Source organism: Hylobates moloch, unplaced genomic scaffold, assembly GCF_009828535.3.
Source record: "Hylobates moloch isolate HMO894 unplaced genomic scaffold, HMol_V3 SCAFFOLD_7, whole genome shotgun sequence".
NCBI classification, from domain to species: domain Eukaryota; kingdom Metazoa; phylum Chordata; class Mammalia; order Primates; family Hylobatidae; genus Hylobates; species Hylobates moloch.
Window position 1 is genome coordinate 134,908,883 of NW_026652282.1, and position 65,991 is coordinate 134,974,873.

At 48.4% G+C, this 65,991-nt stretch overlaps 2 protein-coding genes across 3 annotated transcripts; one reads left to right on the top strand and one right to left on the bottom strand.

The window, feature by feature from the left end:
- Nucleotides 1-4,328: 4,328 nt before the first annotated feature.
- Nucleotides 4,329-9,552, top strand: PNMA5 (PNMA family member 5). Of its 2 annotated transcripts, none has more exons than XM_032757944.2 (4): nucleotides 4,329-4,371; nucleotides 5,634-5,763; nucleotides 6,443-6,518; nucleotides 6,699-9,552. In XM_032757944.2, exon 4 carries the CDS (start codon nucleotides 6,821-6,823, stop codon nucleotides 8,156-8,158), a length of 1,338 nt encoding a protein of 445 aa, XP_032613835.1. In that variant the 5' UTR covers nucleotides 4,329-4,371; nucleotides 5,634-5,763; nucleotides 6,443-6,518; nucleotides 6,699-6,820; the 3' UTR covers nucleotides 8,159-9,552. The 2 variants fall into 2 exon arrangements, with proteins under 2 accessions (XP_032613835.1, XP_032613836.1); XM_032757945.2 differs by having other exon boundaries at nucleotides 6,443-6,504.
- A 15,416-nt stretch (nucleotides 9,553-24,968) lies between these two features.
- ZNF185 (zinc finger protein 185 with LIM domain) lies at nucleotides 24,969-59,769 on the bottom strand. Its single transcript, XM_032757948.2, has 9 exons — nucleotides 59,610-59,769; nucleotides 55,897-56,094; nucleotides 38,633-38,830; nucleotides 34,577-34,687; nucleotides 33,000-33,080; nucleotides 31,230-31,301; nucleotides 28,982-29,084; nucleotides 27,906-28,004; nucleotides 24,969-27,166 (listed from the first exon to the last, which is right to left on the bottom strand). The coding sequence occupies exons 1-8, from the start codon at nucleotides 59,729-59,731 to the stop codon at nucleotides 27,906-27,908; spliced, it is 984 nt and encodes a 327-aa protein (XP_032613839.1). The 5' UTR covers nucleotides 59,732-59,769; the 3' UTR covers nucleotides 24,969-27,166.
- Between the last annotated feature and the right edge of the window lie 6,222 nt (nucleotides 59,770-65,991).

Consider the following 65,991-nt stretch of genomic DNA (forward strand, 5'->3'; position numbering starts at 1 on the left):
ATGTATAACATATATATGTTATATATGATATGAATACATATGTTTTTATATATATATTCATATATATATATATATATATTTTCACAAGCAGCCTTAAAAAAAGAAGGAAATGCTGCCCTTGGCAATAACATGAATGAACCTTAAGAATATTATGCTAAGTGAAATAAGCCAGACAGAGGAAGCCAAACACTGCATGCTCTTGTATGTGAAATCTTTGTTTGTTTGGTTTTGAGACAGGGTCTCGTTCTGTTGGCCAGGCTGGAGTGCAGTCACAGCTCAGCGTAGCCTCAACCTCCCTAGCTCAAGCGATCCTCCTCCCTCAACCTCAGGAGTAGCTGGGACCACAGACATGTGCCATCACACCCAGCCACTTTTTAAATTTTTTTTTGTAGAGACGGGTCTCCTTATGTTGCCCAGGCTGGTCTCGAACTCCTAGGCCCAAGGCATCCTCTTGTATCAGCCTCCAAAAGTGCTGGGATTACAGATGTGAACCACTGCAGCCAGCCATATGTGAAATCTTTAAAAAGTGAAAGTCAGGCCAGGCGTGGTGGCTCACACCTGTAATCCCAGCACTTTGGGAGGCCGAGGCGGGCAGATCACGAGGTCAGGATTCGAGACCAATCTGGCCAACATAGTGAAACCCCATCTCTACTAAAAATACAAAATATTAACCGGGTGTGGTAGTGTATGTGTGCCTGCAATTCCAGCTACTCAGGAGGCTGAGGCAGGAGAATGGCATGAACCCACGAGTCAGAGGTTGCATTGAGCCGAGATCGCACCATTGCACTCCAGCCCGGGCAACAGTGGGAGATTCCATCAAAAAAAATGAAAAATGAAAAAGAAAGTGAAACTCACAGTAACAGAGCAGAGAGTATAATGGCAGTTATCAAGGGCTAGGGTGTGAAGAAAAGGGGAGATATTAGTCAAAGGGTACATACCTTCAGCTATAAGATGAATAAGTGTTGGAAACCTAATGTATAGCATGGTGAGTCTAGTTAATAATACTGTATTGTGTACTTGAAGTTTGGTAAGAAGGCAGATCTTCAGTGTCTCGTCACACATGCAAAAAAAGTAACTGTGAAATGGTGGATATGTTAGCTCATTGTGGTAATCATTTCACAATGCATACATATATTCAAACATCACATTGTATGCCCTAAGTATGTACATTTTTATTTGTCAATCATACCTTAATAAAGTTTGGGAGGAAAAGAATCACAGGACTTAATGAGAGATAATTTATTTGAAAGGCTTCTTGCAACTGGGGGAGGAGATGTTTCAATTGGGTGTCCAACTGTCAGTTCCACAAGCAACTCAAGGGTTAGGCAAAAAGGGGCTTTAAAAAAAAAAAGTTCGAGGGGAGGAGCAAATAAGCCTAGAAAGAACTTGGTGTGAGGATGTGGAATGCCCAGATATTAGATCAGAGAATGTTTTACCTGGGACCAGCCTATGAGAAGGGACTGTTAAGGTTATCTGCTGGCTCAGACTAAAGGTGGGCCAAATTTCGGGAGTCTGGAGAAAGAAAAGAAGCTACCTAAACTTTGGCTAACCAGCATTTTTTTTTTTTTTAATCTCGCTCTGTCACCAAGGTGGAGTGCAGTGGCACCATCTCAGCTCAGTGCAACCTCCACTCCCAGGTTCAAGCGATTCTCCTGCCTCAGCCCCCCAAGTAGCTGGGACTATAGGCACATGCCACCATGCCCAGGTAATTTTTGTATTTTTAGTAGAGACAGGGTTTCACCATGTTGGCCAGGATGGTCTCGATCTCTTGACCTCGTGATCCACCTGCCTTGGCCTCCCAAAGTGCTGGGATTACAGGTGTGAACCACCGCACCCAGCCACAAGAGAACGAGCAGTTCAGTTTATCATTTATTAAGTAAAGAATGGGAATTTGGAGGGTCTCGTGTCTGGCATTGTCATACATAAACACGGGTGACATCCCCTAAGTCTTATCTAAGTCATATGGAAAGGAGGGTTCTTTGCAGGAAGCTGTTTTCTGGAACACAAAGGGCTGAGGGGTTTCTTAACCTTCACTGTTTTCCAGGATCACAGGGCTCAGGAAAAATTCGACATTGTCACTATCCCTCAATAACTTTTTTTAAAGAAAAGTGCTATGGTTTGAATGTGTCCCCCAGAGTTCATGTGTTGGAAACTTAATCCCCAGTACAACTGTTGAGAAGGGGGACCTTTAAGAGGTGATTAGGTGAGGAGGACTCTGCCAGTGTGAATGGATGAATGCTGTTATCTCGGGAGTGGATTTGTTATTGTGGGAGTGGGTTCCTGATTTTTTAAAAAAAATGAGTTTAGGCCCCTTTCCTCTCTTTCTCTTGCTCAGTCTTACACATGCTTTCACGTCTTGATGCCTTCATGCCAGGCCCTCAGCAGGTGCAGCCCCTTGATCTTGGAGTTCTCAGCCTTCAGAAACATGAGCTAAATAAATTTCTGTTCATTATGTGTTACCCAGTCTCAGGTATTTGATTATAGAAGCATAAAACAGACTGAGACAGAAAAAAAAAAGAGAGAGGAAGCTAGTCTTCTAGTGAGAAATAGAATGAATTGAAGTATATGTCTGGCCAGGGGAGCACCCAGTAGCCCAGAGGTGACTGAGGCAGAACCTCTTTCCAAGGCATCACCTTCTGTGATGTTGTGATACCAGGCAGCTAAGCAATGGCTTTCAGCACTATTTCCTCCTTGTCACATGAAGGAGATTGATTTAACAGGCTCTGAATGGTCTATTTTTTTTTTTTTTTTTTTTTTAGACTGGATCTCGGGCAGGCGCGGTGGCTCACACCTCTAATCCCAGCACTTTGGGAGGCCGAGGTGGGTGGATCACGAGGTCAGGAGATCGAGACCATCCTGGCTAACACAGTGAAACCCCGTCTCTACTAAAAAATACAAAAAATTAGCCGGGCGTGGTGGCAGGTACCTGTAGTCCCAGCTACTCCGGAGGCTGAGGCAGGAGAATGGCGTGAACCCAGGAGGCGGAGCTTGCAGTGAGCCAAGATTGCACCACTGCACTCCAGCCTGGGCGGCAGAGTGAGACTCCTTCTCAAAAAAAAAAAAAAAAGACAGGATCTCACTTTGTTGCCCAAGCTGGAGCGCAGTGGTGCGATCTGGGTTCACTGCCACCTCTGCTTCCCAGGTACAAGCGATTCTCGTGCCTCAGCCTCCTGAGTAGCTGGGATTACAGCTACTCTGCTACTCAGATGACACACCCAGCTAATTTTTGGACTTTTAGTAGAGACGGGGTTTCGCCATGTTGGCCAGGCTGATCTCAAGTGATCTGCCCACCTTGGCCTCCCAAAGTGCTGGGATTACAGGTGTGAGCCACCACACCTGGGTGAAGAAGGTGATATCTGCAAATATCTTTCTCAGTGACCATCAATTTAAAATGTTGTCCACTTTTAACATATTTATTAAAACATTACCAGAAAAGCCTTTTTTTTTTTTCATCACAAAGAAAGAAAAACAAATATATTCTGTCACTAAAGGTCCACAACTTCTGGCCCTGAAATGTAATCATGGGTTTCAGACCCTTGCTCCACACAGCCTGGGCAGGGAGATGCAGCAAGTAACCTAGCTTTCAGTGGAACCAGCCCTGCCTCAGATCTTCTCACGCATTTTTTTAAGATTACCAGGGGATTTGTGTGCACCTTGAAGTATGCTACCTGTGCCGCACCCACACCCTTTTCTGGAACAGCACTTTCGGGCCGCTGCAGGCCCCAGGATCTTCCCTCTGTGGAAGAAACCTGCTTTGGGAAACGACAGGAAGCAGTTGGGTACTAGGTGCGTAATGTTTGGTCGTGAAATCAGGAGAATAATGGGAGAACGGAATATTTTCAGTCATCTGGCTCTCAGTGAGCAGTGAAAAAAAACTAATGCCCTTGTGAAATGCAGGCAATAGCTGTATTTTTTGCCCTCCTCCCCTAGAACACAGTCCAATAAAAAATAAATGGAGGCTATGACTTTCAGGTAGTAGTAAGCACACTCACGTGGCCTATACGTTGCACGGGGTGATTTGCACCCGGCCCTTCACCCATGGGCTTGGGACGCCACAGCTCCCCTCCAATGAGAAAGAGCCGCAGTGGCTGCTGGGCCAAATGGCACGTGGCGAGCCTGGCTGCCACCGTCGTCGGCACGGGGGTGGGTGGGGTGAGGAACCACCTTGCAGGAAGTAGGAGGGTTTATGTCACCAGTGCGCAACCGTGAGCGGGCCGTGTGCAGTTCCGCTCGTGGGGGGCGGGGTCGGTCGTCACCAGACAACCTCTTCCCGCCACAGCCTCGTGGCGCAGTCAGCCCAGAGGCGGCAGCCGCCATAGACGTGCGGTGGTCGCGCTGCGCGGAACTCCGGCTCGGAGGCACCTCCGGCAGGTACGGAGCTAGAACCCGGGCTCGGACAGCAACCCAGATTACGGGGGATCCCCCCAATAACTCTTGCTATTTTCAACGGGGTCTAGGGGCTGGTGGCCATAGGTTTCCCTGGAGGTGGGATCCCACTAGATCACACCCAGCACCCCGAGGAATCCCTGCCATTTCTAGGCAGAACTTTAGGGAGACCTGGCCGGGCGCGGTGGCTCACACCTGTAATCCCAGCACTTTGGGAGGCCGAGGCGGGTGGATCACCTGAGGTCAGGAGTTGGAGACCAGCCTGGCCAACATGGGGAAACCCCGTTTCTACTAAAAATACAAAAAGTAACCGGGCGTGGTGGCGTACGCCTATAATCCCAGCTACTCAGGAGGCTGACGCCGGAGAATCACTTGAACCCAGGGGGCGGAGGTTGCAGTGAGCTGAGATACGCTACTGCACTCCGGCCTGGGTGACAAAGCGAGACTCCGTTTCAAAAAAAAAAAAAAAGAGGAAAAAAAACAAACTTCAGGGAGACCCACTCCACCCTTGACCTGCCCGGAGACACTGCAGTCAGGACAGTAGCTCTCGGCCCTTCCCTTAAGGGAAAGTGGCTTCGAACCTTCCCCTCCTAGATTCCGCCTGCTTCCACTGGTGCCGGTGGTGTGGGTGTATGTAGATAACCGGGTGGGGACTTGGGGGAACAGGGGAATGGAGGTAGGGGGTTTGGGGACATCAGTTAGACTTGCGTCGGGGTAGGAGTTGGACTTGGTGAGGGGGCAGGGCTTGGGGTAGGAGTTGGACTGTGGGTGGGGGCAGGGCTTGAGGCACGAGTTAGACTTGGGTGGTGGAAGGGGTTGGACTTGGTGGGGGGCTAGGCTTGGGGTAGAGGTGCAACTTAGTTGTAGGCAGAGTTTGGCAGCAGGGGTGCAGGTTTTGAGGTGGGGCTTAGGAAGGGGTGCAACATGGCTGAAGGGGCGGAGCTTGGGAGGGAGTGGAGTTTGCAGTGGGGGTAGGGCAGCAACCTTACCTTAGGATCCCTTCTGCCCTAGCAGCAGGCCCCCTGCTCCCACCCCCCACCTCCCTCCTCACCTCCCACCCCTCTCACCATTCCTCCCCCCACTCCTCCACCCCCCTCCCCGCTCCCTCTGCCAATTGAGCAGTTTCTTCTATCCCTGCACCAGGGTTCTAGTGAACACCTATGCAGAATCTGAATTGGCATGGCCTGGGCAGGGACATATGTGTGGGACAGAATCACAGCAAAATACCTCTGCTTTGCCTTGGACAGATCCAGTGAAGCAGGACCCATCACGCCTGAGTCAGGAACTGCCTAACTGGATAGAGTTGAAGAGCAGAACGAGTCTGAAGTGGCTGTGTTATTGCAGCATCTGCGCTGCCAGCAGGGCCAACCCAGCAAGGTGAGCAGCTGTGAGGTGGGCCCTGTTGGGAGGGGCTCTGGAACCCTGGCAAAGAGTGGAGAGAGGGGACTGCCTGCCAGGGTTCACAGACTCAGCAGGATAGGGCCATCTCTAGGGCAAGAGTTATTGGTTTCCTGCAGTCTGGCAGTGGGGACCTTATCTGGGTCCCTTTTCTGCCTGATTTCAGTTTCCACACAATTGAAACCATGAGCTCCTGTCCTTTCATCACTCACTCCTCATGTCCATCTCGCCTTCCCTCTCCCACCCTCCTTTTTGCTAGTACGCTTTATTGGTTGGAGGCCAATGACATCACCTGTTGCTTCTCAAGGACCTTGGCCTTACCACATGACACTCCCCTGCAATAGCAACCCATGGTCCATGGTATTCTCTGTATCCATGGCAACACTGCAGCTTGTCACACAATCTCCACACCCACCACTCTCATTGCATTGCGCAGAGCTCAGCCATCTTTCTCATCTGTCAGGCATTCCTGAGAAAGAGGGCCACTCTACCTCTCCTGCTGCCAGCCTCCACTCCAGCAAGGAGGGTGCTGGGTGACCTGGGCCCACATAGCCCTGAGTGGGCAGTGAGGCTGTCTCCTGCCCTCTTCTGCCTGGAGGGCTTGTCAGTGTCCCCAGGTGTCAGGCTCTGCCTCCTGACATTGGCCTTTTCACTACAGGCACCCGAAGCACACACAGCAGAGTCCTCTGGACTTCAAGGAGGAACCCACAGCAGGAGGAGGTCAGCAGGGAGTGGTGAGATGGGGAGATCTTTGCCTGGGGAGAACCTCCACACTCTACCCTCCCCAAAATGACTTGGGGAACCCTGGGAAGGAAGGACTCCATCCCTGCTTGGGGGTGGGGGCAGAGGAGGGGTGCTTGGGGGTGTAGGTTGGGGTGGGCATTGACAATGCTCTCATCCCATTTGCTTTGCAGGCTGTGGAAACCTGGGACCACTTCTGCCTTCCTACGTGGCAGTGGCTCAGAGTTATTTGAGTGCTGTCAAACTGAGCTGATTGCTGCCCTAGTATTAGATCAGTCCATAGAAAGTGGGGGCAATGGCACTGACACTGCTAGAGGACTGGTGCAAGGGGATGGACATGGACCCCAGAAAGGCGCTGCTGATTGTAGGCATCCCCGTGGAGTGTAGTGAGGTGGAAATTCAGGACACCGTGAAGGCAGGCTTACAGCCCCTGTGCGCATACAGGGTGCTAGGGAGAATGTTCAGGAGGGAAGACAATGCCAAGGCGGTTTTCATCGAATTGGCTGACACTGTTGATTACGCTACTCTGCCCAGTCACATACTAGGAAAGGGGGGCTCCTGGGAAGTGGTGGTAAAACCCCGTAACCCAGATGACGAGTTTCTCAATAGACTGAACTACTTCCTGAAAGATGAGGGCCGAAGTATGACAGATGTGGCCAGAGTCCTGGGATGTTGCAGCCTCCCTGCCGAGAGCCTGGATGCAGAGGTCATGCCCCAAGTTACATCCCCACCTTTAGAGCCTCTGAAAGAAAGTATGTGGTACCGGAAACTGAAAGTGTTTTCGGGAACTGCTTCCCCTAGCCCAGGCGAAGAGACCTTTGAAGCCTGGCTAGAGCAGGTCACTGAAATAATGCCCATATGGCAAGTGTCTGAGATGGAGAAGAGGCGGCGTTTGCTGGAGAGCTTACGCGGGCCTGCTCTGTCAATCATGCGGGTGCTCCAGGCCAACAATGACTCCATAACCGTGGAGCAGTGCCTTGACGCCCTCAAGCAGATCTTTGGGGACAAAGAGGACTTTAGAGCCTCTCAGTTTAGGTTTCTGCAGACCTTTCCGAAGATTGGAGAGAAAGTCTCCACTTTCCTGCTGCGCTTAGAGCCCCTGCTGCAGAAAGCCGTGCACAACAGCCCCTTGTCAGTGCGCAGCACAGACATGATTCGTCTGAAACATCTCTTAGCTCGGGTCTCCATGCCCCGTGCCCTCAGGGGCAAGCTGGAGCTCTTGGATCAGCGAGGGTGTCCTCCCAATTTTCTGGAGTTAATGAAGCTCATTCGAGATGAAGAAGAGTGGGAGAACACTGAGGCAGTGACGAAGAAGAAGGAGAAGCCGTCAGGGAGAGGCCGGGGGGCCGCCGGTAGACAGGCAAAAGCAGAAGCCAGTGTCTCTGCACCTCAGGCCACCGTGCAGGCAAGGTCTTTAAGCAACAGCAGCACCCAGACCATACAGGGAGGCTTACCCCCATTAGTGAAACGCAGGCGGCTCTCATGCAGTGAAAGCACTAGGGAAGAAGACCACGGCCAGGCCATGTATCCCAATGCTGAAAACCAGACTCCAGGCAGGGAGGGGCCACAGGCTGCAGGAGAGGAGTTGGGAAACGAGGCAGGGGCTGGGGCCATGAGCCATCCCAAGCCCTAGGAAACATAGGCTCAGAAGACCCAAGCACTCCTTCCCCTGGCAGGCAGCAGGGACATTTGAACAAGGGGAAGGGGCAGCTTACACTAACAGGGAGCTTGATTGGGGCAGAGGGACAGGGAAGCCAGGTCGAGATCAAGCCCCCTTACTTTCCACCAGCTGGAAGGGAATTCAGCAACCAAGACCAAATAGCATCTGGTTCAGTGGGGACTGGGCCCATAGCCCATAACAGGTACAGGAAACACAAGCGGGGAACCACTACACTCAGCACACGGGGTGCCTGGGCTTCAGATGGGGACCCCAACAAAGCGGGGGCTGAAGAAGGTGTGGCTGGGGGCTCTGGCCTGGTTATCTGGACACCCCCAAATATCCACCCTGTGGACTTTGAGCTGAGCATGCCCACTGGCACCCAGGCCATGTGGGACCTGGAGGAGCCTGCCTGGGGCCTGCCTCTGCCAGAAGGAGCCAGGGCTGCTGAGGAAGAGCTGTGGGGCAGAAGTGAAGCCCCACAGGGGAGGCCGCAGGGTCCAGCCCATCTTTAGGATCATCTACACTGCATGAGGGGAGCCCCAGGAAGGCAGCATTCATAAGCCCCTGCACCAGTGAGGAAGAGAGAGGAGGAGAATTAAGAAGAGGATGATCGGGAGGAGGAAGACGAGAATGAGGAGCAGGAGGAAAAGGAGGAGGAAGAGGGGAAGGAGGAGGAAGAACTGTGAGGAGAGAATAGAGGATGTGTTGGGGGTGGGTAGTTGTTTTTGGTTTGCGTCATCATCAGGCCCAGTCTCTGCTCACTGCTGTTCCGTGTCAGGAACTCCCCCTCTGCTTTGCCGGTGGAGATCTTGGCCGGTGGCTGCTTGTTCTCTTGGGGATGTGTGTGTTTTCGTCTGAGCAGCTCCTTTCCAGAGTACCCCAGCTCAGTTCCAGGAGATGGTGGGAAGGAGGCATGGCAGACGCTCACCCTGTGACCGTGACCTCGACTGCAGGAGGACCAACCAGACACGGGAGGGAGCAGGGCTGCCTGAGGCTCCCCAGGAAGCTTTGTGCTTTGGCGTTCCACCCCTGCTGTTACTCGTGACTCAGTTTCCTCAACTTGGTGGGGTTTTCCCTGCTACGTTTTCCAGCATCCTGTGACTATCCTGTGCAGTCTACAGGGCAGGGCCCTGCCCCAGCAGCTGGGCTCAGGAGGGGGTTACCTGAAGCGAGTACACATTGCCAGAGCCCACCATCCTGGCAAGATGGGGATCCTGGGGCCCTATGGAAGGAGGGATGTGGTGGGGGGGCCACACTGAGGGAGGGGCCGGGGACTTGTGACCTGTAGTGGCTGTTTGCAGTTTCTCTCTGTGTTAGATTCCCTTCTTTTCAGCGGTTTCAGTTCATGTTTCTCTTCAATAAATTTTGTTCAGTGTTCCAGCCGTGTCTTGCCTCTGCTGTGTGAAACTGGGGTGGGAGGCGGTCTGCTGGGGATGGGGCCACAGTGGCCACGCTGACATTGAGGTGTGTGTGGGGCAGGGTCTGTGAGGGCCTGTGGGGTGTTTGGGGACAGTGTGTGTGTAATGGCCAAGGGACAGAGTGTGGGCCAGAAAGGGATCCCAAGTGCTCATGTCTTGGGGAGGGGGAGAGGAAGGGCAGGGGGAGCTGCACTTCATCCTGGGTCCTGTCCTTCTCCCTTCCCAGTGTGCTGGGAGGCGCTCTACTCCTGTGTCCTGGGAGCGGGCAGTGGGCCATGAGCAGGAAGCCCAGATGGCCCTGGGGAGTGACCCCTTTCTGTCCTGCATCCCCGAGGCCCTCTGAGCCCTGGATACTGCCTGAGGAGGGCTCCCTCAGGGTGGACGGCACTGCTAATCCGGACACCCCTCTTTGAGCACTGTGGCTGGAGGAGCAGTCTTCAATGGGGGCCTGAGGATCCCGGAACCCACCCTCCTGAGCCCTCCTGGGACTGGCTCTCTCTCCCAACAGGCCAGGGAGCTCACCACAAATGGAGGGTAGTCCTCGATCAGTCATTTAACTAACCCAGAGTCTGTGGGCGACGGAACTGGGACAAGTGATAGGCCCCTCCCTGCACATGTGTGGGGAGGGGACGGGATCATTGACTTGGACGTGGCGAGGGTCTCCCGGGGCTCACTCTGTCTGTGCCCCCACACTTCCTCCGGCTGTTCTGGAGCACAGAGCCTCCGGCCATCCCCATGGCTCAGATGATAGCCAGGGTCCCCCAGAGCAGCCTCAGAGCCAGTGCTGGGAATGGGTGGCTGCCCGCCTGGGCTGAGGAATCCTGGATCTAGGCGACCTGTCTGCTTGAGCAGAGCTGCAGTCAGCAGGTCTGCAGGGTGGCAGGGGCCCTGGGAGACACCAGGCATACACAGGTGACTGCAGGCATGGGAGGGGTCGTTTTGCCGGGCTGTCGGGGAGGGGCAGGGGGCGGCAGGTCCCTGGGGCTGGGCCTGCAGCCTCCTCGGCCTGAAGGTGCTTAACCAGTGTCTCAGGGACCCTTGTAGTGTGTCCCATCGGGGTGCCCTGCAGGCACGCCTGGGGCCCCCACTGTGCTCTGTTCTCCCTGCCTTCTTCAGGCTGGACACAACCCCAGCATGTCCGTCCCTTGTGTCTCAGCAGGGCCAAGTCAACTGCTCACTTTCCAAGGGCCCCTCCAGATTTCGGGGACGGGACAAGAGGAGAGGGCATAGAGCTTGGCTGACCTTGCCAGGGCCTGTCAGGGCTCCTTGGTTTTCCCTGTTCAGAGTGGACCTGTGTGTGCCATGATTCCCGAGCAGGTGTGAGTGTGAGTGTCTGAGCGGGTGTGTTTGAGCGTGTGCATGTGTGTGTCAGTGTGAGCATGTGCATGAGTTTCCGAGAATGTGAATGTGTGTGCGAATCCAAGTGACAGCATGTGACTGCATCACTGAGCGTGTCTGAGTGGGAGGGTATGGAGGAATGAGGCTGTGCCACTGGAGGTGAGCATGCATGTCGCTGAATGTGTGTGACACTGTGAGTGTGTCAATGTGTGTCAGTGTGTGAGTTTGTGAGTCATTGTGCGTGCGTGTGCTGACTGCAAATGTGGGTGTGTCAATGAGCAGGCATGAATGTGTCACTCAATGTGTGTTTGTCACTCAATGTGTGTGCACATGTGAGTGTGTCTGGAACATGAGTGTGTGTGTGTGAATGTGTGTGTGACTGTGTCAGTGGGCGTGTGAGCACACATGCTGGACAGTTGGGTTGTGAAACCTGGAAGGGATCTAGCCAGGGAGCCTGGAAGGAGGTACCGGGAGAAACCAGTTGCTTCCCCACCAGCCCAGAGCAAGGAGACTTTGTTGGGCCTGAAGGACGGCCCCCCCGTGGGGCCCCCTGTCCCCTTTATCCCGGCCAGGCCCTTGGCACGTGCCGGCTTGCAGAGCTCCTACCATGCATTGTGTTTCGCTGCACAGTCCTCACCAAGTGCCCCTGAGAAGGGGGACATGTGTGGCCTGGGGATAGAAAGGTCCATCAAGGTGCCTTCCTGGGTGCCCAGGGGCTGACCAAACCCATCCAATAAGCAGCAGCCTCCTGGGCTCACAGAGGGCTTGAGCAGTGGATGAGGGAGCCCGATCAGAGCCCAATCACGGGGGGTGAGGCTGAGCAGAGAGGACTCAGAGAAGTCCCGTCCTCAGGACTGTCCCGGAATAGACAAGACTGAGAGGGGTCCCATCCTAAGGCCTGTCCCCTCAGCAGGGAGGACTGAGAGAGGTCCCGTCACCAGGCCTGTGCCTGATCAAAGTGGTCTGAGAGAGGTCTTGTCCTCAGGTCTGTCCCCCGAGCAGAGAGGAGTGAGAGAGGTCCTGTCTACAGGTATACCTCCGAGAAAATGAACTGAGATGGCTGCCATCATAAGACCTGTTCCTTAGCGAGAGAGGACTGAGTTGGGTCTCCTGAGCAGACAGGCCTCTCTCCGAACCCTGAGCGGTGGGAACTGTGAAAGGTGCTGTCCTCAGCTCTGTCCCTGATCATAGAGAAATGGCAGAGGTATCATTTTCAGGCCTGTTCCATGAGCAAAGAGGACTGAAAGAGGTCTTATACTCAGGTGTCCCCTGTGCAGAACAACAGAGAGGTCCTATCATCAGCCCTGTCCATGAGCAGAAATGTCTGCCAGAGTATAATCTGCAGGTCTCTTTCTGAGCAGAGGACTGAGAGAGGTCCCATCTTCTTGTTTGTCCCCTGAGCAAACAAAACTGAGAGAGGTCTCATCCTCAGGCATCCCCTGAGCAGGAAGACTGAGAAGAGTCCTGTCCTCAGACCCATCCCTGGGCAGAGTCATGAGAGGTCCTGTCCACAGGCCCATCCTCTGTGTAAGAGGTCAGAGAGGGATCCCATCCTAAGGTCTGTCCCCTTAGCAGAGAAGACTGAGAGTGGTCCTGTCCTCAGGCCTGACCCTGAGTAGAAAGCAGTGGGAGAGGTATCATCCTCCGGTGTCCCCGGGCAGAGAAGACTGAGAGAGATGCTGTCTTCAGGCACCTGAGGCTTAGTGGACAGAGAGAGGTCCTGTGCTGTGGCCTGTCTTCTGAGCACAGTCAACTGAGAGAGGTCCCATTCCCATATCAGAGAAGAGGACTTAGAGGGGTCCTGTCCTCAGGCCTGTCCTTTGAGCAGAGAGGACTGAGAGAGGTCCTGTCCTCATCTCTATCCCCTAAGAAGATGGACTGACAGGGGTCACATCTTCAGGCCTGTCCCCTGAGCTGAGGGGACTGACAGAGGTCCTGTCCTCATAGCTATCCTCTCAGAAGTTGGACTGACTGGGGTCCCAAACTCAGGTCTGTGTATAGAGCAGAGAGGATTGAGAGAGGTCCTGTCTTCATATCTATCCCCTTAGAAGATCAACCGACACGGATCCCATCCTCAGGCCTGTCCCCTGAGCTGAGGGGATGGAGAGAGTTCCTGTCCTCACATCTATCTCCTTAGAATTTGGAAAGAGAGGGGGTCCCATCCTCAGGCCTGTCCCATGAGCTGAGGGGACTGAGAGGGTTCTGGTCAAAATATCAATTCCCTTAGAAGACGGACTGACAGGGGTCCCATGCTCAGGCCTGTCCCCTTAGCTGAGGGGACAGAGAGAGGTCCTGTCCTCATAGCTATCCCCTCAGAAACTGGACTGACTGGGGTCCCAAACTCAGGTCTGTGTATAGAGCAGAGAGGATTGAGAGAGGTCCTGTCTTCATAGCTATCCCTTAGAAGATCAACCGACACGGGTCCCATCCTCAGGCCTGTCCCCTGAGCTGGGGGACCGAGAGAGGTCCTGTCCTCACATCTAATCGCTTACAAGATGGAGCAATGGTGGTCCCATCCTCAGGCCTGTCCCCTGAGCTGAAGGGACAGAGAGATGTCCTGCCCTCATATCTATGCCTTCAGAAGATGTATGGACAGGGGTCCCAACCTAAGGCTTGTCACCTGAGTTGAGGGGACCGACAGAGGTCCTGTCCTCATATCTATCCCCTTAGAAGGTGGACCGACAGGGTTCCCATCTTTAGGCTTGTCTCCTGATCTGACTGGACCGAGAGAGGTCCTGTCCTCATATCAATCCCTCTATGCCCTTAGAAGATGGGCCGACAGGGGTCCCATGCTCAGGCCTGTCCCCTGGGCTGAGGGGACCTAGAGAGGTCCTGTCCTCATCTCTATCCTCTTAGAAGATGGGCCGAGGTGGGTCCCAGCCTCAGGCCTGTCCCCTGAGTTGATGGGACTGAGAGAGGTCCTGTTCTCTTATCTATCCCCTTAGAAGATGACCCAACAGGGGTCCCATCCTCAGGCCTGTCCCGAGCTGAGAGGACCAAGAGAGTTCCTGTTCTCCTGTTTGCTGAGTGACATGTATGTGGAGAGGTGTCCCTTTATGAATTGCTCCTGAGTAGAGAGTACTGAGTGAGGTCATGTCCTAAGGTCTGTCCCCTGAGCAGAGAGGACTGAGAAAACTCCTGCTCCGTCATTGGCTTTGATCAGAGAAGACTGGGAGAGTCATGGCCTTAGCTCTTTCCCTTAGCAGTGGGGAGTGAGTTAGGTCCTGTCTTCAGGTCTGTTTCCTCAGCACAGTGGATTGAGAGAAGTGCCATCCTCAGGCCTTTCACCTGAGCAGAATGAACTAACAGGGGTCCCATCCTCAGGTCTGCCCCTGAGCAGAGAGGACTGACAGGGGTGCCGTCCTCAGGCCTGTGCCTTGTCCTTCTATGGATAGCACCCCGGGGTCTGTGGAGGGCCAGCATGTTTTGTACTTAATTTTAGGCTCATCTGAGAACCTGTCGATTCACTGCCTTGTAAGGTAAGTCTATGTCCCATTGCAGTTGGTTGGGAACGACAAGGCCAACCTAGGGGCATGGCCGGGACCCCCTGCTGCTTCTCCCACAGGATCCAGCACCCTCTGTGGCCTTTCTGGACTCCCGACCTCCACCTGTTCCTGGCCTGGGATCACCTCTTCTTGGTGAGCCGTGTGGCAGCTTCATTTTTCTGAAGATGAAGATGCCACAGAGCAGTCACTTTCCCAGCCACTCCCATGGCAGGGTGCCAGGAGGAAGGTCACGCCCTGGGCAGTCTGGCTGTAGATGGGCTCTGGGAATGGGCCCTCTGGCTGCCAGACACAGGAACAGGGCCTGGCACAGAAGAGTGAGACCCCTGGGGGCTGCCTTTTTCCCAGCCCTCAGTCTGTGGCAGGTCAGGTATCACTAACACAGGCCTCCACAACAACTGCTTCAGCACTGACCGAGTGGTAAAGTTAAATATTAAAAGCTGAAAGAGCCAGAACCCTTATACAAAGGCTTGATTGTAATAAAAGCCCACCAAGAGTTTTGCCTAGACCTTTCCTGGGCCTTGAAACATGACAAAATAATGAAGGAATTTTTCACAGGACCCGTTTAGGATTAAACCCGTTTTATTGAAGGTCTGAAGAAACTCACCAGGCCTCCACAAACAAGCTTTGTTGGAGATTAAAGGAACTCCCCAGACCTCCATGATTTAGCAGGAGACAAGATAAGGGTCATCACCCCAGCACCTGGACCCATTTAGATTAAGTCAATTTACTGAGGCTCCAGAGGGAGGTCTTCAGGACTCAGATCTTAGTTATAGATTAAAAGAAGTCAATCACTTATGTCTTTTTAGATGAATGCACACTTACATGTAGACATACAGCTTAGAAGGGATATAAGCTCTGGAAAACTTTGTAATTTCGAGTTGGTCTGGTGATATTTTCCAGGTTTTCTCTCTGTAACCAGTTACAGAAATAAAAACCGTCTTCCTCCCCAGTTCATCTGCATCTCATTATCGGGCCACAAGAAATAGCAGCCCGACTCTCAGTTTGGTGAGGGAACAAGTCCTCTCCCACTGGGCAAGATAATTTGGAAAGAGCCAAATGTGACCTTTTCTCTCTCCCCTTTCTCTTTGCCTGTTCAAATGGGACCACCACTCAGGCCCCGACTCCTTTACCCACAGTGGGTTGTGCAAAGGCCAAAACAGAGGCACCTGCTGGCTGCTTACCTGGGCCTGCAGGGCAGACCCTGGTCCCCTGCTGCTGTGGTCCCCTGAGCCATGGGCCGCTGGGGCTCAGCTGGCTCTGGGCCTGGGCTTACACTCTGCCCTCTGAGCTTTTCCCCATCCAAAGACACCCAGCATTTGAGGGCAGCCTCTCTCAAGGCTACTATCTTCCTCCAGACCCTATCCCCTCCTCATGGAGCCCAAAGTGGGGCCTGCCTCCCAGGCCTGCAGTCCCTGCACACAGTAGTCAGTCCTCTGAGCACTTTGGCCTCCAGCACCTCTGGCTGCCCTGCTCCTGGCACCAGGTGCCTGCTGACAACGTTGAACTTTACTCAAGCCCTGTGATCCTTGAAAACAGCAATGATTACAAAATCCCCCCATCCTTTAGTGTTCCAGAAAATGACTTATTGCAAGCAAAAAAAAACAAAACAACAAAAACACTGTTATGAGTGGGCTGAATTTTATTTCCCCCAAAATCCATATGTTGAAGTCCTAACTCCAGTACCTCAGAATATGGCCTTATTTAGAGACAGAGTCTTTAAAAAGGTAATTAAAGTTAAATGAAGGCATTATGGTGGGCCCCATTCCAATATGACAGGTGTCCCTATAGGAAGAAGAAATCTGGACACACAGACAAGGAAGATAATGTGAAGTGAAACAGGAAGAAAATGGCCATCTACAAGCAAAAAAAGGTTCTTCCCCCACAGCCCTCAGAAGGAACCAAGCCTGCTGACACCTTGGATGCATCCAAAACTGTGAGAGAATAAATTTCTGTTGTTTAAGACTTTCGGTTTGTAGTACTCTGTTATGACAGGCCTGGGAAACTAACACGATACCCCTTCCCCATAAGAGTTAGTTAGGACTCAGGAATGCTCCCCTTGTTTACCTATGACACGGACAGACACAAACCCTCCAAATTCCCATTTGCATTAATCAGAGTACACTAGAAAAGCAAAACCAGTAGGAGATGATAGATATATTATTTTGGGAATTGGCACACATGATTATGGAGGCCAACAAATTCTATGATATGCCATCTGCAAGCTGTAGAATAGAGAAAGATGGTGGTATAATTCAGTCCAAGTTCAAAGGCCTGAGATCCAGGGGAGTTTATGGTGTTACTTCTAATCCAAAGCTGAAGGAGTGGGGAGCGGGGCCCATTGGTGTACATCTTGGAGTCTGAAAGCCTCAGATCCAGGAGCTCTGATGTCTGAGGACAGGAGAAGATAGACGTTTCAGCTCAAGAAGAGAGAGAAAGAACAAGCAAGCGAGAGACAGAGAGAAATAATTTGCTCTTCCTCCATCTTTTTGTTCTATTTGGCCCCTCAAACAATTGGATGATGCCTTCCTACATTGGTGAGGGTGATCTTTATTCATTGTACTGATAGAAATGCTAACCTCTCCTGGAAACACCCTCACAGACACACCCAGAAATAATGTTTTTACCAGCTATCTGAGCATCCCTTATCCCAGTCAAGTTGACACATACAATTAACTAGCACATCCCTCTACCTCTCACCCTGTTCTTCTGTTCCACTTCATGGCAAAGCTCCTCTGAAGACTTGTCTATGCCTACCACCCACACTTTCTCAGCTCCCATGCTCTCCTTAATTCTCTGTAACACTGGTTTCACCCATTCTACTACTGAAAGGACTCTTAACAAAGTGACCAAACAACCTGAATCTTGATGAATCCAAAGGTCAATTCTCTGTCCTCATCTTACTTACACCAACATCTCAGTAGAATTTGACCCAGGTGACTATTCTTCCTTCATGAAACACTTTTTCCCCTTGGCTCCTGGGATACCACATGCTTCGGGTTTCCTCCTACTTCGCTGGCCTCTCCTGGTAGAGTTTTCTGGTTCCTCCTTCTCTGCTTGATTCTCTCCAGGACTCAGTGCCCTGGGTCCTCTTCTCTTTACTATCTACATTCACTTCCTTGGTGATCTCAGCCTGTCCATACTTTCATTATCATTGGCAGGCTGTTTCTAAGCCCAGTTCCCTCTTAAGCTCTAGACTTATATGTCAAAGTGCCTAACCCACATCTCCACCTGGGCAACAGAACATCTCAATACGAATTTTCCCAACACAAAACTCTGGCTCCCAAGCCACACCATTCAATCAGCGCCAAACTGCTCATAAGTTCACCAAAGATACTGGCATCAGCATCTACCCAACTGCTCTGATTCCAAAACTAGACTCAGTTTGTCTTCTTCTCTTTCCCTCATAGATTCGTATTCCATTATCAGCAAGTACTGCAGTTCTACTTCCAAATACATATAAACTCCATCCACTTCTATCTCTACCACCGCCATCATTGTCCAGGCCACCGTCACTGATACTTGCAGTGCAATAGCATCCTCTCTCTCTCTCCTCTTGCTCCTCTATAGTCCATTCTCCAAATATAACTCACAGTGATTTTTAAAAATCAGAAATCAAATGACATCATTTCTTTGCTCAGAAGCCATGGATGGCTTCCCATTATCACTTAGACTAAAACTCAAACTCCTAACCATGGCCTACAAACCCTACATGATCTGTCCCCCACTCTGCTGTGTGTTTGCCACCCTCTAGCCCCACTGGCTAGTCCCTCAAATACATCTGGCTCTTAATCTTATCTCAGGGCCTCTGCCCTTACTGGCCCCTCTACCTGGAAAACTTGTGGGAATGGGAATATTCTAGGCCTGTGCTGCCAAATAGGGTAGTCTCTAGCCATGTGTGGTTACTAGGCACTTGAAATGGAGCTAGTGTGACTGAGAAACTGGATTTTTAAAATGTATTTTAGTTGATTTCTATTTAAACACAAGTAGCCTAATGTGGGATGTGGAGACCATATTTAGCATGTGGAGACCAGAGCTCTAGCTCGTTCTGCTTTATCATTTTACAGAACTTGTCTGAAATCATCTATTTTATGCATTCATTTAGTCAACATTTACTGAGCACCTACTATGTGCAGAGCACTATTATAGGCACTGGGAATTCAGCAGTGGAGCAAAAGGACAAAAATCTCTCATGGAGATTTCATTTAAGTAAGGAAATACAAACAATAAAATAAGAAGAAAACATATAGTATGTTAGATTGTGATAAGTGCTACAGAGAAAAAGCAAGGAAGCAGGTATAAGGAGTGTTAGGGGTGTGCACAGAATTTTAAATTGGATGGTCCATGAAAGTATCAGGGAGAAGGTAGCATCTGAGCAGAGATGTGAAGGACGCAAGGGAGATGGCCACGTGGGCATCTGGGAGATGAGCATTCCAGGCAGAAGAGACAACCAGCACACAGCTCAAGGCCAGAGAATGCCTGGAATAGTGTGAGTAAGAAGGAAAGGTGGTGGGGGCTGGAGAAAGCAGCGCCTGCTTGGCCAGCCAACTTGAGGGCTCTGGCTTTTAGTCCAAGTAAAACAAGGCCTGGGGAAGGTATGGAGCAGAAGAGGGACGTGATCGGATTGAAATTTCAAACTCTTCACTCTTGCAGCCACGCTGGAGTACACTTCAGGGTGGGAAGGAAGGAAAGATGATTGCTTAGGTTATTGCAATCATCCACATGGGGGATTAGGGGACAATATGTTAATGGTGAAGGTGAGGAGAAATGGTTTGCCTCTGGAGCCCTTTGGCAGGGAGAGTTAACAGGCTAGGCTGATGGGCTGGAAGTGCAGTGGGAGATCAGCAGGTGATGTGTAGGTTTTGGTCTATGCAAGCTGAAGAATGGGACTGCCATTTACGAAGCTGTGGATGGCAATGCATACAGCATGGCTTCCGTGGCTGAGTATGAAATGACAATTAGACTCCCCAGGTGGAAATGAGCTGTGGGAAGTTGAAACACAAGTCTGAAGTTCAGGAAGATGACATGGGCTGGAGCAGCTGCAATTCCAGAAGGAGGCAGTGTATACTATATCTGTTGAAGCCTGGACCCCAGTGATACAACGCAGTGAGTGCAGATAGAAAAGCGAAGGGGTCCAAGAACAAAGTCCTAGAGTACTCCAAAGTTGAAAGAATGGGGTGATGAAAAAGAACCAGTAATGGAGATAGAAAAGGAGTGACCAGTGAGGTGGAAGGAAAGGCAGAATGGGCCTAGAGGCCTAGCAAAGGGAATGGACCTGATGTGGTTTGGCTCTGTGTCCCCATCCAAATCTAATCTCGAATTGTAATCCCCACACATCAAGGGAGGGACCCATAATTCCCACATGTTGAGGGAGGGAGGTGACTGGATAATGGGGGCAGGTCCCCCCATGCTGTTCCTGTGATAGTGACTTCTCAGAGATGTGATGGCTTTATAAGCATTGGCATTTCCCCTGCTTGCACTTCTCTCTCCTGCAGCCTTGTGAAGAAGGTGCCTGCATCCCCATCGCCTTCTGCCATGATTGTAAGTTTCCTGAGGCCTCCCAGCCATGTGGAACTGTGAGTCAATTAAACCTCTTTCCTTTATAAATTACCCAGTCTCAGGTATTTCTTTATAGCAGTGTGAGAACAAACTAATACATGCCCACTGGACCAAATGCTGCTGCTCAGTCGATGAGGCCTGAGAAGTGTGCATGCGGTCTAGCAATGTGGAGGTCATTGGGGACCTTAGCACTAGCATTTTTAGTACCATGGTGGAGGTGAGAGCCTCAAGGAAGTGGGTTCAAAAGAAAATGAAAAGAGAGTGAAGACTTTCATGTTTATTTAGCACCTGCTTCCCATCATTGACCAGAAGGACAGGGTCTTTGTCTGATTTGTCACCGGTGTGTCCTCAGTGCCTACTATAGTGTGTGGCCCACAGTGGGTGCTCAGGAAATATTTAAATTATTAAATGAATGAATGAATGATTCTTCCTCGTCCTTCAGGTTTCAGTTCAGAGGTCACCTCCCCCAGAAAACCATCCTTAGCCCCAGAAATCCAGGTGACACACCTCTGTGCTCCTTTAGCTATTGCTACTGAAATAGGATTGTTGCCTTGTCTTTCTCCCCACAAGATGGTCACTCCACAAATTCACAGATTGTCTGTCTTGCTCATTGATGTATCCCCAGTGCCCCACAGAAGGCTTGATGCACTGTACAAGGAAAGTGAGTAGCCTTGAGGGGTGGAGCTGAGTGTAGGGGAACATTAAAGAGGGGCTGGAAGATAGCCTCCTTTTGTATAGCAAACTCATACTAAAGCCAAATATCATGTCCTTGTGAAAAGCTTCTCTGTTAGATGTGGTGGTATGTGCATCTGTAGTCTCAGCAACTCAGGTGGCTGAGCCTGGATAACTGCTTGAGCCCAGGAGTTTGAGGTTGCAGTGAGCTACAATCATGCCACTGCTCTCCAGCCTGGGTGAAAGAGTAAGAATCTGTCTCTAAAAACAAAAAATGTAAAAAAAGCTTCCCTGACCAAGTGTTGTGGGAAGTCAGGGACCCCGAATGGAGGGACCGGCTGGAGCCACGGCAGAGGAACACAAATTGTGAAGATTTCATTTTAATATGGACATTTATCAGTTCCCAAAATTAATACTTTTACAATTTCTTATGCCTGTCTTTAATCTCTTAATCCTGTTATGTTCAAAAAGAAAGGGAGAGATGTTGCGGGAAGTCAGAGACCCTGAACGGAGGGACCGGCTGGAGCCACAGCAGAGGACCATAAATTGTGACGATTTCATTTTAGTATGGACATTTATCAGTTCCCAAAATTAATGCTTTTATAATTTCTTATGCCTGTCTTTACTTTAATCTCTTAATCCTGTTATCTTTGTAAGCTGAGAATATACATCAGGTCCACTCAGGACCACTATTGTGTTAACTGTACAAATTGATTGTAAAACATGTGTGTTTGAACAATATGAAATCAGTGCACCTTGAAAAAGAACAGAGTAACAGCGATTTTTAGGGAACAAGGGAAGACATCCATAAGGTCTGACTGCCTGTGGGGTCAGGCAGAATAGAGCCATTTTTTTCGACTTGCAGAGAGCCTATAAACGGACGTGCAAGTAGGGAAGATATTGCTAAATTATCTTCCTAGCAAGGAATATTAATAATTAAGACCCTGAGAAAGGAATGCATTCCTGGGGGGAGGTCTATAAACTGCAGCTCTGGGAGTGTCTGTCTTATGAGGTTGAGATAAGGACTGAAATACGCCCTGGTCTCCTGCAGTACCCTCAGGCTTACTAGGATTGGGAAACCCCACCCTGGTAAATTTGAGGTCAGACTGGTTCTCTGCTCTTGAACCCTGTTTTCTGTTAAGATGTTTATCAAGACAATACGTGCACAGCTGAAGATAGACCCTTATCAGGAGTTCTGATTTTGTCCTTGCTCCGTTTCCTCAGAAGCATGTGATCTTTGCTCTGCCTTTTGCCCCTTAAAGCACGTGACCTACTCCCCATTTGTACACCCCCTCCCCTTTTGAAATCCTTAATAAAAACTTACTCGTTTTGCAGCTCAGGTGGGCATCATGGTCCTACCGATATGTGATGTCACCCCCGGAGGCCCAGCTATAAAATTCCTCTCTTTGTATTCTTTCTCTTTATTTCTCAGCTGGTTGACACTTATGGAAAATAGAAAGAACTTATGTTGAAATATTGGGGGCGGGCTCCCCCGATAACCAAGCAGCCCAGAGTAGGTCACTATATTATAGCATATAGGTCAAGGCTACAGTGAGTGCCTTGACCCTGTCTCCAAAACATACCCTGTATGTTTTGTTCAGAGCACTTATCACAACAGTATTTTGTTGTGGGATGTTTGGTTTACTCCTCTCCTCTTACACTGTGAGCTCCACAGAAATACAAACTGTGTATACTTTTCTGGGGCCCCCACGTCTGGCACATGGGTAGATATCCAATCAATGCTTGTTGAGTGATTAAGTGACCAACTGGAACATCTAGGTGCTGATCAAAAGAAGGTATCAATAGGCAGAAGACATTTGTGGGAGGAGATACTGAAGCAGGGGGATCTGCCAAGGGCACTGCAGGCAGAGGACATGATAAGGAGGTGATCTGGCAGCCAAGCATTATGCATGCCACGTCGCACCAAGCTCACAACCGGACAGCTTGCACAATGTGGAGCACAGTGTACGGTGGGCCTCAGAAATGAAGAGCATTGTGCAGCAGGCTGTCAGAGAGAGGGAGAGGCAGTTCTCAAGCAGGGTGCATTATTCAGAGAGGCTGTGAAGGCAGAGGGCAGAGTGGAGAGTGGTCACAGGCAGTGACCGCAGCTGTGCAGGGAGAACCCCATGAAGAACACATTCACAGCAAAGCACAGGGCTATAAAACAAGCCTGCACAAATTTTAAAATGTGGAAGTTATGCAAAGTGTGTTAACCTACCATAATGGAATGAAATTAGAAACTGATAACTGAAGGAAATTTGGGGAACCCACATTAAACAACAAACTCTAAAATAACCAGTGGATCAAATAAGAAGTGATAAGGGGAATTAGAAAACCTTTGAGATGAATGAAAAGGAAAACACAACATGCAGCTAGAGAAGTGCTCAGAGAACAATTTCCAGCTGTACATGCATACATTCAAGAAGAAAGGTATTGGCTGAGCATGGTGGCTCACACTTGTAATCCTGGCACTTTGGGAGGTCAAGGTGGGAAGACTGCTTGAGCCCAGGAGTTCTAGACCAGCCTGGGCAACATGGCCAAACCCCACCTCTACAAAAAAATTCAAAGGAAAAAATTAGCCAGGCATGGTGGCACATGCCTGTAGTTCCAGCTACTCAGGAGGCTTAAGTGACAGGATTGCCTGTGCCCAGGAGGTCAAGGCTACAGTGAGCCATGATTGTGCCACTGCACACCAGCCTGGGAACAGGGCAAGACCCTGTCTCCAAAAAAAAAAAAAAAAAAAAAAAAAAAACGAAAGAAGGAACTAGAAAAAGAAGAGCAAAGTAAATCCAAAGCAAGTAGAAGGGAAGAAATGACGACAAAGATTAAAGGCAACATTAATGAAACAGAGAGTAGAAAATAATAGAAAAAAATCAATAAAATGATTTTTTTCTTAAAAGTCAATGATGTGGTTCTTTAGAAACAAGAAAATCAATAGACCTTAAGTAAGACTAACTAAGCAAAGCACACTATGGCAAGGGCAATTACAGGCAGAAGCCCTCGTGCAGATAGGCCTCATTGGCTGGGCCCTAGGTGATGAACGAACTCAGCAGCAGAGATCAGAGAGCAGAAGGCATCTGCAGGTAGAAGGGACTGTGCAAGGAGCCAGGAGCAGAAGGCATTAGGAGGTAGAGGACAGTGGGAAGAAGGCATTCAGAAGCAGGCTTGGGACCTTCACAGGCAGAGGATACTGTACAGAGAAGTTTCACAAGAGGAATATGTTCTGGGGAGGAAAATCCACAGGCCGAACACAATCATAAGCAAGGAGCAGTCCCCAGAGGACATAGAGATGCATGGGTAGGGGACCGTCACAGATACAAACCTGGGATAGGAAGGAGAAGTCATGGTAATGGAGGAGGCCCAACACTAGGATCGACTTGCTGTTTCAAAATGACACTCCCCTATTTTTCCTTTAGGTCTTTGTGTCACACTGTCACCAATTAAGAGTCCTACAAATACCTAGTCAGGAGCTACTGTTGCAGTCCTTGTCTTTTGAATTAGTAAAAGCTCTTCCTTCCCATTGTAACAAGATGAAGGCCAAGGTTGGGGTGAGAAAATAGCTAGAGGGACACTAGTCCAATGGCCCTGAGGCCCCTACTCAGTGGTAGAAGGAGTTCTCGGAGTATTATATCTATCTTTGGACTTCCTGATCACCCTTTCCCGTCCCTGGGTTGAATCAAGACTTGGATCGCATGCAGATTACATTGGTACACATCTAGAGGAATGAGTTGGAGTATGTGTTGGGGTCACCTTTGAGGAGGGCCTTTGAGAGATGTGTATTCAGAATTACTGTCAAGGAAGAGTTAGAGGGACCAGGGGTGTTTAAATGTGAGAAGAGCTGACGAAGACAGAATCTGAGAAGTATTTTCATCTATTTTAAGGGCTGGCATCTAGCAGAGGAATTAAAGACCACCAGTGGGTGACATACAGAAATGGACTTTAACTCAACTGAAGAATGCATCTTCTAAAACCACAGACAGCAGGGGCTTGTAAGGAACTGAGCTCCTGGTCACTGGAAGTGGGCACTAATGACTAGGTGGCTGTCTGTCTGCAGTGGTAATGATGAGGAAGATGGACCCCCCCCCCCATTGCTGCCACAATACAATATTCTTCATTAAGATTTGATGTGTCTAGAATTCCACAGTTCCCGTGCATGCCTAGTGTCTACAGCTTGCTATTAAGTACTTGTTTACTTTTGTACAGAGAATGGCTTCAGGCAATAGGAATAAAGAAATCACACAGCTGAATACACCAAGTTACTACACTTCAAAAGAAAACTTTAACACTGACACATGTAATATCTTACCATTTATTATAATTGTGCACATTAATGTGGATTAAGTATGATTAGAAACACTAAGCAATTAAAAAGAAGCAAAAAGGTAATGCATCCCTCTTCCTCAGATCTGCAAAATTCTGTGCCTTTTTAGACATGAGAGAGGCTGTTCTGGATCTAAGTCAATGATGGCTCTTGCAAGATTTTTTTCAATATCTTGCATGTTGGTTCTAAAACTCCCTTAAAGGCAGACTATACCTTGAACGGGGGAAGCCAGCCTATCTTGGGCCTCTTTACCTTGCCTTTCATCCACTGGGCCTGCACTGAGACTCAGGGATAGCACCTCTCACCAACGGGGTGACTTTTATTTCCTTCACTCATTCATTGAGTACCTGTGTGTTAGTGTCCACCATGTGCCAAGTCTGATATTGGGGACTACAGTTGAGGAAGAGCAGTTGGTATTTGGTGTGGGTACATGCCCTCCAGAGGAAATCCAATACAAATAAATGGAATGTTCCTCTCTGATCATTTGGCAGGAAGAACAAGTCCACAAGCCAATGTGCATAGGGCTCAGAAACTGGAGAAAGACGTAGACATTTTATAATTAAATCAAGAGAAGAGGCCCTCATTTTGTATCAGAAATACTCTAAGGTTGTTCTTCCTTTCAAGGAACTTACAGAGTGATGCTGGGCCCACAGATGGCAGAGTCCAGCTGAACCTGAGCAGAGGGTCGGCTGACTGCATGAACAGGCTTGCATCTGCCCAGCCATCCAACGAGTTTCCATGTCCCAAGTACCTGGGGCCCCAGCAGTTGCCACTAGCTTGAGGCAGAGTCTAGACAGGAAAATGAGTCACTGAAAGCTCTCTGCTCAGATCAGCTAGCCCCCTGGAGCTTTTCCTGGATTCACAAGCTCCTCTTTGGTAATGTCTGTGAGTCAAATCTGTTCTCAGCTGAAAGCATCTCAGCTTGGAGGCATTTTCATGGGGGGAGGGGAGGGAAAGGGGAAGCTTGGCCCTTGAAGTACTTCATGGGGGGTGGGGATAATTCAGGGATCCAAGATGCCCAGAGGAAGAGTGTGATTTCACACCTTCTGCTCTTTGCAAGCCTATGCCTTTGGGAGGCCTGAAGGGAGGGTGTTAACCTGGCAGGAACTATGTACCCTCTGCACAATGCTTGGCACACACTGATCACAAAATCAATGCTTGCTTTTGTGGGTGCTGCTCCGGGAAGAGCATGGGCTCTGTAGAGTTCTGCGCAATGCAACAGCCACCTCTCTGAGTTCCAATATCCTCATGTCTAAGATGGGATGAGAATATCACCTTCACAGGATTATTATGGGGATTAATGCCATCACTTTGTGACAGTGCCTGCTATGTGGTAGAGCCTCAAGAAATGTTAGCTGCGTTTCCACCTCCTTAGTCCTGCTGGGATCTGTACACCCTAAAACCCACTTGGGAAGATTTATGTGTAAAGTTCAGGGAGCAGAATTGAGGGCAAATTAATCAGCTATCAAGATTCCAACAGACACATATATCACTTTGATCAGTAGCATCCTAAAATCACATCCTACTGAATTTAAACCTAATTGTGTAAATTTTCTAACACATGCCAACATACCTGTAAGGGAACATTCAAATATAGTGAAAGGTGAGTGGAAGACAAAATGAAAAACTGCTATATAACTCAATCAAAAGCAACTAACGACTTTTACAAGTGTATGGAAATTTAAAAAAATAGATATGGCAAATAGACAAGCTAAACACTAGCCTATGCCAATCCCTAGCATTCGATGTCTGCAATTTACCCACCAGGGATCATCAACAGTCTTCAACTTGGCCCATCATAGGCCTCAAGGGAGTCAGGACACACTGAACCCTACACTTCTGCCCACTTAAACTCATTAGAAAGCCAATCTGTCTTAGGGAAGCCAAGATGGAATTCTTGTTTGATCCTCTTTGGTTGAGCCTGAAATGAGATCATGGACGTAAAGCGCTTACTAAGCTATAAGAAGCTACACACACAAGCAATTATCCTAGCATCATTAAGATACGATATTGGATGTATGCAACTTCAACTTGAGAAGGGCAAAAGCATGAAGAAATCAAACAGGGAGGGAGGAGGTGAGAGAAGGGGAGACAGCAACTTGGGGCAAAACTGGGGACAGCCAAATTTGTCCACGAGTCATCAGCTTCTGATCAGCCTGGCCGGGGGGCGCTAAAAGAAAACAGAAGTAGCCATGAGACTGGAAACACATCAGCTAGAGGCCCTCAGGGTGGGTGACTGCTCCAGTCATCAGGAGTTACCGCCTAGCTCAAGGTGTCTTCTGGAGAGAAGACCATCAGCATGGAGCTAGTGGAAAGCCTGGTTGCTATTGATCCCGATTGCCTTCAAGGGATATATTCTGCTCTGTGCTCAGACACTGTGATAAATTCCTCTGGCTATAAGCATGCAAACACACATCTTCAGGAAGTTCTCATAATGTGGCCCAGAGGCTTGTCTCACTGAGCACCATGGCTATGCAGTCCTGATCTGAAGCTATGCGAGCGACAGTGAACAGAGAGCCCTGGACAAGAATCCAGAGACCTGGGATGAGGTCCTGATTCTACCTGGGTTTCTCCAGGCCCCCTCTCTTTCTATATCTTTATTTCCTTGTTGCAAAACGGGGCTAACAACAGTGGCCCAGCGAGTATCCCAGGGTAGCTAGAGGGCTCGGCTCAGGTGCTGGATGAAGGTGTGATTTGGAAGTGTCCTCGTAGAGGGCCTTTGTCCATGCTACCTAAGATCTCAAAGTATCACAAGGCATAGGGACATGAGGACATAAGGCCCCCTGAATATAAGGAAGAGCCAAGAAAGAAAGCTGTGTCTGGGGCTGAGACTCCAGGAGAGACCAGGGCGCATCTCTACTCCTTAATGAGTCTCTTGGCCACTTGTCCTTTGCAGTGCCAGCACTCACCTAGAAGAGCTTCTCATAGCATTTCTCACAGTGAATGGTGTCACGGTGAATGAAGATCTGATCCAGGAGATCGCCCATCGGTTTACTGCAAATCCCACACTGAAAGAAAAAGCAAGCTGGAGGTCAACACACAAAGCAAAGCAAGAGGAATGAGTGGAGTGGGAAGGGGATGCCTGAACAAGGTGGGCGAGCAGATGCTGTGAGCCCGTGGCACATCCTGGACCTCAGGACTTGCAAACATCACAAAATAATACAAAAACATCACAAAATAATACAAAAAACATCACAAAATAATACAAAAAAAGCCTTTTTTTTTTCTTGGTAGGGAGTAGTAAGTAGAGCTAGCAGCTCAGCTACTTCCAAGGGCCAGTGGGCAAGCAAAGGAGAACCCGTTTGGCATGACCAGAAATGTGTTTCCCCGTGGTCAGCCGATTCTCAGGATAAGCTGCTAAGTGGGGCATGTTCTGCATTTCAGCACTTACTTAACCAGGAGCAAGCAAAGTTCAGGCCCTGTGGGGAGGAGAGAAGCCTGCCTAACATTCTGTCAAGGCAAAGGAGAGGGTTGTTTTTCTCAGTGCACCCAGAGGTGACACCCTAAATGGATTGGAACCAACAACCTGGGGTTACAAAGTGCCACACACTGTGGAGAATGGGGACCCCAATGGCACTTAGAATAAAATCCAAACTCTGTGCCCGCCAAGGCCTACATGATCTAGCCCACCCTGTCACTCATGCCATTCTCCCATGCAAGCTAGAACACTCTAGGGCTTCTGCCCCAGGGCCTTTGCACTTGCTGGCCCTCTGCCAGGAATAGTCTTTCCTGAAAAGACCTCTTTTGTCTCCCCTACAGTACTAAGCATGCAGAACCACCAACACTCATCTACTCTCTTAGACTTGGAAGCTCATTCACCTCCCAGTTGTGCAAAGCCTCTGCGACTATGTGCAATTGTATATGGAGATCAAGCCTTCTCCACAGTCTCTGAACCCGTAAGACTCCTGCACTCTACAAAACGTTCTTAGCAGCACGTGATCAGGAGTTACCGCCTAGCTCAAGCTGTCTTCCACCTCTTTCTTACCTTAAAGCAATATTCATGGCAGCAGATACCAAGATGTTCTAGGGTAATCTTTGGACAGTCTCGGATCTCATGGTTGCAGTAAGTACAGATCCCTCCAGTTGTCCTGTGAGATGAAGAACAATAACCCAGTGGTCAGGCTGGTGTACAGACCTCTGATGTGACACAGCCAGACCTTCCGGTTTGGTGCAGCCAGGTCCAGGTTTGCTGTCAGGATCCCCAGGCTGCCATCGTTTTCTGTGGTGTGCAGCACAGCGCTGGGCCAGATCAGTTCTCAGCCTGCTGTAGACCTCTGCATTATTTCCACAAACTAGTCATGCATCTTTTTCCAGCTCACAATGACATGTCTCCTGTAGGTGTCCTGATGCGATACTTATTCCAGACAGTTTGCCTCCCCCTGACCTTCGGCTTAGATTATCCGCTGGGGCCTGCTACCCTCTAGAGCAGGAAGACCAATGCCTTCTCCTACAGGAGACATGTCATTGTGTGCCCTGCCTGGCCCCCTGTCTTGATGGCCCTTCTCCTCATGCCTGGGCCAACTGAGCCCTGCCCCTGCCTATACTCCTGGACCCACCCTCCATGCTCTGTCTGTAGAGCCTACTCAGATCCGACACTGAAGTTCTAGATACTGACTCCTGGGTTGAGCATCTTTCCAGATCCAGGATGCCTGTTTCTGAGAGTCACCTCTGCTTTTCTTCCTCAGACTGGACTTCCTGAAAGTGACTGCTTGATCTGATCCTACAAGCCAAAATTCAGGGTACTTTCTTCCAGAGATTTGGGTCTGCTTCTGACAGGAGCCCAAGGGGTGGGGGGACATTACCAGTCTAGATCCACGTTAGCTCTGTCGGAGGACCCAGAAGTGCCACGGGCAGCTTGGGTGTGGCCCACCATCCTGCTGCTGGCCCAGGGTTCACTCTGGACAGCAGTGCTGCTGGCAACCCTTGCCCTCAGCACAGCCCTGCTCCTCCTGCTTCTTTCACCACCAGCAGCACCAGCTCACAGCTGTTCTTTGTGCATGTGCATGTGTGTCTGTGCATATGCATGTGTGCAAGTGACTGACATTGTCCCTAGAGAGTCCCCTTCCTTCCTCCAAGCCTAGCAATGGATCAGTAATGACTGATTCTGGATTTAGTGGTTGTGCAATGGAAAGGGGGGTCCCTAGAGTATCTGGTTTGTCACTCCACTAGAATTGGAGGCCTCATTCCATTTGCTCCTATGTAGGTGGTTAACTCTCAGGTTTCTGACCAACCTGCCCTTCTCTGCTAAGACTTCATCTGCTGATGTGCTTCACCAAGTAATCTGTAGATACTCAGAACCACCTGCTTCTTCAGCTATAGTGGAGGAGATTCCCTGGCCCCATATGCTTGCCTGCTCCTATATGTTTGCCCTTGGGGCCCGGTAGGATTCTCTTTATCTTAACCCTCTTACTTCCTTCCTTTTCCTCCCCAATGTAGCTTTGGTCTCTGAATGTCATCCACATGAATTTAGATCTGCCCATCAATGAGAAGCCAGATGGCAGAGTGGAAACATCCTTAACTTGGGAGTAGTCAGGGCCCTGGGGTTTAGTCCAGGGTCTGCCATATTCGCTTACTGTGGACTGAAGGCTACTTATTCTATTTTCTTCACAGAAGCCTGAGTGAACTCAATCTCTGAGACTCTCTTCTCCCCATTCCAAGAATTTTAACATAAGATTTCTTTGTCATTAAGACTGTCTAGTGACTGTGCCATCATCTAGTGACAGCTTTCAAAACTGCTGAACAAGGTGTTCTCTGCCCCTGCTTTCAATTTGGTGGCTCCACAGCACTAGGCATTCTTACCTCTGTGTGTCTTTCTGGCTTCTTGATGCCAGCAGCCCATTTTCCTTCATTCTCTGCCCACTCCTCTCTTTTGTAGTCATTTTATTTTTACTTCTGGTCAGATTTGCAAGTTAATTAAGTGATTGATTAGGTTCTAATCTGAAGGGCCCCTCCTGCTAACATGAGTCCTCTGGGCTGTCAGACACCACCACTTCCCTTCTCAGTCACCGTTGGTATCTACCCTCTAGTCTTAGCTCAATTCAAAGGCTTTAGTTGTCACAAGTGTGATATCCCAACAACGGAAGCACCACCCTACGGTAGTGTCCTTCACCTTTCTGCAAATGGATTGGAGACTGCAAAGCAGAAGACAAAAGCAAACAGACTCAGCAGGAACTCTCCCTTCCCTGTTTCTCCTCTGTAGAAGTGCAAGCTCTGTGCTAAGAAAGTCAACATACCTCTCAGAGTATGGAGTGCTGCCACATGGAGGCTTCTTCTCCATGGCGAATGAGTCCTCAATGCTGCTGACGCTGCAGGGAGTTTGATAGGGGAGAGGAGGGCAGAGATGAGAGCCAAATCACTATCATAGTTAATTTTCTAATTAACCTTTGGCCACAAGCTGAGACATAACTATGATGCCAGTCATCATCCATGACTTGGTGCCACAGGGCCCTTCTATGGGGGGGCAAAGGAGACCTTTCACAATGAGGGAGATGATCGGGGCTGGGTGGCTAGGATTCCTGAGGTTGTATATGCCAAGGGGACCCCACTGACCAGTGGGAAAAGAGCAGAGCTTTCCTCCCCACCTATGATATAATGTGACAGTCAGCAGGAGCCCACTCAGCAGAAATCAGATACTGGGAATGAGAAGAAAGAAGGGATCATTCTGGTATAATACCTGTGCTTGAGTTATGGGGTAGAATTAGGGGGTACAGACGGGTTTGGAGTTTCTTTTTGGAGTGACAAAGGTGTTCCAGAATTGGATAGTGATGTTTGCATAACTCTGTGAATGTACCAAAACCTTGGGACTGTACACGTTAAAGAGGGCAACTACATCACTCATCCACTCGACAACTCAATAAGCTGTTGAGAAAAACCACCCTAAGGGCCTACAGATGGTGAAAGCAAAGCTCAGAGAGGTTGAACATGTTGTCTGAAGTGATCCTAACGGGGGGCCTGAGCTGGGGCTTGAACTTGACCCCCACAGCCATGCTCATCATTCCACAGCACCAATGAAAGCTGTGGAAATGAAAAGTCCAGAAAAAAGCTGTGGAAATGAAAGTCCAGAAGCCCCAGAGGCCCAATCCTGAAATAAGGCCAGGATGCTCCTCTCTGTTACTAAAATCCTCCAGTGAGATGACATGTCATAAGAAACATTCTAAGGGACCTCATCTCAGTGTGGTAGGTGGCAATACACTGAGGTGACATGAAGTACCCCTCTACATGGCATCACAAAGCAAGAAAATGAAGAGATGATCAATGAAAAGGGGAGGCCAAGGCAGGTGGATTGCTTGAGGTCAGGAATTCGAGACCAGCCTGGCCAACATGGTGAAACTTCATCTCTACTAAAATACAAAAATTAGCTGGGCATGGTGGTGGGTGCCTGTAATCCCAGCTACTAGGGAGGCTAAGGCAGGGGAATTGCTTGAACCCAGGAGGCAGAGGTTGGGGTAAGCTGAGAAGGCGCCACTGCAGTCCAGCCTGGGCAACAGAGCAAGACTCCATCTCAAAAAAAAAAATTAATTAATTAAAATTAATTAATTAATTAAAATAAAAAAGCAAAGCCACACATGTATCAGGAACTGCAGTCACATGTGTGTTCAAATGAGGCAGCCTGGCGTGACAGAAAAGAACATGAGCGCAGAAGAGAAGAGCTCTGTGATCTGAAAGGAAATAGGATGAGCTAGTTGGTCCCTAGGGCTCTGCCAGCTCTGTCAAGAGTGGTGCTCTCAGCATTTTACAAAATAAAATAACAAAGACAAGCTGAACAGAATGGCAGTGAAAATGGTGTGCAGGATGAATTCACCGGAAGAGAGAACCCAAAGGTGCCCAGTTCAGTAGAAAATGCATCAATCCCATCAGAGGGCAACTACATCACTCATCCACTCGACAATTACCCCGAAGCTACTCTGAGCCAAGCCCTGGACAAGGAACTGGAAATGCAGGGATGAGAATATGGGAGCCGGCAGGAGAAGGCCGACATGGAAGGGTTTGGGACCCGCTCTTACTTGCTATAGCGTGCAGATACTGGCTTCCCAGAAGACGCTTCACTAGCATTCACGTACTCCTTCACGAAGAGAATCCCTTTGCTGTAGAAGGAGCACAGAAGAAATCAGAGGTACACCAGAAGATTCCAGGGAACCAGGCCTGGCCCACAGGAGTGATTCAGGGCTGGGGAGACCCAGCCTGGTTTGAAGGAAGTGAAACAGCTCATGGGAAGGCCCAGGATAAAGGCACTGGCACTGCTGTGGACTCAGGCTACAATCCCAGGCCATGAGCGTCTCTTGCTGTGTTTGGACTGAGGGCCCAAGAAAGAGGCTTCCTGCAACCAATGACAATATGCTGTCCTCTTCCATGCAGACCTCGGTGACCCCATCTTCTCCCCAGGCTTCTATACTTCTACACTTCAGTCCTGTGGGCTTTCCACCCCTACTTTAGGGCTGCGTCGTCTTTCCCCTCTACCCACAACCAAGATATCCTCCAAGCCTTAATCCTACACTGTCAGTCTTTACCACTCAGCACCTCCCAGAAGGTACTCAGCTACTGTGCAGTTTCCACCTCACGTCTAACCCCTCCATTCTCCCTCCTAGAGTCCAGAGGCCTAGAGGTGGCCTCATGCTGGACTGGCCTCTGCAGGGCTGGAAACAAGGTCTGCATCATGCTGGGCTCGGGACGGCCCCAAATTTGCCCCCATTTCCATGCTGCACACTCCAGCCTGCTGACCTGATGTCTGCAGAGGCCCCCTTGGATATGCCCCCCTCCCGCCCCCAACACACACACCTCACTGAGCAGCCTTCCTGCAGTGACATCCCTTCCTGCACCCTGACAGGTGGCCAGGAATGCAGGTGAAGCAGTGGGCATGTGAGAGAGACAGACAAACCTCATGCTGAAATGTGATTCCCAGTGTTGGAGGTGGGGCTTGGAGGGAGGTGACGGGATCATGGGGGGATCCCTCATGAACAGCTAGCACCATCCCCTTAGTGAAAAGTGAGTTCTCATTCAGTTAGTTCACACAAGATCTGGTTGTTTCAAAGTCCGGGCCCTCCCCTTCTTCACTCTTGTTCCTGCTCGTGCCATGTGATGGTCCTGCTCCCACTTCAGCTTCCACCATGATTATAAGCTTCTTGAGGCCTTTGCCAAAAGCCAAGCAGCTGTTGGTGCCACGCTTGTGCAGCCTGCCAAACTGTGAGCCAATTAAACCTCTTTCCTTTATAAATGTCCCAGCCTCAGGTATTCCTTTACAGCAACACAGGAATGCCCTCACACGCCCGGCCTTCATGGACTTGAGCTGGCTTTCCAGGCATGGACCCATGAATGGCAGAGCCACATCCACTAGCGCACTAGGAAGCACCACTGCAGCCTCTTACAGAGATAGGAAAAAGGAGGTGTGGGAACGTCTAGGCCCGTAGATGGGAGTTTGTATTAGGGGACTAACACTGTCCTGTGTGGCCCCTTGGCTAATGACCTGCTAGAAATTGGGGAAGGCACTAAATGGGAAGCAACATGGAACAAAAGCCAAGTCCTTTACTGCCAAGGAGGAAGTGGCAGAGGAACATCTCCCAGGTTGCCAGATAGCCCTTCTTACGTGGTAGAGCTGGAGTCCGATTCACTTGCGGGGGCTGGAATATAAATGTGAGGCTGCTCAGAAGTGGCAGTGACAGTAACGGTGACCATGCAGCTCGAGGGGCTCCTCACCCTGAAAGAAATAAAGGGAGGGGTAGGTGTGTCAACCTGGGAGCTGACACCTTCCAGGGTCAAACAGGCTTTTCTGAGCCTAACCCTTGACCACTGCTCTTGAAGGTTCCTCTAAGACCAACAAATGGAACTCCTCACTTTACAGATAAGCAATCCCAGGCTAGGTGAGTTGAGACATGTCCTAGGTCACATCGTGAATCGGTAGCAAGACCCCAATCTTCCAGTGTCCACTCAGTACTCCTGACTGCAACCAAGGGCCTTGGCCTCTGTGACTCACTCAATTAGAGTGGAACCATGGGGCTCCCGGGGATGTGACAGTCAGGAGGGTGCAGAAGGGGAAGACACAGCCCAGCTCACCTCCTCACTGGATGGGACGGTCCCTTACTAGGATCAGCTCCTTCTGCCACCCTACAGGGAACTCTCTAGAGAACACAAGGCCAAGGGGCAGAGGACCAAATGAAATTAGGCCTCATTGAGGAGGAAAGTCAGATGCACCTCATTCCCAGCAGAGGCGAGAAACTGACCGGCGTCGAAGTTTTTCTGAACCTCCACACTTCAGCTGCCAGATACGGCCCTTGGCCTGGAATCCAACCTCCTCGGCAGCCCAAAAGGGCTTTTCTCTGGCCAAGCCCATGTTGGCTCTCACTCTGCCTGCCCCCAGGCTATGAGCCTCATTACCAAAGCTGCTGTAGCTGTCTGCTGCAGTTCAGAGCACGATGTTGGGCAGCACCACTGACCACTTGTTTGCACCTTCCGACTTCAGTCTGCCCACCCTCCAGTGGCCTGAGGCCGGCACTATGGGTGCACACACTGCCCTGGGCTGATTCTGGCTTTTCTCCAACATGCTGCGGCTCAGATCATACTCCAGATATGGCTGCCTCCATCTGGCCCAGGCTATTGGGTATTGGCCCCTTGCCAGAGAATCCAGTGCCTAAGATTACAAGTAGTTGAAGAGTGGGGAAAGGGAAGAACAATCATGATCTAGCATCTGCCTAGCTCTCTTGCCTCACAGTCTCAAACTATATCGCGTGCCACTCAAGCTCAAGCCATACAGACCAGGCTGCAGTTCCCCTGGACTTGCTAAGCCCTCGCGTGCCTTTGCAGACAACACCACCTCCTCCTTCGGGAAGCCCTTCCTGAAGGCCCGCCCTCCCACCTCACCTCAGTGTACCCAACCCTCCTGTGCCTGTTCCTGCTTCACCCTATGACAAAGAAATATACCATAGAGACTGGAGGAGGTGGACTGGATGGCAGAGGACGCCCCACAAAAATCTGAAAAGACACATGGGGGATAAAATGCAGAGCCAACGAGTGAGAAAAGGATTGATTCTAAGAGGAAGGAAGGAAGACCTCCTACTGACTGAACAACTACCAGGTGTCTGGTATCCCGTGATCCGTGTCAGCAGAATACCGCAGGGGCAAGGTAAAACAGAAATTCCCTGGAGCTACTTGGGAAGCTGAGGCAGGAAGATCACTTGAGGCCAGGAGTTCAAAAACCACCTGGGTAACACAGTGAAACACCGCCTCTTAAAAAAATAAAATCCCCTGGGCATCCCCCGAGGACTGCAATGTGAGCAATAGGAGCCCTCCCAATAGCCTCCTCTCCCTCACCTACAAGACCCTACAGGGCCCAGCTCCTGCCCCCTGCTCACCTCGCCCCGCAGCCTCCAAGCACAGGGCTCAGTGTTCAGGCCCTCCTCCCTATTTTCTTTGGCCACAGTGCCTCTCCCCAGGTTCCTTGGAAGGCAGGCTCCTCCACATGTTTCAGGTCTCAGCTGAACTGTCTCCTCCTCGATAGCAAAGCTTTCCCTAACCATCCTTGCTACCACACTCTGCCCTAACCCTTCTCCATCAGAGCACCTGGTTTCTTTCCTTCCTGGGCTTATCACAAACGGAGGAGCAGTATGGATGCCACAGCGATGAACAGTACAGGCTCTGAACTCTGTCTGGATTCTAATCTCGGTTAGGCCACTTCCTGGCTGCAAAACTGCTGGCAAATTACTTAACCTCCATCTGCCTCAGTTTCTCCATAATAAAAGCACCTCCTTCCTAGAGTTGGTGTGAGAATTAAATGAGTGAGTCCACATAAGGCATGGAGAACAGTGCGTGCACATTCTCAGCACACAGCAGGTGCTAACGGTTATTACGATCATGCTTATTCCTTAGTGGACTGTGTGCTCTTTGAGGGCGGCTGGACGGGGCCTTAGCCATCATGTTCACTGTGTACATGGCTGCTCACGGGAGGCTCTCAGTATGCAGCATCTCCAGCCAGCGGCCCATGGCTCCTGGTTATTCTCAAACTCATGGCCACTTTGGGAAAAAAAAAACTCTGGGGAACAAAGGGAGCTCTCAAAAGACACGTACACCTTCTTTCACCATCATCAACTGCAGCTCCAAGCAGTGATAAAGGAAGGACCTCTGGCCTCACACAGAAAAGGACCAGAGGGAAACTGAGGCTGGCTGCTGGCATGCATCCCATGTGTTAGGTTTGAGAGACCAGAGCCAGGCAGAGGAATGCAAGAGGTCAGCAAAAATTTTCTTTGCTGGGTTCCTTGGCAAGATAAAGCTAGCACAGCCCTCTCACTCTGTTCCTGAAGCCGCCCTGTGAAAGCAATGGATCATGGCAGGAGAGTGAAGGCAGAGCCAGAATACTTCATTGGCAGGGACAAGATGAGGAAAGACTGGAAGCTGGTCAAGGGAATGACCTGGAACTGACAGACAGAGAGAGCACAGAGGTCACAGCAAGGCAATGGGTCAAAATCAGTTAAGTGGACAGGACAATAGCCACAAAACACCAGAAATAAGGACATCTTGAGAATGCAGCCAGTCCTGCCTCAGACTGCAAGCCTCTACCACATGTCCTGCCAGTGCAAGAGCCAATAGGGGGGTTCCCAGTGACAAAAGCTGGATGTGAGAGCCAGAAAATTCTGTCATAGAGAGGGAGATGAAGTTCACCTGGCAGGAATGGGTAAAATGTCATCAAATCATGGTATTCTCTCCTGCCCTCTAGGCCCTGCCCATGTTGCAATGGCTGTGAAGCCCTTCCTGAGACCACACTGTTTCCAGTCCAACAACTCCAGCTTTCCATGGATTTTTGGAAATGAGAATTGACAGAATGTTTCAGGGTGATATAAAATCTAATACTAGATTGCCTGTAAAAACATTTTCAAAACTCAATTATTTTCAAATGTGAAAAAATATGCTACAAGTCACCTAGGATTTCAAAATTGGGAAAGTTCTTACAGCTACCACAAACATCATAATTTGGTGTGGATCCACACTGATCTACAAAGGCCAGAAGCCACGAAACTACCACTTTGGGAGACCTGAGCTGCTCACAGAAAAGCACAAGCGTCTGGTGCTGTCTGTTCCCTAGTACCTGGTTGTTCCTTGGTTCTTGGTCTCTCTCAGAAAATTCAGAGCCCCTGTTTCCTCAGGCTACTGCTTCCAACTTCTTGCAACCAATGAGCAACCCTGAGTCAGCACTGTGGAGCTACATTACTGCCCAAATCCATGGCCATCCCAGTGCTGATGGCAGTGGAAGAGCTCCTCCAACTGGTACAGTTGTTATTTCTGGCAGTGAATCCTATCCACACCATGGCACACCTTGCTCAGAGAGCTTCCATCTCCATTAATGGAAAAAGCAACCTATATCCCTCCCCTGATCCAGGTTTCCAGGTTCGAACTGGCTGCCAGACAACCTGATTCTCTGTGCATCCTTTCTGTGCCAGACTTAGTCTAACAGATTTGATGCTATGGCTCCAAGCTGAAACCTATGAATATCTACCCCGAGATGCTGGTTTCTCTCCTTCCCTCTGGCTCCTAACCACACTCACCTGCAGAGGGTAACAGGCATGCCTAGTATGTAGGGGTCTGTCCTGGGTTGCTGCCCTGGACAAAAACACTGGCTCTAGCAGGTAAGGTCCCAGTGCAGTTCGGCTCTTACCTGCTGGTGCAGCTCTCTCGTCTGACGAATTGCTCAGATCCGCTGGGGCTGTTCTGCTGTTCTGGGGTGCTGGTATCTGCAGGTTGCTGAGTGGGTACAGCTGGGTCTCCTTGGCCACCTCTTGGGGCTCCAGGCCTGTCCTGCCAGGCCTCTCCGACCTTGGTGGCCACATTCTTCCCCTCAAAATCAGCCAACACGCTGAGGAAGAATAAGACCCTTATGAAGTGAGTGCCCTGAGACTAGACTTTGTTCTCCCATGGCAGGTAGGCTGGCTGTCATGTCTCGTGGACTTGGAGGGACTCATCTCCCCGAGGGTGGCGCACACAGGAAGGAGGCACAACCGCCACCGCAAGGAGCAGGTAGTCTCCTCCTCAGTAGGACCCCAGCAGTGCTGCTCCTTTCTAACAAGGGCAAAGTCACCTGACGACTTCAATGAGGTATTAAAAGACATAGTCTTCTGGCTGGAAACACACTGGTATTCTTGTCCCTGTCCTCCCACTGCCATCTCTCCTTTCTCCAGTTCTTTCCCGCCTCCGGCCTCTCTAGGAAGACCTAAGCCATTCAGCCTTCTTCCCTGACCACGGTGCTCAAGACCTGTGCGCTGGCCAGGCTCATCAAAAACCCGGCAAGCTAGGGAGGAGCTTCTCCCCCAAGTTACCCTGGAGGGCTCGGTAGGGGCAAGAGTAGGGGAGTGGGCACGTGTTGGTCGCCAGATTCCCAAATCCGCTGTTGACCCCACAAAGGGGGGAAGGGCCAGGAGAATCCAAAATTTATCAGGCGGAGCCACGATGAGAACCCTAGGCCCATTTGTGATCCTCGAGCGCCATCTGGCGGCAGAAACCGGGACTGCTGCAGAAAAAGCCTCTCCACGGTCGATCGCGCCCAAAACCACCATTTTCTTTGTTGAGCGCCTCATTTCCCGGCAGGCACCGCGGGCCGAGTCTGCGGCTGCAGGAAATGGCGGCACGCGCAGGCGTACTCACGCCGGCCGCACCCCGCCCTGTGCACGCACGATCTCAGCGCGCGTGCGTGTACCCATCCACTTATTGTGACAGCGCAGTTTTCACATGTGGAACCTTCTGGTCTTTTTTATTGGAAGTAGTCATAGCTATTCCTGGAAAGCAATAGCATTTTCATCCCCCCCACTTTTTTTTTTTTTTGAGACGGAGTTTCGGTCTGTCGCCCAGGCTGGAGTGCAGTGGTGTGATCTCGGCTCACTGCAACCTCCGCCTCCCGGGTTCCGGAGATTCTGGGACTACAGGCGCCCGCTGCTACGCGCGGCTAATTCTTTGTATTTTAGTAGAGACGGGGCTTCACCTTGTTGGCCAGGCTGGTCCTGAACTCAGGCAATCCGCCTGCCTCGGCCTCTCAAAGTGCTAGGATTACAGGCGTGAGCCACCGTGCCTGGCCATCCCTTTTTTTTACAGATGAAAAAGTTGACGTAAGGGTCCAATTGCAACGAATAGTAGTCAAAATGGAACTTCGTTGTTCCTGCTGCAGCTCAACCTGATCACGTGACCCCGCTACACTTTTAGCGTCTCTAAACTTAGTTCCTCCCACCCAACTCCAGCTGCTTCTCTTCCCCTTCCAGCAGCCAAACTCCTTAGAAAGAGCTGCCTACACTCACTCTTGTCACCTTTTCCTTCCTTTCTTACCATCAACATTCCATGGAACCTATTAATTGCTTCTCAAACTATCTGCACTGAATGACCTCCCTTTCCTATCTGTCTCGGACTGACATGCGGTCTTAAGGTGCAGCCCCCCACACCATGGGACTCACCACAACACCTGAACTGGTCGCTACCCTGTTCAACCAGAAAGTCTACTGATCACAAGCTTACATGTCCTAGCAATGTCAAAGTGCTACAAAAGTATAAATATTCTCAACTTCTATACTTGTCTAAGGTGGTAACAAATTGGTGGGGGGGGGGGATTAGGATGCTTTAATCCAGGATCACTGTGCAGATCACACTACTCTAGACATTCTTGCAGCTAAGTCCAGTTAACTGACACAGTTGGTGACTCTCCCTTTTACGTTTTTCTTCCACAGCAGCACACTGGTTGGTTTCCTACCTCACTGGCCACTGCTCACTCATCTCTTTCACAAGCTCCTCCTGTTCTATCTTACTTCTTAATATGGGGTGCTCCTCCTGTATGTCTTCTCTTCTCACTTTATGCACGCCCCCACAACAATATTACCCATCCCCCTGGCTTCAGTTGCACTGATATACAGAAGACTCTCAAATACCTATTTTCAGTCCAGACCTCACCCCAAAGTTCCAGTCCCATTTGTCCATTGTTAAAGCAAACTAAATATGACCTGAGAAGGACTCCGTACTTCTATATTTTGAGTCCTTGTGGATGAACAGTAACCTAGCTTAATAGGGAGATAAAATTGAAAACCTAATTTAGTAGTATGCACCTGTAACAATAGCTAAGTCTTGGCCAATCCCAGCGGCCATACTTCAAGCATTCGTACACTGCTGAGTGTTCAAACTGTTCAAATAAGGCATAAGCCAAGCTGTAACCAATCCAGCTCTTCTGTACCTCACTTCCAACTTCTGTACGTCGTTTCCCTTTTTTTTGTTTATAAATCTTCTACCACATGGCTGTGCTGGAGGCTCTGTGAATCTGCTGTGATTCTGGGGGCTGCCCGATTCTCAAATCACTCATTGCTCAATTAAAGTCCTTTAAATGTAATTCAGCTGAAGTTTTTCTTTTATCAAATGGTGTCAGAAGCAGGATCCAAAGTGGAGCTTCTAGCAACACCCCCCCCCGCCCCGCAAGAGTGCTGAGTGAACACGCAAGGTACCTGCAGGACCCACTTGTGTCCACTGATCTCTTAGAGTGGCTGGGGATAGTGGGTAAGCTCCCTCTCAGATTTCAGAGCTCCATGGATTTGTGTTTTGAGCAAACTCTCCAAGTTTCTTTGAGCACATTTCTGATCCAAACTGGGTTTGGAAGTTGTGACAGAAACTGGGCTGGGTCCAGGAATGGATTTGATCTGGGAATTAACTGGCTTGGATCCAGTTACAGGTCGCTCACATCTGACTGGATCAGAAAGGAACTGGTAGTAAACAGAAATATTGCAAGGGTTATACAATTTGGCTTTTAAAAATTCACAGAGATTTTTGTGTTCTACTCCTTACTTTCATTTTTCTTGCATGCCTTGGTAGGAAAAAATCATTGGCTAAGTTAATCAAGAGAACTTGAGAGTAAAGCCAATATTTTAGGTAAAAATGGGATCCTTAATTTCTGGAAAACTGAGTTCCTTCTGGCTTACACATTACGCCCGGGAGGCAGCAAATTCTTACAGAAATGGTGACATCTTACAAAAGATAACTTATGGTGGAATGTTCCAAATGAACAACACCACACTGAAGTGCATTTAAAAAAAAATTCTTTTGTGTCGTGGCTTGGCTCCCAGGGCAATGGTGCAGAGAACCAGATCACCAGGGCCACTCAGGGAAAGGGAGCCCAGAAGCCTGGCATGCCAGCAAAAGGGTAAATATTTCTTACCAGTCAGATTTCAGGCTTCTCTCTCTCTGTGCAAACTGATTGTAAAATCACTGTTTATCTCCTCTGTAAAATTTTAATTAATGCAAAAAGGAATTCTGAGGCTAGTCTTAAGCTGTAGTCAGTCTGGTATATTTTGTGCTATAAAGTCGTTTTTCTGTGTCGAGGGGTACCTTAGGATAAAACATGGGCTTGGGCCCCCATAAGCTTGCTGCTCAAGATGGCCCAGCAAGCTGGTCAGTGACAAACTTTGCTGCAGGTCCCTGAAACAAACAAAAAACTGGACAAGGTCGCCATCCTGTTTTATGTCCTTGGGAGCTTGACCTTGTAAGCATGTGGCGGTACTTTCTCCTTGTCTCTACCTTCCAGGGAACAGGAATTTTAGGGTTCATATCATAGTTGGTTCTAAAAATTATCTTGAGTAGTTAAAAGCCTTTGCAAGCTCAAAATTAACTACTCTAGACTCCTTCTGGACTCAGTAGTTAAGGTTTTGCCCTTTCACAGTGGCAGTCTGGGTTCGATTCCTGGCTTAGGAAATAAGTCCTTTCTGGTTTAATATCTGCATGACCTTATCTATTCCCTTCTCCTCCATGGACTGTCTTAAATTTTCCTTTGAGCACCTGGGAGTTACATTTAGTAAAGTTCAAAAGCCAGAAATATTGGCCATGTTGCCTGGCTAAAGTTGGGTAATAAAAAATTTTAAAATGAATTTATAAAGAGTGCTATGGTTAAAAGTCAGCTTAATTAAGAGCAGATATACAAGCTCTAACAGCCTGGACTCCTCAGAAGAACAGGAGGCACTGATGACCCTTTCCTGGCCCTGTTCTTCCAAGGACTCCATCCTAAAGCCAATTAAGAAACTTAAAAACTGGCAAATGAAAACTCTTACAACTACTGTAGTAATCTTCTGTCTGTGTAGTTATATATGTGTTGTGTGTAATAGTTATACAAAGGAGCTCTAATTAATTGGTTTAAACAAAAATAAGCATTTAAATCAAATATTTTAAAAGAAAAATAAAAACTCTAGTGCCTTTTACTTCATGTAACTTTAGTAATCTTTGGGAAATAAAAACAGCTTTAAAATTATTGGCAAAATAAAAATATTTGTTTTAAATTATGCAGGTCAGATATTAGGTTTGCTAAATGCTTTAAGGTCATAAACTGCTTTGACTTTTGAAAATTGCCCAATTTATTTTGGAGCATTAGATTCTAGATAAGGCCTGGGGACATGTGGAATTAGCCATGCTCCCTAGTTATGCAAAGAAGGTTATAAAGAAAAGAAACTTTATATAAGAAAGGATCTTGTATGGTAAATTCTTGTCCTAAAGTAAAATGACTGGTTGTTTAAAAAGAGGGATGTTTAGGGCAAGTCAGAAAGTCCAAGAATGTCTTAGTCTGTATAAGTTGTGAAAGAATTTATGAAACGGAATTTATGCAAAAAATGTTGTATAATTTAAAGATGTTTAGGACTCCTAAATGCTTCATAAAATGCCACTGTAACTCTTAACGGTACAACTTGTCTGCTTTACAGTTAGGAAAGGCCTGAGACACATGGAGTGAGAAGCTGGAAAGAGTCAGACCTTATCTGCATTTCTGTCTGGGTCCTAGGCTCCACACTTAGTACATAATTAAAATTCTGAAATTACGAAGGTTTTTACCAAAAGTAAAAGTCCCTAAAAGTTAACACTGTAACATGTAATTGAGACTACTGAAGAAACAGTTTTACCTGCAAGGCTGGTAAGAAAAGTGAAATGTGTTTTTGATAAAAGATTATAAGAAGGTATGGGAATGTGGATTTGTTCTGCCTAGATTAAAGGGTTAAAGGATTGTTTTAAATTAAATAAAGCTAAAGGTTTAAACAAATTGTGGAAGGTTTATAAAAATTAACCTTGTAGGACAGGCACAGTGGCTCATGCCTGTAATCCCAGCACTTTGGGAGGCTGAGGCAGGTGGATCACCTGAGGTCAGGAGTTCGAGACCAGCCTGTCTCTACTAACATACAAAAAAAAAAAATAGCCAGGTATGGTGGCACACGCCTGTAGTCCCAGCTGCTCCAGAGGCTGAGGCAGGAGAACTGCTTGAACTGGGGAGACAGAGGTTGCAGTGAGCCGAGATCATGCCACTGCACTCCAGCCTAGGTGACAGAGCAAGGCTCCGTCTAAAAAAAAAAAAAAAAAAAAAATTAACCTTGTAAAAAATTATATGTATGAAAATACTGACTAAATTTAAAAGGGTATTATTCGGTTTTTCCATAACTTGAACACGGAAATAAAAGCACAACAGGTTTTCTTAGAGCACTAATCTGCTCTTTAACAAAAATTGTAAAGGGTTATAAAAGGTTTATAAAATTCTTACCTTATGTTCAAACTGATTAAGATTGAATACATTTGTCTATAAGGTTTTATTTAAGAATTAGGCTTGACATCGATAATGCATTAATGGAACAGTGACATTTGGCTTATTTGGTATAAAAATCATGGGACGCATTGTCAAAATAAAAATACTGTTTTGTTTTGTTTTGTTTTGAGACTGAGTTTCGCCCTCGTTGCCCAGGCTGGAGTGCAATGGCATGATCTCCGCTCACTGCAACCTCCACCTCCTGGGTTCAGGCGATTCTCCAGTCTTAGCCTCCCGAGTAGCTGGGATTACAGGTGCATGCCACTATGCCTGGCTAATTTTTGTATTTTTAGTGGAGACAGGGTTTCATCATGTTGGCCAGGCTGCTCTCGAACTCCCGACCTCAGGTGATCCGCCCGCCTCAGCCTCCCAAAGTGCTGGGGTTACAGGCATAAGCCACCGTGCTTGGCCAATAAAAATAATGTTTAATCTTCAGGTTATATTTTTAGTGAATGATATTAATATATATTCCAAAATTATATGGGGTTTCTAAAATTCTAATATGTATATCAAGTGCAGATTATAAAAATTCAGTCATAGGGGATTAATGAAAAGATCACTTAGTGAAGCGAGTAGACTCTTCATCTAGCTCGTTCTTTATTTTATTTGATTTAGGTGGTTTGTTTTATGGGGCTCTCGGGTAAACAGCATACTCCAAACTCTGGGTATTATCATACCGATAGTCATAATAGTCTCCCCAGTGCACTGTATTCTCTCAAAGGTTTTAAATGTTTGCATGCAGCCATCTCTGAAATGTCAAATGGTCTCTCTTCAACTGGAATAACAAAACTGAAAGAAATGTGTGATTATGAGGACATCATAACCTATGAATGACATGCTGAGACTGGAAAACCTAAAATGATGGTAACTAAAAGTGGTGCTAAGGCCCTAAGTTTTGGTCACACTCTCACCTAAGTGAGAACCTGGCCAATAAGGGGAAATTTTTGTTTGTTTGTTTGTTTTTTAGATGGAGTCTCGCTCTGTCACCAGGCTGGAGTGCAGGGGCGTGATCTTGGCTCACTGCAACCTCTGACTCCCAGGTTCAAGTGATTCTCTTGCCTCAGCCTCCCGAGTAGCTGGGATTACAGGCGCGTGCCACTACGCCCGGCTAATTTTTGTATTTTTAGTAGAGACGGGGTTTCACCATGTTGGCCATGATGGTCTTGATCTCCTGACCTCATGATCCGCCCGCCTCAGCCTCCCTAAGTGCTGGGATTATAGGCATGAGCCACCACGCCCGGCCAGGGGGAATTTTTTAAACAAAATTATAGCAAGCCATTGTTTTGGACTAAGCTCATGCACTAGGCCCCAACAGACCAAACCAAACAAAATGGAGTCGCTCATGCTAAATGTAACATAATCAAACTAAGACTTTAAGGAAACAAATAGTTCTTAAAACAGACCAGGTTTTGTTTTTGTCCTGTAAACAGAACATTCTAGCATAAAGAGGTACCTTCTACTCAGTCCTTATTCTCTCCTTACAAAACCCACTGTCCTCCTGTTTCCCAGTGGGTTTCAAGACCATATAAGTACATTTACAATGGTAACAGTGATATCAATAACTAAGGTTTTTGTCAATCTCTCAAAGTTGAGAAAATGACCAAAAAGGGGGAATTGTTAAAGCAAATTAAATACGGCCTGAGAAGGACTCCATAGTTCTATATTTGAGTCTTTGTGGATAAACTGTAACCTACGGGCAGACAAAATTGAAAACCTAACTTAGGAGTGTGTATCTGTAACAATAGCTAATTGTCTTGGCCAATCCCAGCGGCCATACTTCAACCATTCATACACTGGTGAGTGTTCAAACTGTTCAAATAAGGCATACGCCTAACCTGTAACCAATCCAGCCGTTCTGTACCTCACTTCCAGTTTCTGTACGTCATTTCCCCCCTACCTTTTTTTTAATCTATAAATCTTCCACCATGTAGCTGCGCTGGAGTCTCTGTGAATCTGCGGTGATTCTGGGGGCTGCCCGATTCACAAATAGTTCATTGCTCAATGAAACTGCTTTAAATTTAATTCGGCTGAGGTTTTTCTTTTATCACCATGTACCTGCGTCCTGCACCTCACCTCTTACATGTCTCACAGGTGTTACATTTAACATGCCCCCAAACATTTCTTCTACCTCCCTGGTTGAGAGCCTGAGTCAATGAGGTGATAACAGTTTTTTGAGATGAGCAACACAGGGGGAGATGCAAAATTAGTACATTAGTTAATTTGTTTTATTTGGTTGTTTTTGGTGAGAAGCTGTGTTGGTAAAGATGGTTTGGGACGTGCTGAGTTTTGGAAGGCGGCAGAAGTCCCTAAGGCTACCTCATGGAACTACGTATAGGTGAGCCTGCTGCTCCTACCAGCTATGTTTCCCCTTGCTTCTCAAGAGTCTTAAGCCAGAAACCCAGAATGGATTATTGCCTGGAGGATGATCAAGTGTTCACAGCTGTCTGCTTTCTACCCTCTCCTTTGCCTTGACAGAATGTTAGGCAGGCTTCTCTCCTCCCCACAGGGCCTGAACTTTGCTTGCTCCTGGTTAAGTGCTGAAATGCAGAACATGCCCCACTTAGTAGCTTATCCTGAGAATCGGCTGACCACAGGGAAACACATTTCTGGTCATGCCAAACAGGTTCCCCTTTGCTTGCCCACTGGCCCTTGAAAGTAGCTGAGCTGCTAGCTCTACTTACTACTCCCTACCAAAAAAAAAAAAAAAAAAAAAAAAAAAAAAAAGGCTTTTTTTTGTATTATTTTGTGATGTTTTTGTATTATTTTATGATGTTTGCAAGTCCTGAGGTTGCAGCATCGTCCCTATTGCAATGGTCTTTTTAAATAAAGTATTGGCCAGGCATGGTGGCTCACATCTGTAATCCCAGCACTTTGGGAGGCCAAGGCGGGTGAATCACTTGGGGTCAGGAGTTCAAGACCAGCCTGGCCGACATGGCGAAACCCCATCTCTACTAAAAATTCAAAAATTAGCTGGGCATGGCGGCGCACGCCTGTAATTCCAGCTACTCAGGAGGCTGAGGCAGGAGAATTGCTTGAGCCCGGGAGGTGGTGCTTGCAGTGAGCTGAGATGGCACCTACACTCCAGCCTAGGTGACAGAGGAAGGCTCTGTCTCAAAAATAATAAAATAAAATAAAAGTCTCTCTTTATCTAAATCCATATTTGTTTTTTGTTTTTGAGACAGGGTCTCACTCTGTCACCCAAGCTGGAGTGCAGTGGTGCAATAATAGTTCACTGCAGCCTCAAACTCCTGAACTCAAGCAATCCTCCACCACTTCAGCCTCCCAGGTAGCTGGGACTATAGGCACACAGCACCACGCCTGGCTAATTTTTAAAATTGTTACAGATATAGGAGTCTCGCTATGTTACCCAGGCTGGTCTCGAACTCTTGGGCTCAAGTGATCTTCCTCCCTCAGCTTCTCAAGTGCTGGGATTACAGGTGTGAGCCATTGCACCCTGCCCGGAGACGGTATTTGCTTTTATTGGACACTTTTTATGGTTCTGTGATTCAGTTACTTTGATTCTGTTAAATGAGCTCTTCCCAGTTCTTTTCTGTTTGAGCAAGAATCTTCGCAGACAGAAGTCTTCCTAGCTCTTTTTGAGTGGGGATTTAACCCCTGACTCTGTTGAGCAGGACTCTTCCTGGTTCTTTTCAATTTTAGCCAGAATCGTCCTGGATAGAAGTTTTCTTGGTTCCTTTTGAGTGGAGATTTACTCCAAATTCCTGGCTCTTTTCTGAGGCCTCATTGTTTCCCTTGACACCTTGTCTAGAGATTGCACAAGGAAAGCCCTTCAGCTCTTCAATGAGGACTGAAGAGAAACTTTGGCTCCCAGATGACGACTGCGTGCAGAACTTTCTAATGAGACTGTTCAGCCTGGCTCCTTTCTCTATTTGATCTGCCTCTTCCCACAGGTAACTCTCAATCTACTGGGTGCCCTTCCTCCTCCTCCTCCTCCTCCTCCTCCTCCTCCTCCCTTGCTGACTACATGCTCTGCCCCTGTGGCACTCATTCTGTCCAGTATTTCCAAAACTGGCAAAAAAAGGTAATCACGAAGGGTAATTTGGAACTTCAGTGACCTTATTAGGGAACCTGGGGTCTCCCCAAACCTGCTCATCTAAGATTCTCCCTTCCCATCTTCCTACCGCATCTCTCTTCCCTTCTTTTCACCACCTTGGACCTTCCCTTCAGCTCCCTGAATCTTTTCATCTGTCCCCTTCAACGCCTCTACCTCCTACATACCCCTACCTATTCTTCACCAGGCTTTCCCCTTCCCACTCAGGCCTCTCAACTACCTATAGCCAGTAGAGCTTCAGGCCCCCTGCCCCCATTGAGGGCTCGCCATTAGATCTCTATTTGTGTCTGTCTGTACGTTTAGTATACATGTATGTTGTATATGTGTAATATTTCAGTACCTCCAGATGGCATTACCAAATTAATTTACAAAATCCCTTATCCTCTATTCTAATTGACTTAGAGATAAATAAGTACTTATATAAATTAAATAATTATAAAGCTCTCATAAATTAAGGAAACAACTTCTAATACTTTCAATGTAAACAACAAAAGTATTCTTATAAAAACTAACCCAAATGCTTTTAAAATTCAAGTTCACAGAATTTACGTAAACTTTTGGCAAACAAAACTAGTTTAATATTGTTAGTTTAATAGACACCTATGTGTCTGAGTTATCAGCATTACATATAATACAACAGAATACAAGCATACATTTTTACCCTACTTGAGTATATTCCTCTTAAACAGGTTTACATGTTGAATAAGCTAGTATTATATCTACTACATGTTTAAGATTATAAAAATTTAAATTTGCTTTTAACCAAACTGAGTCATTATTCTGGCAAACTTTATTTCAACAGTAATTATGTTTTATAAGATGTAAGCTTAAAGGCAGTTTCTAAAATCTTTTTGGTAACTTAAAACCTTAGACTTATGCTGAATTAAGTTAACTAAATTCATTAAATATCATTTATAAAGAAGATAAAATACTTAGTCACTAGACCTAATTTTGAGTTTATATACTTTTTGCTTCTTTTTTTATGGTACAGTGTGACTATATTTGGATCTGTTAAATGTGTTCATTTGTCCACATTGCAGAATGGTACTATAAAAAGTATATAACTATAAAAAGTTATGAGATGTATATTCAGAAGCTTTACTAGTCTGCTACAAAATGCTGGTATATGATATTTCAAAATTACCTACCTCCTGTTTTCTCTGTAAAAGACAAGTTATTAATGGTTAAAATTATAATAAGTAAATAAGTATATATATATATATATATATATATATAAATGAAACTACTAAAAGTAATAATGGCAAAAATGGCAAAGGGAAACAACTTTGTACGCAAGGTATGCAAATATGCTTTTCCTAAGGAAAAAGAGAATAGCTTTGTCCCGAATTAAAATGACAAATAATTTAAAAATGTGTGAGACAAAATGTAAACAAATATCTTTAAAATTAGAAAACGTTCACAGAAAAGGAATTTTATTTGTCATGGTTAAAACTAGTATTTATTCAGTGTATTTATAAGATTTTCAAAAAAGAACTAATATCAAATATTATAATTGTATAAAATTTAAATGTTGGTTTCTCTGTTAACATAACAAAATTTTCTTAGGCTAGGTGCAGTGGCCCACGCCTGTCATCCTGGCACTTTAGGAGGCTGAGGTGGGCAGTTCACTGAGGTCAGGAGTTCGAGACCAGCCTGGCCAACATGGTGATCGCGCCACTGCACTCCAGCCTGGGCAACAGAGCAAGACTCCGTCTCAAAAAAAAAAAAAAATCTTGATCATTAGTCTGTCCCTAATAAAAAGTTATAAATGGTCTGTTTTTCTTCTGAGTAATCTGCCTAAGAGGCAAAGATTTTATGTCTTATCAAAATACTCTAATGACCTATCTGTATGTTCACTTTATTATGTCCTTAGTTATTTTTTAAAAGTCTTTTCAATTTTAAAGGAAGGGAAGATTCTTTACAATCATGTTATCTCATATGTTTACTTTAAAATTTTTATAACTCTGATTCACTAGCTAACCAAGTAGTATTTCTCACTAACCCATAATGCTATTCAATCAAATGTTCAAGAACTCCTGACAACTCTTAACATTTGCCTCCCCACAATCAAACCTTAAATATATTTTATACGTAAAACTGGCTTTGGGATTTGCCAGGGACCTTCTGGAAAATCTCAAAGGATTAGTTCTTTCACCTTGTAACAAGAAAGGTGCAAAAATTAATTAGTCTTATTTAATATTGTATAAATTGCATTGGAAGCATTGTCAAATAAAAAAAAATGCAGAAACTTCCCTAAATTAGTCTATAATGGGTAAAATGTCCTTAATATAAATATTTTAGAAATTCCATAGAATTTCTAGCAGGTTTTCAGTGTCCTCAGTGCACATGAGATATTGCTCTTTATCAAAGCCCCAGTGCTGCTTTGCCTTATATTAGATAAGAACAATACAAGGTTATCAATCATCATTTCAATTACGGGAAATTCACATTGCTCACTGATGGAATATTGTTAATATACAGATGTTTAGGACCTTTCCTTAACTGCCAATTTGATTTTATTCTGCACCCAAATCTCATGGTTATAAATATGTTCTTACTAGTTTATTTATGTTTTTCTCACTGGCTTGAAGCTTTCCCTTATATAAAAGGATCATTGCCACTAATGTCATTAAGCTTTTGTTAGAACAAGTATTCCCCACATGTGGAATTCTACCGCTTCTTTCACATGACTAAGGAATCCATTTCCCCAGTAAAGTCATTCAAGAAATAAAATGAGTTCTTCCTTTATCCCCCAAATTACATTGTCCTTATCATCCCCAGTCATCTGAAATGATGGAAACAGTAGAGTATTAAAGTGAAAACTTGCAAACTGATGAAAAACTCAATCTCCCAGGGCTAAGGTTTTACCCTTAGCACTGACTCCCCTCTGGTCCTCTCGTGCTGGGTCATATCTACTCTCCCTCCATATGATATAGTAACTGGCCCACCCATGAGAACTCCCTAGTGTCTAGACTCTCAAAGATTCTAATCTGGTCAATTCGGACATTTAAAAATAATGACAAGGATTTTTTTTCGATTTTTCCATCCACTCTCCCTCGAAGTTCCGCTACTGTTGTTGCCTACGTCTCTGGAAGCTCTCACTCTGCCCGTCCCTTCCCTTCTTGGAACCCCAGGCTAGTTATCCACTAGGAGAGCGCATCTAGTGGCTTTCTTCCTGGCGTGTGCCCAGACTAGGGCTGAGGGAATGCTTGCTACTTAGAACTATTAGCAGTAAGCAGCCCTTAAGCCCCTGGCCCACAGACTCTAAATGCTGCCCATCAGGTGCCATGACATAGTCGACCCTTCCTGATGAACCTAGCCTACTGAGATGCCATGCCAGTGACCAGACCCAGAGACTGCAAATAGAGAACCCCAGGTGGCCTGGAAAGAGGATTTGTCTACAGTCGCACCCCAGCATGCTACAGGATTTAGACCACTAAGAGGAACAGGAGAGGAGCACTTGCAGAGTGCTGCTGTCTGCCTCAGCAAAACAGCACAGTGTGCCAGGGCAATCCAGCCAGGCCAGCCTAGGCAGGGCCTCCACCTGAAAGCCAGAGGCTTGCCTCAGGTGCCCTTGTCAGCTTGGGATCTCCATGGACCAGGAATTTTTCAGTCAGTTGCAGGCAGTATAGAGGCAGGTTAGAGATACTTTGGCCACCACCTAAGCCAGGAGGGGTCACATACTCCACTCTGTCACTCGACCAGAAATGTGGCTTTCTAAATTGTCACTTCCCTCTCCCTCACTGCTCTACGACGTCTTACCTGTCATCCAATTTGGGATCTCTTCTACTTATTTTACAGTCCTGTCTCCATCTCCACAGCTAGTCCCCTAGTCCAGGCCCCATCATTTCTTCCATGGAGGATTCTCTTCTCCCTGCTCCACTCTGCCCACTTCAGTCCACTCTTCTGACTCCACTGGAGACCCCATCGCAAAGCAATACCCTTGCCGCATCATTCCCCTGCTTCAAACCTTCCTGGCTCCTCTCTGCCCTCGAAAGAAAATCTAAAGTCCTTGTTATGGCATAAAGTTCTGATCCTGCCCATCTGTGTCAGGGGTCCCCAAGAGCATCCCTGGATTTGGTGATTCACAAGAAGAACTCACAGGACACAGCACATCATCACACTCAAGGCTATGGTTTATTATAATGAAAAGATACGAAGCAAAATCAGCAAAGGGAAAAGCACACAGGGCAAATTTCTGAGGAAACCCGGGCATAAGCTTCCAGAGTCCTCTCCCAGTGGGTCACACAGGATTCACTCAGTTCCCCTCAGCAGTGAGTTGTGACAACAAGTGTGAAATGCTGTTGACCAGGGCAATTCATTAGAGACTCAGAGTCCAAGGATTTTATCGGGGACTGGTCATGTAGGCACCCTCTGCCCAGCCTTTACCTAACATAGACACGTTGCTTTCACCTATAGGAAACCTTCCCCATTATCTTGTAGCTGTAATTATCTGCTCACCCCTCCCACATCCATCACGTCACAGCCAGTTTCAGAGTGTGTACCCCATCAACAGCACCTGCTTATCTTCCGCTCCCTCCTCAATCCATTATAATCCAACTACAGCCTTTCCCACTGCCCCAACCTACTCCCCTCAAGGCAGTCATGAGTTCTACACAGCCAAATCTGATGGGCCTATTTCAGGATCTACAGAGCACTGGAAAGTTAGCTCAGCGTGGCTTGTTTTCCATGACAGTAGTCTTTCCTGATTCTTCCATTTATCCAAAATTTTCCTTCTCAATACCTCTCTGTAGCTCCTCTTCCTCCTCAAGACCTTTTGGAATTATTTTCCAAAATTATGGTCCATCTGCCTTTGCTTCTCTCATATTTTTACTTCTTTTCATTTTATATATTCAGCTAGGGTTTTAGGGGATCAATAATTAATATCCCCTCTTTTTTTTCTTTTTGAGGCAAAAGAAGAGCAGAAAATGGAGATAAATGTCAGCTGATGAAGCAGGTGGCTTTAGATGTACATCCCAAAAGGAAGGCTCCCTCAGCACCCCTGAACCACATGGACTTACCCACCCAGCCAAGGGCTTGGCTGGACAAGTGGCCCTGGAAGCTTGCAGAGAAAAGCCGAGAATACATGCTTTGTACACACTGCCTTCCAAAGGCATTCTCCAGGCAACCTCATCCATTCTCTTTAGTGACTTCCTATGAGCTGACAACTCCCAGCTCTCTAGCCCCAGGTCAGATCTTTGCTCAATTCCAGATTTGTTTACTCAGTAGCCTACTGGACATCACTGGCTGGAGCCCCTACAGGCACTTCTCATTCGGCATGGCCCAATGACCTTAGCATCTCTGTGCATCTCTCAGCAGGCCTGCCCCCAAACTCCTTACCCTCAGCTAGTTCCTGTCACCACCCATCCAACTGCCTAGCCCTGAAATCTGGGGAGCAACCTTGGCTACCACTTTTCCCTCACTGTTATCTGTATTTTTTTTATTTTTATTTTGGAGACAGGATCTTGTTTTGTTACCCAGGCTGGAGTGCAATGGCAGGAACATGGGTCCCTGTATCCTCCACATGCAAGGCTCAAACAATCCTCCCACCTCAGCCTCCCAAGTAGCTGGTACTACAGGCATGTGCCACCACACCTGGCTAATGTTTTTTAAATTTTTTGTAGAAATGGGGTCTCGCTATGTTCCCCAGGATAGTCTCAAACTCCTGGGCTCAAACAATACTGCCACCTTGGCCTCCCAAAGTGCTGGGATTATAGGTGTGAGCCACCAAGCCAAGCCCACTTTTACCTTTAATAAGTCAAAAATACTTGCAGCCTTATCACCTCGCCCCTGGTGTAAGCAAACAGTCTCCAATATGGCCTCCTGCCTTGTCTTGTCGTATACTCCCCTGGCCTGGTCCTCCACAGGGCAATGGAGGGATCTTCTTTGGACTCAAGTCTGGCTGTGGCACTCTCCTGCAGGAAAACCATCAGTGGCTCCCAGGGCCCTCAGGATGTGGGTCACACTCCTCAGCCTAGGAGCAGGTGCCTGCGCAGCCCCTACTCAGTGCTTCCTGCCAAGCCAGGCTGGATTAACCTTCCTTTGTGATGTTCCCTACACACTTTGTGAGCCTCTACTCGGAATGCCTTCCCAAGCACATCCATCTGGCAAAATCTCCCTCAGCTCCAACATCACTCTCCCTGTAAAGAAAGCCTTTCCTGACACTCCCCTTGCAAAACGAAAACAAAACCCAGAACCACTCACCTCCTCCTTCATCCACAAGCCTCACTTTTTATACCCCTTCTGCATGGAACACTGACTAGTTCTAGAAGCCACACAATGTGACAGAAAGTCACAAGATGGGCTAGATATTCTTAGAAGGTAAAACTTGTTATCTAACAGTTGAGCCAGGCCCTAAAAATAACCTCCTATCTAACTATTAATAATTATGGAACCTCTGTGGTACAAGAAGCCCCAGAGCAAAGAAGGCAGATGACTGTGTTTCTTTCATCCCTGCAAAAGGAGCCCCAGGCTCCACCTGCTCCCCACAGCAGATGCCCTGCTGGATTCCACCAGCTCCTCTCTCGGGGCTATATGAGTCTTAGCTCTCTCCTTCTACATTTCTGTCTTGTGTAAGAAACTGTTCGCTTTGCACCCCTGGAATCACTGGCCTGTTGACGTGTCCAGAGCTGCATGGACATGCAGTGTTTGTGCTGGCAGGCAAGATGCCTTCAAGAGAGCCTGACTTGAAACTCTCACACCAATGCCACATGGTCAGCTCCAGTAACAGGCACGTTTGTCCTCTTGCTCATGCACACTGGCACACACCAACACTTGGCCAGTCACATCCTGTGCCACTCTCTCATGCCTGCTCACACATGCTCCCTTTCTCTCCCTCTGGCCTCTATCTCTCTGCTTCACTCTGTCACTTTGGCACTTTTACCCTCTTTTTTATTTGCTCTTTCACTCTGTCCTTCTCTGACAATGGCATTTTACCCACACAAATAGCCCTCACTCTGCCCAGGACCCCCACCTGTACTCTGAGAGACAGCCTTCCTTCCTGCCCCATGCACTGGGAATTAGCCAGGGCTTCTCACACCTGGGGACAGACACATCCTCCTATCACAGTCCCCTCCCAGCTCCCTGAGCCACAAGAAGCCTGATGACACTGCTCTAGGACCAGGGAATCACCACCATGACCCACTCACAGAACAGGAGCCTGGGTGTGCAATGTGTCGGGTATTGGCACAGGGTGTGGGGAAGTGGTTCCTATGTGGGTCGCAGACCCCAACAAAAACATGGGCTCTAGAGGCAGAGCCCACTGCAGCTCAGCCCTTACCTGCTGCCACAACTCTCTTGTCCAACAAGTTGCTCAGATCCGCTGGGGCTGCTCTGCTGCTCTGGGGTGCTGGGATCTGCAGGTTGCTGAGTGGGTACAGCTGGGTCTCCTTGGCCACCTCTTGGGGCTCCAGGCCTCTCCTGCCAGGCCTCTCCAACCTTGGTGGCCACGCTCTTCCCCTCATAATCAGCCAAGGTCCTGAAGAAGAATAAGCACCCTTATGAAAACAGTGCTCTGAAACTAACCCTGCCTCAGCCCCAGGATGCAAGCTGGCTGTCACCTCCTGTGGACTTGGAGGGACTCATATCCCTGAAAGCGGGGCAGAAAGGAGCCAGGCACAGCCCCAATTCCAGGGAGCAGATAGTCTCCTCCTTGGTAGGAGCCCAGCATCGCTGCTCCCTTCTCACTGAACAGGCCTCCACGTGTAACAGACGAAGCCGAAGCCTCCGATGTTGTTGTTGTTTTTTGGAGGCAGGGTCTCACTCTGTCGCCCGGGCTGGAGTGCAGTGGCACCATCTCGGCTCACTGCAACCTCTGCCTCTCGGGCTCAAGCCATCCTCCCATCTCAGCCTTCCGAGTAACAGAGACTACAGGTCCACACTACCACACCCAGCTAATGTTTGTATTTTTTTTTTCCTGTACAGACAAGGTTTCACCATGTTGCCCAGGCTGGTCTCAAGCGATCCTCCTGCCTTGGCCTCCCAAAGTGCAGGGATTACAGGCATGTGCCATTGCACCTGGCCCTCCAATTTTTGGCTTTTGCCACCCCTGAATCCAGCAAGAAGGACGGGGCTTCCCCACGATGTCTCAGGCATCGAGCTCTTCAGGGGTCTTCCCTGGCCTCACCCCATGATTGCGTTGCACCCTCCAATCTGGGTACCGTGGGAAAGAGGCTGCTAGCTGATCCTCCACTTCCACACCCCTGCCATCACCAGCCCCACACCGAGGTGCAAGGTACTGCTTCCAGAGTCTACTAGGCCAGGGGCAAACACCAAGTTGGGCTACTAAGAGAGTGAGCCCAGCATTTCAGAATGAAAATCTAGTTCGCCATCACCTCGATCCTAGCTCACTCTGAATATAACCTTCCCAACATCACCAGCCTGCCTTCAATAGCTGGTGGGGGCTACCCCGAGACAAGAACACGCTACAAACTACCCTGAGACTCTTTGTATATAGGAGCTAACTTTGTCTAGGCAGGCTTCCTGCCTTCAAGCTGGAATAACAAGGCGAACAGAGGCCACACTTTTTGGAAAGTATGCCCTGAAAGCAATATGATTCTTCAGCCTCAGGTGGAGGTCGAGGGGACTACACTTCTCCAGCAGGTACAACAAGCTAATTGCCACCTCCAGCTGCACCAGGCAGAACTGCAGGCAAGTGAGTGTGACGCCACACAGTAACTGTGGGGAACCATCCCATTGGGCCTGTGCTTCTCTGTGCTGCTTCCACCCTTAGGGTCTGCTGCAGCCCATGCAAATCCAAAAGTGCTCTGCACAGGTAACACCAGTCCCAGGGTTGCCAGCAGGGTGCCCTGACACACCCACTCAATCTCTGTCAGTGACATGCTTGCTTGAGCCAAAGACAAACATACAAGGCCTGAAGAGCTTGTCTCCCTACTGTGGTAGCCCTGAGTTAGCTTTACTATGGATTTAATCAGAGTCCCGTCCTGTCCCACGTCCTCTGTAGAAATACACTAGTCGAGGTTGCCCTCACCAAGTTCGTGGATAGAGCCAGGATTCTCCCCAAAGAGAAATTTGGGCTCCACTGTGACACAGGGACAAATGGATGAACAAGGCTTCTTCGTTCCTAGGCCTGTGGCAGGGCCACTGTGATTTTAGGAGATATGACCTATGTGCGTCATAAAAAGGAAATCTTAGGCAAACACTCACAGGAAGCTCTGCTGGACAATGTAACATCCAGGGGAATTACTTCCCAGCTATCCTGTCCAAGCCCCTCATGAACTTCCTGGAAGTCAAGTGGTTAGAGATAGGCAAGGTAACACAGGGGATGGTGACCAACGGGACTTTGGATTTGGGATTAATTTCTCTGAAGCCTTTCCTTCTGAATGTAATTGGACCAAAGATCCAGTAGCCTAGTACAGCCACTGTCAACTCCTAACACAACCATAATCTACACACTGCCATTCTTTAAAAAAAAAAAAAAAAAAAAAAAATTGGAGTCCCGGCGTAGTGGTTCACGCCTGTAATTTCAGTACTTTGGGAGGCAGAAGTGGGTGGATCAGGTGAGGTCAGGAGTTTGAGACCAGCCTGCACAACATGGCAAAAACCCATCCCTACAAAAATATACAAAAATAAGCCAGGTGCAGTGGTGTGTGCCTGTAGTCCCAGCTACTTGGGAGGTTAAGGCAGGAGAATCACTTGAGCCCAGGAGGCAGAGGTTGCAGTAAGCCGAGATCACCCCTATTGCACTCCAGTCTGGGGCGACAGAACTGAAACATTGTTTCAAAAAAAAATATATATATATATATGATAGACATCATATGTATATGACAGACATCATATGTATATGATAGACATCATATGTATATGATATACAAGAGTAGAAGTGTCAGCTGGGTGCAGGTGGCTCATTCACCACATCTCACTGTTGCCCACGCTGATCTCAATCCCCGGAACTCAAGTGGTCTTCCCACCTCGGCGTCTCGAAGTATAGGATTACAGGTGGGAATGAGCCACCTGCACCCAGCTGCCACTTCCACTCTTGTACTGCCTCCGCTAGACTCCTCCACTGGCCAACAACGGTTGCCAGTGGTGAGGAAATGTGGTGCCTAAACTTCACCTGATCCTCATGCAGAAAAAATAGAAACTTGAGAGGCCCATGCTTGCAACATCATGAGGAAAACAGCATGTTCCAGATGTAAAATTTGATGACAAAAGTTTAGTAGGAAGGAGATGAGATATCGTGTCATGTCAAATGAAATCAAACCAATAAAGCTGGTAAAGTTAGCTTTCCAGGTGTCCCTGAACACCTCTGAGAGGAGGAGATATTCGTCTGGTGCTGCTTCACTTAGCTGGCAGATTTAAATGTCCCACATGCTTTGCATATACAAACCGATTTGGCCATTTCAACAACCCTATATGATAGGAGGCATGATTACCACTATTCTACACGTGAGGAACCTGAGGCACAGAGAAGATGAGTAACATGCCCAAGGTCACGTTGCTTGTAAGTGACAGAGCTTGCACTGAAACCCAAAGCACCAGAGTCCAGGCTCTCAACTACTATACTATACCGCCTCTCCCTTCAGTGTGATGGAGCGGCCCAAGGTGGAATAGGGCAGAGTCCCCACAGTTTGGGACAGTTAAAACTGTGTTGTAACCTAGGGAAAGTAAGGCTCCACTGTCCTGCAAGATTTCAGGATGACGCCACCCCCATGGCACTCCCTCATCAAACTCCTAGGGAACGAAGCCCCTCCTCACTGAGCCCCACAGACCAGCCCCGGTCAGCCCGAGGGCCCAGCGTGGTTGGAGGGTCCAGCTGCCCTCCCTGTCTGCACGTCCACACCCCCTTCCCCTGGGCAGCCCTGACGACCCGTGTCCGGTGTCCCAGAGGCCATGGCCTCCAGGGCTCCCTGCCAAACAAGCTCAAGCCGCAGGAGCCCCGTTCGGCCCCTCGCGGGACCGCGCTTCCTCCCGCCGACGACGGTCCACGCGCGGTCACCCCAAGGCCACTCCGGCCGCGGCTTCATACCTTACGCGGGGGAAGGGGCAGCCAGCTCCTCGGGCCCATTCGTGATCCTCGGGCGACCTCTGGCGGCCGGCACGGGCATGGCCTCAGGAGAATCCCCGCCGAGGCCGAGCTCGTCCCGGTCGGCCATTTCACTTTGTGGACAGTCGCATTTTCCCGGCGGGCACTGCGACCGAGTTCGGGGCTTCAAGAAATGGCGGCCTGCGCAGGCGTACTCACTACGGGCGCGTGCTCGCCGAGGTGCACAGGCGCGCACGCCTCGCGTACGCTGGTGGCGAGCGCGCATTCGCGCAGGCGCACACGTCCTGCGCCCGCTATCCAGACTCCGGGGAAGGCGAGGGGTGTGGTTCTGTCCCATCCCTTTTTCTTTATCGTCCCTTCTATCTTCCCAAATAGATCGTCAAAGCTCTAGAGCAGGGTTTGTCAACCTTAGCACTATTACCATTTTGAACCCCATAATTCTATGGTGTGTGTTGGGGGATGTGGGGCAGGTGCTATCCTGTTCACTGTAGGAGATTTAGTAGCATCCCAGATCTCGGCATATAAGAAGCCAGTAGTGTCTCCCACTCCCAGTTTTGACAACCAAAAATGGCTCCAGACATTGTATCGTAGCAGGCTGGAGGGTTTGGGAGATGCCCCTGGTTCAGAACCACTACCTGAGAACAATGGTTCTCAACGTAGCCTGGAAGGAAAATAAACTGGAGAGCTTTGAAAAAGACACACGTGATGGAGACCCACCCCAGAAAAATAAAATCCAAATCTCTACCTGGGACTTCGGAAAGTTTTTGTTGTGTTGTAAACCAAAAATAAAATTATAAGCTCCCCAGCTGAATGAATGGACACTTCTCTCAGCCAAGGGGACACAACGTGAAAAACTAGTTCAGGTCATGATGAGAAAGGGGAAGGTCAGACATGCCTTAATATATTCTCCTCCCTTTGGAATTCATGCCCAACTGACCAGTATTAACATTGAGAGAGATATTCAGACTGACAAAACAGACTCCTTGAAGCAATAATATGCCAAATTCCAACCTGACTCTAGTATAGCATCACATGACAGAGAGCAGGTAATGAAAGAAATTGAAGTATTTTACACCAAAATATATTTTTTGACATATTTTGAAATGACCCTGCAAAGCTGTCTCTCCTGGGGGAAATTTACATTCTGTAGAGAATCTCCTTCCCTTTCCAGGACTTTTTCTGATCTGACGAGTTTAGCCGAGAGTCTAGCGCCTTTTAAAGGTCTGAATAAGAAACATTGGCCATCTATTGCTTCTAAGGGCGGCCACTTACGAGACTTCATCTATATAAGAACCCTGGTCTCCACAACCCCTTATCTTTAATCCAGGCACTCCTTTCTATTGATTCCAGGTCTTTAGAGAATAACAACTCTTTCAACCAATTGCCAATCAGAAAATCTCTGAATCCACCTATGACCTGGAACCCCACCCCCACCCCCACCACACCCCCAGCTTTGAGGTGTCCAGTCTTTCTGGACCTAACTAATGTATACCTCACATGTATTGATTGATGTCTTATGTCTCCCTAGAACATAAAAAACCAAGCTGTAACTGAACCACCCTGGGCACATGCTCTCAGGACCTCCTGAGGCTGTGTCATGGGTCATAGTCCTAACATTTGGCTCAGAATTTCTTCAAATATTTTACAGAGTACGGCCTTTTTCATCAACAGTGTATTTCAGTACTTCCTAGGTGATTCTCAAGTACAGCCCCAGAGTTGTGAAACACTGTAATCAAGAAAGTTTGTATTGCCCAGGCACAGTGGCTCACGCCTGTAATCCCAGCAATTTGGGAGGCCAAGATGGGTGGATCACTTGATATCAGGAGTTTGAGACCAGCCTGGCCAACGTAGTGAAACCCCATCCCTAGTAAAAACATAAAAATTAGCTGGGCGTGGTGGCACGTGCCTGTAATCCCAGCTACTTCGGAGGCTGAGGCAGGAGAATCGTTTGAACCCGGGAGGCAGAGGTTGCAGTGAGTTGAGATCGTGCCACTACACCCCAGCTGGGGCGACAGAGTGAAACTCCATCTCAAAAAAAAAGAAAAACACCTCTGATTTTGCAGACATTTAAACATCAGAGAAAGTAGTGTGAGCCTGGCTCTAGAGTTGGCTGGATCTGGGCTCTGTTCCTAAGTGTGTTCATCACAGGAATGAGTCCCTCAATTTTCTCCTCTGTCAAGTTGCATAATAAGAAGCCTTATCCTTTTCCACGTTTGGGGAGAATTAACGTGAGATCAGACAGCATGTTAACCATGTTAACCAGCTGTAAGTTAGTGATTCTGGGTCTTGAGACTAGGCTCCAAAGACAAGATTTCATAAACTAGTTTTTCGTAGTTTCTCCTGAGGATTTTCTTAGAGCCTCTTCCCTTGGAACTCAGCTCTGCCACTTATAAGGCCTTGGCTAAGTCACTTAATCTTTCTGTGCTTCAGTTTCCCACCTTACCCATCTCACAAGGTTGCTGGGAAGGCTGTAAGGCACCTAGCACAGCACAGTATTGGTGTCAGCTATTGTTTTCACTGATTGTTAATTGTCAGTGCAATTTTAATGAGAAAAGAAATACAATAAGGCCTCATACCTTAGATATCCATTGCCCACCCCAGCCCCCAGCATCTTGGTTTAAGTAAAAAAGCAACAGCAATGTGGTATGAAAATGCAAACATGCATTCACCTTTTAAACACCTAAATCACATCAGACTCCCCTTTGGCTTAAAACTTGAAATAAGATCCAATCTCTTAATCATGGCTTACCAAGGCCCTGCTCCATCTATGGCTCTCCTCACTGGCCAAGCTCCAGCCACTCTGTCCTTTGGAACATGCTAAGCACGTTCCCACCTCAGGGTTAGTTGGTTTGTGGTTCCTTATGTACAGCTCTCTCCACCGTGTTCTTTCTAGAGTTGGCTCCTCCTCTTTAGAGGAGCTCGCCTGAGTTGCCTTTTCCACCCAGCTAAGTAGTACCCTCCTCACCGCTGTCACTCTATCTCAGCTGCGGCTGTTTTCTTCAGAGCACTGTCCTTCCCAGGAGGCACAGAGACCTAGGCCCCAGGCTTTTGGGTTTTGTTGTAATTAGGCATAAACCTTTGAGAGACTGTGAGGAGAACCATATGAGACACTGTGAGTAGAGGGCTGTGCACGCAGTGGGCTCCAATATCACAGTACAAGAGGCCAATCAAGCCCTACCTAGTTTACTAAGCCTCCTCTTCCAGCACTCCCCGACAAGGACACTCATCGCTGACCACACCCAGCTACATACAGTCCCCATGAAGCCCCCTTCCCCTGCTCTAGCTCTGATGTATTGCTCTAATCTGGACCAGCCTTTGCCCACCCCCGCCTGAGAGTTCCTGGAGGGCGGCGGTGTTTCTGATTTGTCTGCGTGCTCCAGCCTCCAGCAAAAGGCAGTTGCTGTCAGAGTGGTTGCTGACTGAAAGACCCTTTCTGACTATGATGTACTTCCTGGCCAAGGCAACAGAGTTTAGTGGAAAGCTCCCTGGCCCCAGAAGCCAGAGGGTTCCGGTTGGGGCTTCTGCCCTTGCTTTGTGCCTCGGGCCAGCTCACAAACCTTGCTGGCCTCACCTTCCCAGCCAAAGGCCAATGGACACACAGCCCAAGCTGCCTCTCTGCACCCCAGAAGTCCAGCACTGTCTGCTCATGCCTTACCCCTTTGGGTCTGCCTTTGCATCCTCCTGGGCTGCTGTGCTGTCGCTCTTCCTATCAGCAGGGACAGCAGAGACTGAAGCGGCACTGGAGCTGAGGAAGGAAACACAGGCCCGCTGAGATCTCAGACCAAAGAAGGCCGGGGCCCAGGTCGTCCCCCTCCAGGCTGCCTTCTCACCAGAAAGGGGGGAACTGCGTCTTCCAATAAAGGCTGGTGTCTCAGTCCTGGCATTAGTGTGGCACCGATGCCACTGTGTGTGACAACTTCATGTCAGCTTTGGACATGGCCTTAGCACCTGAGTTCAAGAGCAAACACTGCCCCTGACCAACTTGGGTTCCCTGGGGAAGTCTCCTGGTTTTGGGTTCTAGTATCCTGTAAGGTACCTGGATGTGCTTTGGTCGAGGAATAGGCAGAGGGGGATATCCAGGCCTGCATGACTCAATGAGTCTGGTGCACAGGTGCACACCTCCACTTCTTATAAAACCTGTTTGTGTAAGTTCATACTTGGCTCTAAACCACTATTGTCTGTAAAAGGTATAACTGCCCTGTTGACGCTGTGTATGGGGGACATGTCTCTTTGGGCTTCGCTCAGCTCAACACAGCTTGACATGGCGGGTGCATGGGAACCTAGAGAAATAGAGAGAGCAAGAGCTGTCTGTCTTTGCAGATGGACAGAGGGGAGCCAGGACAGAGGGGAGCCAGGACACAGCTTGGCTTGCCCGTGCCCAGGGAGAGAAAGAATTAAGCTGCTGACCCTGAAGGCAAGGGAGAGCTGGCCACACAGCTGTGCGTAGGGGCCACCAGACTAAGCAGCCGAGTCAGGGCAGACGGTGTGAGAGTAAGCTGCTAATGAGAAAGCTAGTTTGAGAAAGCTGTGTAAGAGAGCTGCTGCTGAGTAAAGCCATGTCTCATTTACCTGCTATCTCTCGAGTGTTCTTCCAGCTCCCTGCCCCATGTCCACCCATTCCCCTCAGCCCTCAGCTGTGGCTGGAACCTGACCCTGAGCATGACATAACCTTACCTGACCTACACCTTCTTAGGGTTTATGGGAGTCAAGAAAGATTGTTCCTTACTAGGACTTGCCAAATGCTCCACACACCCACAGCAAAGTGGCCATGCCACTGGTGGATTGGTGAGTGAAACGGGGCAGACGCTTACAGCATGGGAATGCACAGCTTCTTCCCATTGTACCTTTGTGCCCCAGGAGCCATTTGCCCATCCAGCCACCGGTCATGTGGCTGCCCCTAGGCATCTTCTCCCTGACTCCTGCTTGCTAACCCTGGCTGTAGTCCCTACAGCAGAGGTTCTCTGAGACCTCCTAGCAGGATCTCTTCCCAGGCTCTGCCTTCCGATGCCCTCCTCTCTACCACCTCAGCTTGGGTCCATGTAGGTTGGTGCTGGGCTCTCTGGGTGAGCAGACATATCACCCGTCCCTCTTCTTCCACTGCCCCTGGTCAGGGCTCCCCCTGGAGTTCCCTGTCTTGCTGTGATCACCTGATGTGAAAGTGGCATGGAGCTGAGAAGTTCGAGGGGGATCCTGGGGTGCTGCAGCTGAGGCTGGGCCCCAAAGGCTGTGTCCGGCAATGGGATAGGGCACTAGGGCAGTGGCCCTAACCTTACCTGATGGCTGCTGGTCTAGGCTTGCAGGACTGAGAGTTGGCACTGTGCCCATCCTGGTCTTCCAGGAAAGAGGCAAAGCTAGCAGCTGCACATAGCCTGTGAAAGGAGGCCAAACCTGGTCCAGGTTCAGGACTTTGTGTCTGTATGTCTACCCTCTCCCAAGAGAGTGGATCCTGCCCCCCACAGATGATGAGGACCAAGAAGCTGCTCAAATGGATGCTTGGGGGAACAAAATTTATATCTCAAGGCAGCCTGACACCTGGGGCTCTGTGGCATAGTGGTTGCCCTCTGGCGTTGCAAATCATGGCTTTGCTATCTCCCAGCTGTGTGACATTGGGCATGTTACCTGACCTTTCTTTCTGGGCCTCAGTTTTACCATCAATGAAATAGGGATGCTAATCATATCTGTCTCGTAAGTATTCTGAGAAAAGTAAATGAGTTCATAGATGCCAAGTACTTTGAATAATGCCTGGGCCATAACATGTGCTAATGTGTTCCTGTTACTACTGGGCGCAGTGGCTGTTTATAGAAGCAGTGCCCCTTCCCAGTCCACGTGTATTCACCCACTCAAGACGGATTTAGTGGGGAATGTCTTACCCAACCTTCTCAGGGTTGAGTCACATTCTCTGTGTCTCTGTAAACCAGGCAGACTGATGCTCACGGCATGCTGAGCAATCACTGCCTATACAAGCCTGTGCCCTCCACTAACCAGCACACTCACTAAGAGGCGCTCTTGTTCGGTCCCAGACCTCTTTATGCCAGTTGTATTTGCACAAGAAGGGGACAGCAGACCCTGGCCTCTGAAACCAATGTCTCTGAGCAGATCCAAGGGAAGGCCCCTGGGGCAGCAACTCAGTTCTTTGAGCTGCCACTAATGGGGAAGAATCACTAAGTTCAATGATTATGTAAATCCATGAAAATGAATGGAAAAGGAGAGTGGTGGTTCCATAAGAAACAACCTTTCCTTTGGAAAAACAAGGCCGGGCGCGGTGGCTCACGCCTATAATCCCAGCACTTTGGGAGGCTGAGGCGGGTGGATCACAAGGTCAGGAGATTGAGACCATCCTGGCTAACACGGTGAAACCCCGTCTCTACT

Excerpts from the sequence above, each read along its gene's own strand:
- PNMA5 (XM_032757944.2), top strand. The coding sequence starts at position 6,821 with ATGGCACTGACACTGCTAGAGGACTGGTGCAAGGGGATGGACATGGAC.
- ZNF185 (XM_032757948.2), bottom strand. The coding sequence starts at position 59,731 with ATGGCCGACCGGGACGAGCTCGGCCTCGGCGGGGATTCTCCTGAGGCC. Across the intron at positions 34,688-38,632 it reads CGAGAGAGCTGCACCAGCAG|GGTGAGGAGCCCCTCGAGCT; the intron begins GTAAGAGCCGAA and ends TATTTCTTTCAG. Across the intron at positions 29,085-31,229 it reads AGCACTCCATACTCTGAGAG|GACAACTGGAGGGATCTGTA; the intron begins GTATGTTGACTT and ends TTCATCTCACAG.